Source organism: Dromiciops gliroides, chromosome 4 (assembly GCF_019393635.1).
Source record: "Dromiciops gliroides isolate mDroGli1 chromosome 4, mDroGli1.pri, whole genome shotgun sequence".
NCBI classification, from domain to species: Eukaryota; Metazoa; Chordata; class Mammalia; order Microbiotheria; family Microbiotheriidae; genus Dromiciops; species Dromiciops gliroides.
The window spans coordinates 341,467,909-341,538,654 of record NC_057864.1 but is presented as its reverse complement, the minus strand read 5'-3'; the positions used below and the strand labels follow the sequence as shown (position 1 = coordinate 341,538,654).

Here is a 70,746-nt window from a genome sequence, read left to right as displayed (position 1 = left end):
GAATGGACATAGGAGATGAATTATTCTGTGTTAGGAATAGCAGATAAGCCACAAAGAGGAGTAATGTAGAAAAGATTGGAGAGGGCCAGGTTGTGAAGAACTTTAAATGCCAAAGAAATTAATATTTGTTCTTAGAGATAAGAAGAAACCTTTGAACTTATTGATGGTGGGGGTGGGGGTGACATGGTAAGACTACCCTTGGCAAATTACTTTTGCACTGTGAAGGATGGAATAGAGTGAGGCTAGATGAGGCAGGGAGACCAATTAGAAAGCTGTTGCATAATGACAACATTGGAAAGACATAAATACTCTGATCAATGAAATGACCAATCATTGGTCTAGAATATTCATGATGAAGAATTATACATACATCCTGAGAGAGTAGTAATGGATTCAAGGTTGTAACGATTGGAATGACGCCACCTGCTGGAGACTTACCGTAGAAGAGTTCCGCCCATGAAGCGAAGGTCTTTGAGGGCAAGACCAGGAGTCTTTTCTTTGGCATGAGGAAGTGACATAGGCTAGTGGGAGGAAGAAGGAAGAGACTGGGGCTCTGTCTCGCACTCTTTCCTGGGGACTCTGGCAGAGAAGGGAGCTAGAAACCTGCTCTCCCTTTAATAGATAGATGAATGTAGGCCTTTCTCTCTCTTTACCAAATTCTTATTCTCCTTAATAAATGCTTAAAAGTCTAACTCTTACTAAAGCTTATAATTTATTGGCGACCACTCATTGGATATTTTAGACAGACTAGCTAGAATTTTAGCCCTTAACAAGGTGTAGAATGAGACAGACTATTTGGACTTTGATTCTTCATATATGGTCCAAGGATTTTCTTTTTCCTTTTTCAGGTAGAGGGAAGGAAGAAGTGGTCAGTAGAGAAAAATAAGAGAAAAAAAATAGAATTTCTCCTCCTCCTCCTCCTTTTTTGTTTGTTTTTGGTGGGGCAATGAGGGTAAAGTGACTTGCCCAGGGTCACACAGCTAGTAAGCGTCAAATGTAGAAAAAATAAAATTTCAAAAAGGCTGTTTAGTAGTCCAAATGAGAGGTGATGCTCAGGAGAGATTCTAATACATCTGGGAATCATTTGCATAGAAATGATAATGGAAAATATGGGAGCTGATGAAATTACCAGGTGAGAAAAGAAGAGGGCCAAGGACTGAGCCTTGTTGGGGAGCACCTACAGAGAGTGGACATGACATCAATGAAGATCCAATCAAGGAGAATGAGGAGGGGTCAGAGGTAGAAGGAGAAGAGAGAGAGAGAGAGAGAAAGTCAAGTCAGGAAAACTCTTTCCAGGAGGTGTTCAAAGTGTTATATGATGTAGAGAGGTTAAAAAAAAAAGGTTCAGATCGAGAAAAGGTCAATAGATTTGGCAAAAAAAGGATTACCGGTAACTTTAGAGAGAGCAATTTCAGTTGAATGATGAGGTCAGGAGCCAGATTACAGAGGCTTTAAAAGAGAGCGAGAGAAGATGAATCTAAGACACCAAGTATAGACAGTTTTTTGAAGGCTTCATTTCTCACCTGGGCAATTACAGTAACCTTCTAATTAGTGGAGGAGAAGAGAGATGTAGGGCAATAGTTGGCAGGCATGGTAGGATCATAATCTTATTGTAATAAAAATAATTACATAATATAACATGATAATTATGTATAAAATGAAATCATAATAACCCATATTTATATAGTACTTCAGGGTTTGTTTACAAATCACTGTGAGGTAAGTACAGTAAATATTATTAGCCTCAGTTTAAAATAGGAAACAGGTTCAGAAGTTAAATGACTTGCCTAAGGTCTTACAACTAAGCCTTAAAACCATGGTTCAAACTTTGTTCTCCTGACTCAAAGTCCAGTGTTCTTTCTAAATTATGTAGTGAGAATAGCAGGGATGGACCCAGGCAAATACATTAAGTAGATGAATTTGATCTTCCCCCTATTTAACAGGTGCTCCTTTTCCCCCTCTTAGTACCTTGCCTCTAATGACTCAGTGCCCATGTGCTGTGCAGGGGACATCTCCACCTAAATATTCCTTTTTGGGGGCAATACTACCAATTTCCAGCTCTTCCTTCCTTCCTTTTTTAAAAAAATGACTTTTCCATATAGTGTCTCACTCCCTTAGGATCCTACCCTTTGCTGGATGACAACTAGTTAATCTAATAAAAAATAATTCATGCTATCATTAATTGAAGCTAATGTTACTCTCAGATATATTTATACTTATTTGATTCCTCCTGGGTACATAGCAGAGGACTTAGAATATAGAAGGTACTCATACTCAATAAATAACTGTTGATTAATTTTAATAAGACCCTTCTGATGACAACTCAAGGAAATTATTCTAATGGCAGAAATATTATATATAATGACAGTCTAGTAGGGAAGGCATTATTGGCCAAGTTAAGGCATTATGAATACCTCAAATTACACCCAATGGAGAGAAAACAAACTACTAAGTAGAATTCACAATATTACCCTTTCTAGAATACTGTTAAACTGAGATGGTTTATGTAATTTAAAAAATTTTTTTTTTTTTTTAGTGAGGCAGTTGGGGTTAAGTGACTTGCTCAGGGTCACACAGCTAGTAAGTGTTAAGGGTCTGAGGCTGGATTTGAACTCAGGTACTCCTGACTCCAGGGCCGGTGTTCTATCCACTGCACCATCTAGCTGCCCCGGTTTATGTAAATTTGAGCCAAACCATTGGCAGACATGGCATCCTTCATATCTTACTCTGTTTCCAATATTTAAATCCAGAAAGCTCTCTTAAAAAAACAAAAAGCAAAATTTTTTTTTTGATGGGATGATACTTGTGAAGTCATATAAGAAGCCATGTTATAGGGGGCAGAGCTAAGATGGTGGAGTAAAGGCAGGGACTCGCTCCCAAATTCCTCTCCAAACAACTTTAAAATAATGCCTCAAAATGAATCCTGGAGTGGCAGAACCAACACAAGGATGAAGCGAAACAATTTTCTAGGCCAAGAAAAATTAGAAGGTTGGCAAGAAAGGTCTATCTCATTGGGGTAAGAGTGGAGCACAGTCCAAGTGGAGCATGGCCTAGGATAGGCTGCCCCCGGTAAGCCAGTAGGAGCCTTGGGGGTGACTAAATGAGCAGTATAGGCTTTTCAAGCTCTTAGCCCATTGACAATAAGGGGGTTGGACAATTTGTTAGAAGAAGTTTACAGGAGACCCTTTGCTCGCACCTGGTGAAAGACTCTGCTGCATTGCCCATACTTGGTTCCAGGTCACAGTCCCAAGGTGAGGACAAGCACTAACACAATAGAGTCTGCCACTAAGGTGGAGCAGGGATCCTGATCATAATTCAGAGAAAGAAAAGAATGCTTATGGTCACTGTAAGTGACCAGAACTCAGGCCAGGAGAGCAGTGACCACATCTTTACCTAGATCATACCACCTTGGAAGAACTGAATACTTATAGACCCCCAGAACTAGTTCTGAAAACAACTGCACAAAAATCCTGAAGCTTAGGATGTGACCCCTCTATTTGGGAGTAGAGGCTAACTTTAACATAAAGTTTAAAGTCCAGAAATAGGCTAGAAAAATTATCAAACAACAACAAAAAAGAACCTGACCGTAGAAAGTTACTATGGTGACAGGGAAGATCAAAACACAAACTCAAAAAAACCCAATAAAGTCAAAACAGTTACACCCAAAGCCTCAAAGTAAAATGTCAATTGGTAGAGCACTGGCCCTGGAGTAAGGAGGACCTGAATTCAAATCTGGCCTCAAACACTTACTAGTTGTATGACCTTGGGCAAGTCATTTAATCCTGATTGCCTCTAAAAAAGAAAAAAATCGAATAAGAGAGGCAGAGGAAAAAATGGGGAAAGAAATGAGACTAAAAAGAGAATTGTGAAAAAAGAGTCCACAGCTTGGTAAAGGAGGCACACAAAAAATGAAGAAAATGACACCTTAAAAAACAGAATGGACCAAAAGGTAAAGAGGCACAAAAATCCACTGAAGAGAAGGACTCCTTAAAAAGCAGAATTGGCTAAATGGGAAAGGAGGAGTACAAAAGAAAATAATTAAAAATTAGAATGGGATAAGTGGAAGCTAATAACTCTACAAAACATCAAGAAACAATAAAACAAAATCAAAAGAATGAAAACACAGGAGAAAATGTGAAATATCTCATTGGAAAAACAACTTACTTGGAAAATAGATCCAGAATTATTGGACTACCTGGAAGCCAAGATCAAAAAAAGAGCCTAGACATCATCTTTCAAGAAATTATCAAGGAAAACTGCCCTGATATCCTAGACCAGAGACAAAAAGAGTACTTACTAGATCCCAAAAGGAAAACTCCCAGGAATATTATAAATCAACTCCAGAGCTCTTAGGTCAAAGAGAAAATAATGCAAGCAGACAGAAAGAAACAACAAATACTGTGGAGCCACAGTCAGGATAACACAGGTTTTGGCAGCTTCTACGTTAAAGTATTAGAGGGCTTGGAATCTAATATTCCAGAGGGCAGAAAAGCTAGGATTACAACCAAGAATCACCTACCTAGCAAAACTGATCATAATCTTTCAGGGGAAAAAATGGATACTTAATGAAATAGAGGACTTTCAAGCATTACTGATCAAAAGACCAGAGCTGAACAGAAAATTTGATTTTAAGAGAAGCATCAAAAAGTAAATAAGAGAAATCATAAGGATTCCATAAGGTTAAACTATTTACATTCCCATATGGAAAGATGATACTTTAACTCCTAAGAACTTTGTCATTATTAGGGCAGTTAGAAGGAGTATACATAGAGAGAGGACATGGGTATAAATTGACTATGATGGGATGATATCTAAAAAAATAAAATTAAGAGGTCTCCTCTTCAAAGAAGGGGGAAGGGAGGGGTAGAATGGGGAGAAGATGGCGGGGGGGGGGGTTGGCAGACAACACTTGAACCTTAATCTCATTAGAATTGGCATAAAGAAAGAATAACATACACACTTAGTTGGATATAGAAATTTATCTTACCCTACAGGGAATTAGGAGGGGAAGGGGATGAGAGAAGGGAGGAAAGGATAATAGAAGGGAGAGCAGATTGGGGGTGGTTGTAGTCAGAAGCAAAATACTTTTGAGGAGAGGGGCAGGGTGAAAGGAGAGAGAAAGAGGATAAACATGGAGAAGATGGGATGGAGGGAAAGATATAGTAATCATAACTGAAAAAAATTTACAGCAAGTTTCTCTGATAAAGGCCTCGTTTCTCAAATATATAAAGAAATGAGTCAAATTTATAAGAATACAAATCATTCCTCAGTTAATCAATGGTCTAAGAATAAGAACAGGCAGTTCTCAGATGAAGAAATCAAAACTGTAGTCAGATAAAAAAAAATGCCCTAAATCACTTTTAATTAGAGCAATGCAAATTAAAACAACTCCGAGGTACTACCTTATACATACCAGATGGGTTAATGTGACAGAAAAGGAAAATTTTCATGTTGGAGGTGATGTGGAAAAATTGGGACTCTAATGTATTGTTGGTGAAATTGTGAATTGATCCAACCATTCTATAGAGCAATTTGGAACTATGCCCAAAGAGCAATCAAACTGTGCATACCCTTTAACCCTATAATACCACTACTAGGCCTATATCCTAAAGAGATTTTTTAAGAAAGGAAAAGAATCTATATATACAAAAATATAGCAGTATATGTTACTCAGGGCAGGTCAGGTGTGGCCTATATCTAATCATCCCAAGTAGGTACTTAGTGGGTTTCTCAAACAATACTAAATCAATCAGGTGGGACCCCTAGGTGCCTGCCAAATTCCATTATTTTATCACAGTAGGAACTCTTTTTGTGGTGGCAAAGAATTGGAAATTGAAGGGCTACTCATCAGTTTGGGAATGACTGAAGAAGCTGAGGTATATGATTGTGATAGAATACTATTGTGCCAGTAGAAATGACAAGCAGGATGCTTTCAGAAAAACCTAGAAAGATTGACACAAATTGAAGCAAAGTGAAGTAAGCAGAACCAAAAGAACATTGTACACAGTAACAACAACAATATATGATGATCAACTGTAAATGACTTATCTATTGTGATCAATACAATAATCTAAGATGATTCCAAAGGACTCATGATGAAAAATGCTATCCACCTCCAGAGAAAGAACTCATGAAGTCTGAATGCAGATTGAAGCATACTTTTTGACTTTATTTTTCTTATTTGTTTGGAGACTTTGTGGTCTGTGTTTTCTTTCACAAAATGACTAAAATGGAAATGTGTTTTGTGTAACTGCACATGTATAACCTACATCAAATTGCTTGCCTCTTCAATGAAGAGGGAGGGGAAAAAGGACGGGGCAATTTTGGAATTGAACATTGTTAAAATTTGGTTTTACATGTAATTGGAAAAAATATTGAAGGAAAAAAAGATGCTATCTTATACATTTGTGACAAAATAGTGTCTTTGAAAGACAAATCTTCAGTGTTTAGTTTTAGCACCTTGAATGCAACAGAAAACTATCCTCCAGAGAATGATACAATTAGTTACTAGATAGGGATAGGACTTCTTGTCTCTTCAGTGATTAAGTGTTGCCAAGGAAGTCAGATACTGGAGCAATTGCTTCATTAGGCATTAGGATGTCCTTGAGACCATATCTATGATAAGCCACCCCCCTTATCCTGGAAACTGAATAATTAACTTTTTTGACCTAGGAAGTGAGAACATTTTGTTCTGAGAGTATGTGATCCATTCTTATGAGATCATATTTTTCAAACATATATTCATATATTTTCCCATCATCATCCAGAGGTTAATTGCCTTGGCAAGTCATTGGCAGCACCCCATTTATTCATTTTTTAGGTTGCCAGGAAATCAAAGAATCTCCAACTTTGAAGAAACCTCAGAGATCAAAGAGAAAGCTATTTTCCTTGAATGGAGTTGTAAATGGTGGTGGTATTTCTTCCCCAAGCCCCATATGTTCCTCAGTCACTTCTTTAGGTTCAGACATAAAGGAAACCAAGTAAATGCCCATGATATCATACTAGAGCAGAATTCCCAAACTTTTTCTTACACATTTGGTGGCATAGTAAATAGAATGTTGAAGAAAGAAAGGTCCAAATTTGAATTCTGCCTCCGACACTTATTAGCTTCATGATACTGGGCAAGTCACTTAGTGCTTTCAGTCTTAGTTTCCTCATCTGTAATATGGGGTTATTAACTTCAATAGTAACAATAACAACACCTACCTTCCAGGTAGGAACGTCTTGAGGATTGAATGAGGTAACATAGGTAAAGCATTTTGCAAAATTTGGAATTATGCCCAAAGGGCGATAAAACTGTGCATACCCTTTGACCCAGCAATTCCACTTTTAGGTCTTTTTCCCAAAGAAATCATGGAAGGGGGAAAGGGACCCACAGGTACAAAAATATTTATAGCTGCTCTTTACGTGGTAGCAAGGAATTGGAAGTTGAGGGGGTGCCCATCAATTGGGGAATGGCTGGACAAGTTGTGGTATATGAATACAATGGAATACTATTGTGCTGTAAGAAATGATGAGTAGGAGGAATTCAGAGAAACCTGGAGGGTCTTACGTGAGCTGATGATGAGTGAGATGAGCAGAACCAGAAGAACACTGTACACAGTATCATCAACATTGAGTGTTGACCTACTGTGATGGACTATATTCTTCTCACCAATGCAATGGTACAAAAGAGTTCCAGGGAACTCATGATGGAAGAGGATCTCCAAATCCAAGAAAAAAAAAAAAGAACTGTGGAGTATAGATGCTGATTGAACCATACTATTTCTTTTGTTTTGGGTGCTGTTGTTTTTTTTTTCTATTTTGAGGTTTTGCATCACTGCTCTGATTTTTTCTCTTGTAACAGGATTAATGCAGAAGTAGGACTAATTTTATTATGTGTATATATATATATATGTGTGTATATCTATCTATCTATCTATATGGATATGATATATGGATATATAGATATAACCTATATCAGATTACCTGCTGTCTAGGGGTGGGGGGAGGGAGGGGAGGGAGGAAGAAAAATCTGAAATTGGAAAGCTTGTATAAACAAAAGTTGAGAACTATCTTTACATGTAACGGAAAAAATAAAATACCTTATATGTTAAAAAAAAACATTTTGCAAACCCTAAAATGCTAGTTATTATAATGATAGCTTTTCACTTACCAAATACCAGAAAAATAAATGCTTGCTTTCTGTACTAGTCCAACTGACCTTTTGAATATCTTATTGGTGTTGCTGACTTCGTTCTTGACTGTTTCCATATGGTGCTACTTCACCTTTGGACATCTATCACTTCATAAATCAGATGTGGTAGGTAAGAACCAGCAAAATTCTAGTGTGTGATTCAAGGGTGTAGGTGAAAGGAAAGGAGGTAGGAATAGGAATGGCTATTAACAGGACAGGCAGAAATATAAGGGAACACAAATGAAAGCCATCACTAGAAGGAGTGAGTGATAGATTTGGAATCAGGGGAGATCTGGGCTCTCCCCCTTTGATTGACACAATAGCTATGTGAACACAGGAATTCCACTTTACTTCCTAGGGCCTCAGTTTCCTCATCCATAAAACATTTTGGGGAAAGTTTATAAGCCATTAAATGCTGTAAGTTATTGTAATTATTACCTGGAAACATATGGGTTGGGAATATTTGAAAGTAGGAAAGATGCGCTTGCAGATTTTAGGATGATGCATTCCCAAAATTATGCTCCCTAAAAACCAAAGATGTACTGAGTGGTAAAGGAACTGCACAAAGCAAGGTGAAAGGACAAGACTGAAACCTGTAACTGTTCAGGGAGAGGGTAGCGGAAGGGCATGGATCAAAACAGCTAGAAGGTGTAACCCCAGACTTTTAAGTAATGACAGAAATGATTAGACAACTGAGAGAAAAGACTCTATTTGGACTCTTCTCAGAGCCCTAAAGGCAGAGTGAGTCTGGTTTCAGGCCCTACCCACTTTGTTGCCCAAACCTCCCAGTAGGGGGCCTCCTGGCACATGGGGCTCTGGGGAGCTGAGGGTCCTGGGCCTTGGACCCGAGCTGGGCCTGGAGTGGGGCCTAGGTTTTATGGGAGTTGGGCTGGGAGTTCACCTTGAGGCACCCAAGGTGATTCCCCATGTGACCTGGATGTTCAAACCCCGACTTAAGTTTTGTTTCTTGACAAGTTATGTATGGTTATGTGTGTTCACCTGTGTGAATCACTGTTCTAGTGAGGAATGGACATTCTTGCCCAGAATAAGGTTAAGGCCTAGTGCCACAATCTGATTGGTCAACTGGTATCACCTGATGGGTTCTTAGGTTGTTATTGTTATTCTGTATAAATAGCAACTGTAATAACTAAAATAACTGAAATGTAAATAGGGAGATAGTAAAATACCTTAATGTGATTGGTTGGGAGGGACCCCTTGAGGGGTATAAATAGAGGTGAAGGACCTCACTTCAGCGCACTCTCTGGCACATTCAGAAGAGTGCCCATCTTTGAAGATGAATAAAGATGCCTTCAACCACACTCTGCTGCCTGCTTGGATTCTTTGAGCTGGGTTTCTAACACAACTTAGTCTGAATTTCTTACTATGGATCTACATCTAGCTACTGAAATGTCAGATTGCTAAAACTTGGTCAAACTATTTCACTACCTAAAGCTGCTTCTTTTTCATTGCTTTTCCAGGGGAGTAAAGGGGTTGGTTTTCACTTCTGGTTTATTACCCAGTCTTCATATGCTAATTTTGGCCTTTCTCTAGATCTCCTCCCTTCTTTTTGCAATTCTCTATCTCCCATAAAATTACCTCTAAGCCTTTCTCTCCAGGCTACCACTTGGTTGTAGAATGGATCTAATTCAAATCACTTGCCAGGGAAACACCAAATAGTACATTTTTCTTCTTTTATATAACCTTAATTTATATTTTTCCCAAATCAAAGAGAAGTATAGATTTCATTTTTGTTGTTTTGTTATTCACATCAACTATTATGTGCTTTATTGTGACACAGTATACATTTGAAAACATTTTTTGTCTTCGAGGTAATTTTAGAGTTATATTAGAGAATTTAATGATGCTTGGATTATTTTCTCAAACAAACATAAATGAAGCAAATATGTTTGAAGTTTTGGGTAGGCTAGTTATTTTCAATTCATCAAGCTCATATATATTTTGCAATACTATATTATAAAAATAATAACTATTGATAAAATGGATTTGTGAGGGAAAAATCCATCCTCTTCTCAATAATTCTCAGGAACTCAGCAGCGAAGTGACAAAGGCTTTATTTTCTTCTCATGAGAAGGAGGCACCCTAGTGGGCAGCTAGTGGGTGCCCAGAAAGGGGGCTCTCAGGCCCTGTTTTATACCCTAGTCCCTAACGCGAATGTACCCTCCCCTTTTTCATCACTGGTGGGGTTACAATCTACACGTAAAAACTAGCTAATCGGAACGCAATATTCCCACCCCTCTTCCTTGTATGGGCATAACTCAGGAGTGGACCTTATACTTCCTTATATGGACACAACTCTGGAGCGGACCTTATTGAGACCAGGGCTCCTTGAACCATGTGACCCTACTCACCTGATGGGGAGGAGGGGATCTGAGACCTTTGTCCTACAAACAGGTCAGGGGGAGTATGACTGACTGTTATATCCACATTAAGAGGAGACAACTACCCATTTCTCACAGGATTGAAATTATTTTATATATTTTTATTTTGTTCTTTTTTTTTTTTTTTTTTAGGGCAGCGAGGGTTAAGTGACTTGCCCAGGGTCACACAGCTAGTAAGTCTTAAGTGTCTGAGGCTGGATTTGAACTCAGGTCCTCCTGAATCCAGGGCTAGTGCTTTATCCACTGCGTTACCCAGCTGCCCCGAAATTATTTTATATAACAAGAGCAAAAAGCCCATGCATTCTTGACGTTTTTGGCAGAAGAGTGTATGTATGTATGTATGCATGTGTGTATATAATAGACATGATTTTATACTGAATTTAAAATTACTTAATTTCTTTTTTATTATTTCAGCAAGGTAAACAGATGAAACTTAAAATAGTAGGTAATGTAGTTAATTCAGTCTTCCTCTTCCTCTTCTTATTTACTGATAGAATACCTAGTTTATTATTCATATTATTATAAATTGTGACTTGACTTTTCTGGGTCACACAGTATACATTTTAAAAATTCATTGTTAGGGGCAGCTAGATGGCGCAGTGGTTAAAGCACCAGCCCTGAATTCAGGAGTACCTGAGTTCAAATCCAGCCTCAGACACTTGACACTTACTAGCTGTGTGACCTTGGGCAAGTCACTTAACCCCCATTGCCTACAAAAACAAACAAACAAAAAATTCATTGTTTTTTGTCTTTTTCAAGGTAATTTTACAGTTACACTAGAAAATTAAATGATGTCTTGATTATTTTATCAACTAAGCAGAAGTGAAAGATACATTTGAAATCTTTGGGAGGCTAGTTTCCCAATTCAAAGAGAAGTGTAGGTTTCATTTTTATTATTTTTTTAGTACTCAAATCTTCCTGTTTTTTTCAATTCCCAAATGACTTCTCAATTTAGAATGAATTAGTCCATAGTTAGAAACCATTCTACTCCTTATAAAAGAAACATATTTTCTTTATTCCTTATAAAAGAAACATCTTTTCTTTTTGGGGAGTGGGAGCAGGAAGGAGGTTAGGACCTGTGATTTCATCAGTTTGGGAAGCTCCCACTCTATTACTAATATACAACTGCTCACAACTTATCCCTAAAGAGTTGCCTGAGGGGCAGCTAGGTGGCGCAGTGGATAGAGCACTGGCCCTGGAGACAGAAGGACCTGAGTTCAAATCCAGTCTCAAGACACTTAACACTTACTAGCTGTGTGACCCTGGGTAAGTCACTTAACCCCAATTGCCTCACCAAAAAAAAAAAAAAAAAGAGTTGCCTGAGGTTTTGAAACATGAAATGATTTGTGCAGTCACACAGCCTGAATGTGAATGTGAATGGCTGACTGACTCCAGTGCCAACTCTTTTCACCATGACCTGCTTCCTCTTGAAATGAAATTTTCTATTCTCGAAAGTTGGATATTCACATCAGTAACCTCAGAGGAACCCAAGCACAAATTTCTTTAATACCTCGTCAATGAATACATATTTCTTGACTTAATAGTTCATCTGAAATCCTGAATTTTAATATAGTTATCATCACAGAAGATCACAGTTAGAAAGGACCTTAGAGATCATTTAGTTCCACCTCCATTTTAAAGATGACACTAAGTGATTTGCGTAAGGTCACTCAGGAAATAAATGAGGATTTGAACTTAGGGCCTCAGCCTCAACATCTAGTGCTTCTTCTTCTGGACCATGATAGATACCCATTTGGGGAGTTAGCTATGGAGTATTGTGAACACAGACAAAAAAAAAAAGGAGTTTGAAGACATTGTATGGTCTGCTATGACCTCCAATTGTCTACTACAGTGTCTTATACACAGTGGGTACTTCATAAATGTTTGTTGTGTTTTTTGGTTTTTTTTTTGCAGGGCAATGGGGGTTAAGTGACTTTCCCAGGGTCACACAGCTAGTACATGTCAAGTATCTGAGGCTGGATTTGAACTCAGGTCCTCCTGAATCCAGGGCTGGTGCTTTATCCACTGCACCACCTAGATGCCCCCTAAATGTTTGTTGTTTTTAATGATGAGGCAGAGACTTGGAAGCAAGAGAATGCATCTCTTATAGTATTTCTTTAGTCTCTACTTTCAGTTTTTGATAAAATGAAAAATGTGCTTACCTAGTGAGGCTATATTGATTATATTGCTAGAACATAATAGAATTAATTACTCATTTGTGATTCTTCCTGGTCTGTTTCCTATTCTCTTCTATGCATTAAAAATGCCTTTGTATTCATTCCTTTTATTCTTCCTTTCCTCCTTCCTTCTGTGAAAATGGGTACCTTGATTTGTTCAAGCCCTCCTCAATTATCCAGGTAACCAGAACAACTGTATAAGGACTGGCTTCATTGGCTAACACACCAACAATCCCTTGCATGACTAAGAGTAAACCCAGTTGGACATATAGAAATCAGCAACCCAGAAAGCAATCAAAGACTTATCTGACTGCAGGATATACAACTATGGATTATGTACTTTATCTGTTCTCTAACTTTGGAACAATCCTTTTTTTTTTTTGAGGATATCTACATAATCAAGCCTTGAATTGAACTGCCTATCATCAAGAACTGCCTTCTGATTGTGTATCAAAGGCCCAAAGGCCATATCCTCTACCTCAGACACACACATACCACACACACCACACACACACACACACACACCCCCACACACACACCCTCTTTGGGAGTAGGCCTTTTTAAGCTCACCTTTTCTCCAAAACTCCTTACCTGTCTTTATTTAAACTGTATGTAACCCTTGCAATCTACTGCATGGTGCCCTATTGGGCAAGAGGCTAGACAGCACCCATGATAGTGCTAGATTTTCTTCTCTGCTTAATAAAACCTTTCTTTTAATTTTTATCAGCATTGTCTTTCTCTGGTTTTCCTTCCCTTTTAAAAAGAAAGGGATTTAAATCTCAAGAACTGGCACGGTTCTCCAGTTTTCCCCTTTGGGGAAAGAGATCTAAATCCCATTTTAAGAGAGTGTTTTCTTCGGTTTATACTTTAGCTCCCAAAGTGGGGCTTTGATTGTGGGCCCCAGGGGACCAAGAACTTCAGCTATGAAAGAGAATAAGGTACCTGCTAGAGCTAGCTTGAGCCCATCTCCACCATGGCCTTGGTAGGGCGGTCAGCTGGGACCCCCAACTCAAAGCCAGAGTCCTCCTTTATTGAACAGGGAACTGGTTATAGGCCTTAGGCATCCTTCCTTTAGCAAGAAAGAACTGGTAAATTTTTTCCCCTTGGGGTTGGTCTCAGGTTGTCTTCCCCCCTTTTTGGGGGGGAAGGGAAAGAGGAACTGGTCCTGTAGAGCTTATCTCCCCTTGCCCTCCAGTTGTCTTCCTCAATTTTGGAAACAGGGCCCAATTTCTGTAGACCTTGGGTAATAGCTGTCAGCATTGTGAAAAAGAGTTAAGTGTCTTGATGATGCCAGCAATAGGGTCAAACATCTGGATTTTTAGTCAAACGCACATTTTAAACTTAATTCTAGGATCTATAATCTAGGCAAAGATGAGAACTTTAAGTGCTATTTAGAAAAACTTTAAAATGGCATTTGACCACTATATCATAGGTTAGAAAGCAAAGATTATTTGGGATAAAAGGAAAAAAAGATAATCTCTTAGGCTGTGTGTATTTGTGTGGGACAGACAGAATGGCCCCTCTGAAGATTTTTAGTAAAGTAGACAGAAAGAAGTAACTTCAAATATTGGGAGCATTACCTCTCAGTTGTTCATTTGTGTCTCTTATATGTGTCTATGTGTCTGATTTGGGATTGTGGCTCTTATGGTGTTTAAGTGTTTTGTTGAAAGTTCTAATTTTGTGTACAGAGTTTAGAAGGAAGGTTTATTTGTTTGCCATTGATAAGATTCCATCACACTCCCAGGCAAGGAAGAAATCTTTCTGCTCAGACTGTACTTTGCAAACTAATTTGATTTGATTTTTTGCAGGACAGTGAAGGTTAAGTGACTTGCCCAGGGTCATACAGCTAGTAAGTGTCAAGCATCTGAAGCTGGATTTGAACTCAGGTCCTCGTGAATTCAGGGCCAGTGCTTTATCCACTGAGCCAGCTAGCTGCCCCCTTGCAAACTAATTTAAAACTGAATATAGTGGTAAAATCTCTACAGTGAATCCTAAAGATTTCCTTTCCTCCTTCAAACCCAGAAATAACTAATTTGAATTGTTAAAGCTAGAAAAGAAGTTAATTTTCTTTGGGGGCTGTGCCAGTAACAAAGGAAGAGTTTTTTGTTATCAGGAAACCACCAAAAAGCTCTCAAAGGTTAGTGCCTGGAAGACTGGCCACACCTTGCCAGAAAATCCCTTAGAGTTACCTGCCTTGGAAAGAAGTCAGTCATCCAGAATCTTGGAGTAAGAAAATTCCAAGAGCAATAACTCATAACACCTAGCCCAACATACTTAAAGTTGCTAACAGGAATGATTTCAACTGTCTTGCAAAACTTTATATGCCCTTCTAGGTATATGTAATATGTAGGGCAGCCACTTATCTGGAAAGTCTGAGACAGGTACAGGGAGCAGGGGATTGAGAATTGATCCAGCTGGGGGGCGGCTAGGTGGCGCAGTGGATAAAGCACTGGCCCTGGATTCAGGAGTACCTGAGTTCAAATCTGACTTCAGACTTGACACTTACTAGCTGTGTGACCCTGGGCAAGTCACTTAGCCCCCATTGCCCTGCAAAAAAAAAAAAAAAAGAGAATTGATCCAGCTGTTTAAGGAAGTAGAGAAACAAGGTTAATGGAATATTATTATGCTATAAGAAACGACAAGCAGTATGACTTCAGAAAAGCTTGGAAGTGAACACAACCAAGAGAACATTGTGCACAGAGACAGCAATATTGTTTGAAGAGCTGTGAATGACTTGACTATTCTCAACAATACAATGATCCAAGACAATTTCAAAGGACTATTGATGAAACATACTATCTACCTCCAAAGAAAGAACTGATATTGATGGAACAGACTAAAGCATGCTATTTTTCACTTTTGTTCATTTTTTTCCTTTTAATCAAGTTTTCTTGTACAAAATGACAAATATGGCAATGTTTTACATAATCATACATGTATAACCCATATATAATTGTTTGTTGCCACAGGGAGGGGGAAGGGGAGGGAAGGAAAGAGGGATTAAAAATTGGAACCCAAAACTATTAAAAAATGTTTATTATTAAAGTTTCAAAAATTGAAAAAATTTATTTAAAAGATTATTTTTTTAAAAAAAGAAAGAAAGGGGCGGCTAGGTGGCACAGTGGATAAAGCACGGGCCCTGGATTCAGGAGTACCTGAGTTCAAATCTGGCCTCAGACACTTGACACTTACTAGCTGTGTGACCCTGGGCAAGTCACTTAACCCCCATTGCCCCACGCAAAAAAAAAAAAAAGAAAAACAAAGTTATAGAGAGCTGTGAATTGTCACCACATATCTTTTAGAGAATGAAGATAAAGGAAATATATTAATTTATGGACAATATTTTTTCTTTTAAAGGCTAAGAGTATTAGGCCTTAGAAACTAAAATGTTACAATTAGCTATTATAAACCTGGATTTGATTTAAACCAAAATCTGTCCTGAAGGGAATAAGAATGGGCTCTGAAGAACCAGGAGAACATTGTATACAGTATCAACAACATTTTGTATTGATCAACTGTGATAGACTTGACTCTTCTCAGTAATATAATGGTCCAAGATAAGTTCCAAAGGACTCATGATGGAAAATGCTCTCCAAATCCAGAAAAAAAGAACTGTGGAATCTAGATGCAGATTGAATCATACTATTTCTGTGTTTTTTCTTTTTCTTTTTTGAGGTTTTTCCCTTTTTCTCTGATTCTTCTTTCACAGCATGACTAATGCAGAAATATGTTTAATGTGATTGTACATATATAACCTATATCAGATTGCTTGCTGTCTTGGGGAGGGGGAAAAATTTGAAACTAGAAATCATAAAAACAAATGTTGAAAACTATCTCTACATTTAACCAGAAAATAATAAAATACTTTTATGATTTAAAAAAAAAGAATGAGCTCTGAGAGTTTTCTCCTTATCATTATTATGATAAATTAGGACCTAACATGAAAGGATATTTATTATTTGGCATTAAGAAATGTACTAGCTATATGGTGCCAAGAAAGATACTGGGGCTCAGGATAAATCAGAAGAACTTTCTTCTGTGAGAAGCAAAACCAAAGATGACCAAATAATATGACAGAGGTATCAAGGAATCAAGGGACAATTAAAGTTTAAATTGGCCAACTAGATATCAGGACAGCCATACCTAAGAAGTAAGGGGAGATAAAATTCTATTGCAGAGAAGTCAATTAGGCATGGTTACTACCTGACCAGAGCTAGGAGACAGAGATAACCCCAAAGGTTAGGACCATCATTTCAAAAAATCCCCCTCAACTCTCAAAAATATGACAAGCATCCAAGCTTTACTCATCCCACCCCACCCCAAAAGAGAATTTTCCAGTTTTCAAGTGGACACCCCATCTATCCTCTAGAAAAGCTTTTGCCTTCCCTCTGTTTGAGGAGGAGAATGTTTCTAAGTCCTCCTCCCCAGGGGTGAAGTTTTTGACTTCCCACTCTGGTCACTTTCCCTAGACCCAAATAAAAGACCACTTTAATTCTAATTGAACTGTGTGAAAGAGTGTAATTCTTTATTTAGAAATACCTAGGGGCAGCTAGGTGGCACAGTAGATAGAACACTGGCCCTGGATTCAGGAGGACCTGAGTTCAAATCCAGCCTCAGACACTTGTCATTTACTAGCTGTGTGACCCTGGGCAAGTCACTTAACTCCAGTTGCCTCACCAAAAAAACAAACAAAAATACTCATAGGTCACATATTGGAGCAGCTAGATGGCACAGTGGATAAAGTACCTGACCTGGATTCAGGAGGACCTGAGTTCAAATCCAGCCTCAGACACTTGACACTTACTACCTGTGTGACCCTGGGCAAGTCACTTAACCCTCACTACCTTGCCAAAAAAAAAGAAAAAAGGAAAAAAGAAATACCTAAGAACCACCACAAATCCTGCACTGTTCAGGCAACCAAAATATGTCATGGGGAAAATTTTTTTTTGAGTTCTTTTCTTAGGTTTGTGGTGTCCTGGGACCATCCTTATAAGATAACCACTAGCAATGAATGGAAACAACATCTAAGATCTAAGGCTAGTAAATATCTGCATCAATTCATACAAATTTCACTTAAAGTATCTCATTATTTCTTTGTTGTGTCAGTTATGTCTGACTCTTCATGACCCCATTTGGAGTTTTCTTGGCAAAGATACTGGAGTGGTTTGCCATTTCTTCCTCAGTTCATTTTATAGATGAGGAAACTAAGACAGACAGGGTTAAGTGACTTGCCCAGGATCACATAGCTAATAAGAGTATGAGGTCAGATTTGAACTCCAGAAGATAAGTCTTCTTGACTCCAGGCCTGACTCTATTCACTGTGTCACCTAGCTGTGCAATTATATGCTATTATATACATAAACTATAGCTTGTTTAGCTATTATCCAATTGATGGCTACTTTGTTACTTTCAGATTCTTAGTCACTAAAAAAATAGCTGATATATTTTTATACATATAGGTACTTTTGTTTCTTTGATCTTTTTTTGTTATATAGACCTAGTAGTGCTATTACTGGGTAAAAGGGCATGCACAATTTAGAAATCTTGGAGGCATATTTCTAAATTGCTTTTGCAGAATGGCTGGACTGATGAACAACTCTAACAGTGCACTGATGCCCTTGTTTTTCCTACAGCCCTTCTAACATTTGTCATCTTTTAAATCAGTTTCACCAGTCTGATGGGTCTGAGGTAGAACTTCCAAGTTACTTGAGTTTGCATTTCTCTAATTATTAGGATTTGGAACATCTTTTCATATATTGTTCACAACCTGGATTTCTTCCTCTTGTTCTGGATCTCCCAATAACATTGAGAAGCCAGGTGCCCCAAATCCTTTGATGGTTTGATTGGCATTGTACTAAACTAAAAATGTCATTTAGTATTATCATTTTTACTGTAACAGATTATTCATGAACAAATTAATACTTCTTTAATAATTTAGTTCTACCTTTATTTCTATAAAGAGTTTTGTAGTTGAATTAACGTACTTCTTTTATTTGCCTTGGTAGACAGACTCCTAAATATTTATGTATTCTGTGGTTATTTTGAATGGAATTTCTTTATCTCTTCCTACTAGGTTTTATTGTTAACATATGGAAATGCTATTTATGTCATTTTATATACAGAAACTTTTCTGAAGTTATTGTTTTAATCAATTTTAGATGACTCTTTAGGGGAGCTCTAAAAACACCATCATCTTCAAAAGGTCATAGTTTTGTTTCCTCGTTGCCTATGTTTATTTTCCTGATTTCTTTTTCTTGTTTTACTACTATAAGTAGCATTGTTGGCACTGTTAAACAGTAGTGGTGATAACAGATGTCATCTATTTCACCTCCTTCTTACTGGAAAGGGCTCAAACTTTTCCCCATTATATGTATTTGATTTAGATAGACACAACTCCTCATATTAGGGAAAAGTTCATTTATTACTATGCTTTCCATTAAAAAAAAAGGAGATATTAGATTGTGTCAAAAGCCTTTTATGCAACTATTAATGTAATCATATGGAGTTTTTATCACTAGTAGTATAGTCTATTAGATTTATACTTTTCCTCATACTGAAACAACTCATATTCCTGGCATAAATCTAACCTGGTTATCTTATATCATCTTTTTGATATATTGTTGTAACCTTTAAACTAAGATTTTATTGAAATTTTTGCATGTTCATTAGGGATATTGATCTTAATTTCTTTCTCTACTTTGTCTTTCCCTGGCTTTGTTGTCAAGACTGTGTTTATATCATAGTTTGGAAAGATCTCTTTCTTTCTTTTTTTTTTTTTTTTGCAGGCCATGGGGGTTAAGTGACTTGCCCAGGGTCACACAGCTAGTAAGTGTCAAGTGTCTGAGGCCGGATTTGAACTCAGGTACTCCTGAATCCAGGGCCAGTGCTTTAACCACTGTCATCTAGCTGCCCCCAGATCTCTTTATTTCTTAATTTTGCCAACATTTCATGTAGTATTGGAATGAATTGTTCTTTAAATGTTTGATAGAATCCACTCACTTATAAATCCATCCAGTACTGGGTTTTGTTTTGTCTCTCCTTGACCTGTTTTCTAGACAAGATGTTTTTTATAATATATACATTTAAAAAAATATTTTGATTTTTTTTTTCTTTTTGGAGGCAATTACCTGTCTAAGGCCAGATTTGAATTCAGGTCCTTCTGACTCCAGGGCTGGTACTTATCCACTATGTCACCTAGCTGCCTCTTGATTTTGTTTTAATATTTCTTGTTGTCTCACATTGTTGTTGCTCTCCTTTTGGCCATTCTACTTTTTAGAAGTTTCTTGGTAAGGTTTGCCACTGTTTTAAGTTGCTAACTTTCTTTACCACTTCCCTCCCTAGCTAGCATTCCCTTCAACATCACATTTTGTACTTCTTTACCACTTGGGCTTCTCTCAAAACATCGGATTTCTTTTGTTAGGTATTTAAAAATTTTTTTTTGGTTTGTTGTTTATTCATATCTTCAGCCACAGTTTCTGGACAGGGGAAGGTGGTGGTGGAGATGATTTGTGTCTGGGTCAACCTCTACTCTCAACCACACTCTTGGATTGTATGGGCAGTCCCTGCTTGATTGATTGTATATCTGGTAGTTAAGATTAGGGCCCACCTTCTGTTGGAATCCTCAGGCTTTAACTGCTGCTGTGATTTATGCCAACAGTGCCTGGGTTCTGGGTCAGGCTCAGTCTGCCTAAGTTCTGTTCTGACCGTTTTCTCAGAGATGATTTGGATACCACCTAGACTGCAGCTCGGGGAGGTCCTTTGCTGGGCACTGTTCAGACCCTCTCTCCTGGTCTCTGGGCAGCTGTTTCTGGGTGTTGGTCTGGCCCTGTCACCTGTTATGGGATTTGGTTGCTTTGCTTGCTTCACCTTGTACCTGCCTCTCTACTCACTGCTTCTCTAGGATCTTGGCACTTTTTGTGCCATCCTTGATTGGATAGAGAAATTTATAGCTTGTTTTCTCTTTGGTTTTTTCACTGTTCCTTCTAGCACATTTGTAGAACTTGATTGTGAGGAATAGTTCATTCAAAAGATAGATTTTCGAAACCTAGCATAATAGCAGACTGAAGTAAAAGATTGAGACCAAAAGGATGCAGGAAAGGATATTAGTGATTGAAGCTAGTAAGAGTGCATAATAAGGGGCAGCTAGATGGCGCAGTGGATAGAGCACCGGCCCTGGAGTCAGGAGTACCTGAGTTCAAATCCAGCCTCAGACACTTTACACTTACTAGCTGTGTGACCCTGGGCAAGTCACTTAACCCCTATTGCCTCACTAAAAAACAAACAAAAAAATCACACACACACACACACAAAAAGAGTGCATAATAATAGCTGACATATAAACTTTACTTAAACATAAGATTTTCACAGTGTTGCACCTGTTTACCATGGATGGAATGAACAATCTACAGGAAACCAACTTGTTTTTTGTTTTTTGGCAGGGCAATGAGAGTTAAGTGACTTGCCCAGAGTCACACAGCTAGTAAATGTCAAGTGTCTGAGGCTGGATTTAAACTCAGGTCTTCCTGAATCCAGGGCAGGTGCTTTATACACTATGCCACCTAGCTGCTCCCCAGGACACCAACTCTTCAGGTTTCTCTTCTTATCTTTCATGAACTTTTGGGCACCATTGGCTACTGCTGACCGCTCTTTCATTCTGGATTTTCTTTCCTTCTTTGGTTCTCTCTTCCTGGTTCACTGCCTGTATATCTGATTGTTCCTTCCTTGTATGCCATCTTCTGACCAGCTGCAAATATATCCCTCCCACCACCACCCAAAACTATGTTCTTAGTCCTTTTTTATTCTCTTTACATAATTGCTTCCCTAGGCAATTTCATGTACTCATAGCTTCAGTTATGTCCTCTATCCAAATACTTCTACATTTCCCTATCTAGCCCTAATCTCTCCCCTATGTCTTTGTCTTCCATTTGGTCCCAAACCAGGTTTTCTTCCTAACTGCTCCATCTCTATTTGTAACACCATCTCCTTTCCAGTTACCCAGCCTCAGAACCTCAGAATCATGTTCAACTCCTACACCTTTTTCATCCCCTAAATCTAATAAATTATCATATCCTATCAATTCTACCTTGACAATATCTCTGTTCCCTCTTTTCTCATGGCAAATCTGACTGACTCCTGCTCAATAACCTTGATTGGCTCCCCATTGCCTTATTGATGGCATTTAAGGCTCTTTACAATCTGAATCAAATTTACCATTCCAGACTTACTTCTTTCTCTTTTTTTCTACACACTCTATATTCTAGCCAAAATGGGTTACTAGTAGAATTGCTGCAAAATCTTTCCTAATCTCCTCAGCTGAAAGTGACTTCTCCCTTCTTAAATTTCTTTTGAGAGAACTTTGTCAGGATCTGTCCTTTGCCCTTATCACAGTCTACCTTTATATACATATACACACATGTGTATACAAATAATTTATGTATATGTATTTAGTAACCTCTGTCTATAGATCTGTATTATATTACAAACACGATTGACTGAGAACTGATGGATCGTGACCTGGTCTCTGTTCCCAGGCCAATGAACTGCTTGGGGGTGAGCAGACGTTGCCCCTCTGGCCTCTGATTCTTTTGCTGCCTTTCCAGAGATATCAGTTTGGGTAACATGTTTTCATTCAGTTTTGTTTTTGCAGTGTAGATGGTTTAAGAGTGCTCTGTGGGGGCAGCTAGATGGCACAGTGGATAGAGCACCAGCTCTGGAGTCAGGAGTACCTGAGTTCAAATCTGGCCTCAGATACTTAACACTTACTAGCTGTATGACCCTGGGCAAGTCACTTAACCTCAATTGCCTCACTTTAAAAAAAAAAAAAGAGTGCTCTGTGGTACCAGGAGCTATTACTCCTCTGCCCCCATTCAAGACCTCCATTTTGTTGTACTATTTTGATGAAAATTTCAGGTTGACGTATATGTGCTGTATTCTCCTCTTCATTTAGACTGCGGGGTGCTATGGGGTAAGACCCATACTAGTTTTCATCTGTGCACACTTTACAAATGTTATCTATCTCATTTGGTACTTGCAACAATTCCTGAGGGGTAGCTGCTGTTATTATTCCCACTTTACATATGAGGAAAAAGAGGCAAATGAACAGAAGTCAAGTGACTTGTCCAGGGTTGCACAGCTAGTGTTTGAAGTGTCCTGCTTGAGGGTCAGCTAGTCTCTTATCCATTATATTGCCTAGCTGCCTGTAAACTAGTAATGGCCTAATCTGACAGACAGCTTTTGCGGAGATGTCATCGTTTGGGTAACGTTTTTCATTGTATTTTGTATTTACAATGTAGATGGTTAAGAATGCTAGACCCAGAGTCAAGAAGAAATGAATTCAGATCCCACTTCAGACACTTAACTAGCTGTGATTCTGGGCAAGTCACTTCACCTTTGCCTCAGTTTCCTCAACTATAAAACGGTGATAACAAACCATACCTCAGTAGAATTATTGTGAGGATCAAATGAGATTTGTAAAAAAGCACTTAAAAGTGCCACATATAACAGATGCTACGTAAATGTTTACTTTCTTACCCTTCCTTTTTTGTTGGTTAGATTTCACTGAGCAGGCTTTAGTTTTCCAGGGGTTGAAGTGATTAATACAGAACAAATATGGTGAGAAGGCTAGTTTGGCTAGATTTCAGCATGTAGGAGTGGTATATAAAGAGGCTAAAAAGATAGGTCCGGTCAAGTTGTGAAGGGCTTTAAAGGCTTAATAAGGTAATTCATATTTTATTCTAGAAGCAAGAGAGAACCACTGGAATTATGTGAGAAGGGGAGTGATGTGGTTGGATCTGTGCTTAGGAGAAAACCTTTGGCAGCCGAGTGTCTATGGCGTGTGATGCTCTATGGCTGTGGATCCTGGAATATCACCATCTTTTTTTTTTTTTAAATTTAAAAGTTTTATTGATGTTTTGTTTTACATTACATTTACAGAGGACTCTCACTTCATGATAGATTTCTTGTAACAAAGTAAAACAGTTAAGAAAAACTAATACAGTGACCTCATCTGAATGTGCATGCAACATTTCACATTTATAGCACTCCCCTATTTTTAAAAATATTAAGAGAAGTCTTTTTCCCCCTCCCACCCACCATACCATTGGAAAAGAAAAACAAATTTCTTGGGACAAATATGCATAGTCAAGCAAAACAAATTCCCTCAGTGGCTGTATACAAAAATAATTTGCTTCATTCTGCAGCCTCAAGCTATTATTTCTGTATAATAGATAGCATGTTTCATCATTGATCCTCTGGAATATTAATGGTCATTGTACTGATCACAGTTCTTATAGCTTTCAAAGTTGTTTTTGCATTGTTATTATATAAATTGTTCTGATTCTGATCACTTTATTCATCAATTTATAAAAAAATTCTAAAAACTTCATTTTTGTAATAATATGCAATAATACAAATTATTCTTCTGGTTGTGCTTCCTTGACTCTACATCAGTTCATATAAGCCTTTTCAAAGAAATACCAGCATCTAAGAAGAATTAAATTACAAATAACCCAAAGGGCAATGAAGACATAGATGGCAGGTGAAAAGATCTGCAGTAAGTAAACAAAGACAAATTGCAGAGGAGATGTTGTATAGATATTATCAAGGATATAAAGGACTGGGAAAGAAAATGGTAAATTAGGGATCTCAGCAGTATGATGCCTAAAGTGAGAACTGATCAGTTTCTCCCACCCATTTCGGCTCTCCAAATAAATGCCATTCCACATGTCCTCACTAGGGAAGGAAAAAGGAAACCCCAACATAATGCTTACATGTACACAGGAAATTATTAAGTCTTTATTTGCACCCTGAAACAGACTAAATCTAGATTTGGGTGATGCCTCCTCCCTAGATTGTGGAGGTATGGAAGCTTCAAAGATGGCTTCCCAGATTTCCCCCTTTGTAAAGGAAGAGATCTCTGACATGTCACAGATAGAAAATTACTCACTAGTGACTAATGGTGAGAAGGCTGGTTTGGCTGGATTTCAGCATGTAGGAGTGCTATATAAAGAGGCTAGGAAGGTTGGGCCAAGTTGTGAAGGGCTTTAAAGGCCTACTAGGATAATTTACATTTTATTCTAGAAGCAAGGGCCACTGGAATTAAGTGAGTAGGGGAGTGAAGTGGTCAGATCTGTGCTCAGGAAAAAAACTTTGTTAGTATGGAAGAGGGGCAGATAGAAAACCTTTTCAGGTACAAATTAAAAGATCCAGTAAATGATGGGATATCTAAGATGAGGGAAGTGTGAGGAGTCAAGGATAATAATGCCAAGGTTGAAAATCCGGGAGCAGGGAAGGATGGTGATGCCTCAGTAACAGGAAGATCTGAAGAGGGGTGAGTTTGAGTGGAAAGATGTCCAATAAACAGTTGCTGATATAGTACTTCAGTTCAAGGAGAGACTGGGGCTGGATGTATTTTTGAGATCCATCTACATAGAGAGATCATTAAATCCATGGGAGCCAATGAGGTCACCAAGAAAGGGCATATAGAGAGTGGAGGACTCAGGACAGAGCTATGGGGGACACCCACAGTGAAGGGGCATGATGCAGATGAAGCAGCAGGGGACACTAAGGAGTAGTCAGACAGGAGAGCAAGAGAGTAATGTTATAAAAACCCAGAGAAAAGAGTATTCAAGAAAATGGGGTCAACTACTGTCAAATGCACTAAAACTAAGACAGACAAATGAGAAAAGACCATCAGATTTGGTCATTAAAGAGATCACTGGTAAGCTGAGTGCCCAGGTCAGAAGCAAACAGCTGAACAAGAGGGAGAGCTAAGTGGAAACAATGAAATTAGACAGCTTTTTCTAGAAGTTTGGCTGAAAAAGGGAGGTGAGATATAGTATTGTTAGCACCCTTTGGAGACAGATCTACAGGCAGAGCAAGTCTCCAAGGACTAGCTACCTGGATCCCCCTGGGAAACTGTTTTTTTCCTTGTCTCAAAGAGCAATCTTCCCAGCCCAGGAAGAGATATTAAGAATTGTGCAGGGGCAGGTAGGTGGCACAGTGGATAGAGCACCGGCCTTGGATTCAGGAGGACCTGAGTTCAAATCTGGCCTCAGACACTTGACACTTACCAGCTGTGTGATCCTGGGCAAGTCACTTAACCCCAATTGCCTCACTAAAATAAATAAATTAATTAAAAAAAAAAGAAAAGAAAAGTGCAGTTTGGACTGAGTGAGGTCATATCAACCTGAGAAGTTTCGTTTTAATCTGCAAGGGGGTAAAGAGAGCAGTAGCAGGACATTGCAAAAACAAAACCCACCCCAAACTGATTCTAATTACTGTAGTGGCTGGAGCCCTCCTCCCTCTCCCTTCATTCACTACTGTACTTTTAGGGCAGCGGAGCAGCGAGGTGACCCAGAGGATAGAGCATTAGCCCTTGGAATTAAAATTTGACTTCAGACACTTACTAGCTGTGTGACCCTAGGCAAGTCACTTAACCCCAACTGCCTTAAACTTTGGGACTCAGATGATCCTGGAGGAGATTGAGGATGGTGACTTTGTACAACCTAGCCTCACTTAAATCCAATTCACTTGCAAGTCAAGACTTCAACTGGATGTCATACTGCTCTTTCAGAATGAAGAACAAAAAACTACTTCCACACTGACATCCTCTGGGTACTGATAGCCTGAGAGTCTAGTGCATTTTTTAAGGATTGAAAAAACTCAAGCATGTTTCAAGGGAGTAGTGAAGGAGCCAACAGGGAGAGGGTGAAGATTTCAGGGAAAGTACAACAGAAAGAGGAATTTGTTTGCAAAATATGGGAAATGGGATACTGGACACATCAAAAGACAGCTAAGTGGAATAGAATATTGGGCCTGGAGTCAGCGACACCATAGTTGTAGTCATTTTTCAGTGACATCCAAATCTTTTTGCAATCCCATTTGAGGTTTTCTTGGCAAAAGTACCGGAATGGTTTGTCATTTCCTTCTCCAACTTATTTTACTGATGACAGAAACTGAGGCAAACAGGGATTAAGTGACTTGCCCAGGGTCACATAGCTAGTGTCTGGGACCAGATTTGAACTCAGATGCCTTCCTCACTCTGGGCCCCATGTTCTCCATTGTGCCACCTAGCTGCCCAAGACCATAGTATCAGAGTTCAAATGTGACCTAAGACACTTAATTGGCTGTAACTCTTTCTACCTCAGCTTCCTCAACTATAAGTAGGGATAATAGCACCTACCTCAGAGTTGTGAAGATCAAATATTTGTAAAGTGTTTAGCACAGTGACTGATACATAGTATGTGCTATGTGCTTAATAACTCCTTGTTCCCTTTCCCACAAGTAGGAACTGGCCATGTCAAAGAAAAAGGCTACCTTATTGCCAAAGACTAGGGGAAAAGAGAGTAAGGTATGATATCAAGGGGTTTGGGGATGAAGAGGTAAAGAGGGAGCTCATAGCAACTAGTCCCAATTTTCTTAGTAAATTAAAGGGGCCAGGTATTCAGCTCAATCAGGGTAGGAAGGGGGAGAGGCTTGAGAAAAATGAAGGTTTAGAATAGTCTTTCTGTGTAGAATATAATAGGGAACCAATTAGGAATAAAAGGATTGCCTTGCTGCAGTAAGTGTGCCCAGGTAAAGTTAGGTAACATCAACTTAGTGTGACTTCTTTCAGCTCTATTCAGGAGCATGAATTGGGACAGAGGAAGCTGATAGCAGGACTAAGCCAGGGCAGGTTTTTGGAAGGGGAAAAGTAATAGGACACAGGGCTAAGGGATCTAAGAGTAAAGGACAGTGTGGAGGGTACAAGTTGGGATGGGATAGAGAAAGCAGGGGTAATGGCCTGAGAAAGTACTGAGGAGTAGAGAGATGAAAGGTCCCAATGAGAATAAAGAATTGGTTTAGGAGTGGTAAGACAGGGAACCAGTTTCCAGTCAAATTTTATTAAAGTAGAACACTTGCAAGTAATGGTAAAATCTAGGGTGTGACATCTTGTATGGCCAAGGTGGAGTAGAGTAGGGATTTTAAAAGATGGAGTAACTGGGAGATTAGGGGAATTGGGGGGAAGCATCAACATGTTTGTGGGAGTCTCCTAGTAGAGGAAGGAGTTGAAGAAAAGGAATTTAGTGAGTCAGGTGCTGAACTCCTTAACAAAGGGGAGAATAACCTGGGGGCTGTTTCACAGTAGCCACCATTAAAATGTATACAATTTTTATTTAACCATGGGAGAGGTTGTTGGCAGAGGTTGGTGGCAGTAAAGCCTGGAATTGGCAGTGTAAAAACTGTGGTGTGTGTGAAGATAAAAATCACCTAAAGGTGATAAAGAATGACCAGGAAGCAAATGTCTTCTGAGGGAAGCTAAGTCTTAGTGAAAATAGGTAGAAATAGGTAGACAGGAGTTTGTTCACTATGGAACAGGAAGACCACAGGGCACTGTAGAAGGGGTAGGTGAAGTTGGAACAGGACAGATAGGATAGGGTTGAAGACAAGGGTGGGAATGAGGTAGAGATAGGGGATGGTTTGTGTTTAGATGCTTAGTGATTAATGCAGGGATGGATAAAGTAAAAGGTGGTGGGAATTTGTTAAAGTAGTAGGGGCACCTAGGTGGCACATCATGGAGCACCGACCATGGAGTCAGGAGGACCTGAGTTCAAATGCAGCTTCAGACCCTTGACGCTAGCTGTGTGACCCTGGGCAAGTTACAACCTGATTGCTGCCCCCTCCCCCAACCCTAGTAGATGGTGGATGAATTGTGTTCATAGTCTCAAAAGGTTGTTGTCAGGAACACAGGGCTTGGGTGCAAATGGGACAGTGCTGGCACTGGTTACCATGTTGCATGGAGTCATCATTTATTGTTGCATGATTACAGTAATGCGTATTTCTGATGGTTCTGCTTACTGCAAGGCTGTAATTCACACATCTTACCATTTTGGTTAAAGTTCTTAAAACAAAATATCCCATTTTACTTTTATCATTTGTTCAACTATTCCCCATTTGAAGGGAGCCATCTGTTACCAGTTTTTGCCATTAGAAATCATTTGTTATATATGGGACATAGCTTTTTGGTCTGACTTTCTCAGGATAGGTAAGATTGTTGGGTGGTCAAAGGGCATATGGACACATTTTGTAACTTTTCTTGCATAATTTGAAAACAAGTGGCCAAATGAGCAATATATAATTTCATAAACAGTGTATTACTACACCTACTTCCAAGAGAATTTCCAGAATATTTCCATCTTTTATCACCTTTGTTAATTTGAGGGGTATGAGGTGAATTTTAATTTCATTTTCTTTGCTATTTTTCTGTAATCATGAAGCAAGCAGCTTAAGCTTTTAACATTCTAATGTCATTCTTATTGCCCATGCCAAATCATTTGCCCCAGGCTTTTCTACCTTCTTTATATCCCCATCATTTTTGTCACTTTGTACCATTAGATAGGCTCTCCATTGTACCTTCTTCCTTGACTATCTAAAAGAAATAAATAAAATCTCTATTGTTAACTTTCTTTGTGTAGCTCCAGGTCTTGACATACTACAGAAGACAAATTTTGGGAGCCTATAACTGGAAATGTATGGTGGCTCAGGTCAGATTTGCCATCCTTGTACTTGACTGCAGTGAGATTAAATGTTTAGACTAATGTGTAACAATGTTAACAGTGTAATAGAAATCTTAAAAAAAAAATACTTTCCCCCAAGCCTCAAAAGTATAGAATCAGTATAGCAGAACTGGCCTTGGCAAACAGGTCATCTGACTCACAGGATATAAGCAGATTATGTTTCAGGAGAAGACAAGCTTGATCTACACAGTATAAAAATGTTTACTGTTATGACGTAGATCTGTAACTTGGTCTTGGAGACAAAGATTCCCTGAGTTTAGTTTGCAGAACACAACATATCAACAATGACAACAAAATATTTATTGAGCACCTAATATGTGTAAGGCACTGTGGAAATACAAGGATGAATTTAACATTGTTCCTGCTCTCCAAGAGACCACAATGCAATTGGGGAAATAAAACACAAGTAGAAAAACGCCAAATGACAATGCAAGAATCAAGTAAGAGTGCCAGACAACAATACAGGTAACACCACACAAGGCAGTACATGATTAACTGCCAAGTGAATGGTAGTGTAGCATGACTGAAGTGGGAAAGATCACTTCAAAATTTAGAGACCTAGACCTCTTGTCTCCAAAAGTTCTCTGGTGACAAGCAAGACCCTGAAACTGACCAGGAGAGTTGGTGTTACTTCCAGCTTCACTCTAAGCATTGGGATAATCTTTTTATTCCTCACCTACTATTTCTATTAATTCCACAATGGATCTCTGAAGCCAAATACTTGATTTTAGAATAAAGCAGCTAAGACAGGGTGTTCTTTGGTATCAACAGGACTTTGCTTTGATCTCAAGCAATCTGACCTGAGGTCAAAACCAAATATTTGCAGACAAGAAATAAATATCTTCCTTCTACATGAAGCAGTTTTTGCAATAAACAAACAAATCAGAGCTTACCCTTGTGATCACCACTTTGTAATAGAAAAACCTCTTTGGAATAAATCTTCTGAAGTCAAGAGATATACAAATTCATCAAGGCTAGATTCATTAACCAAAACTACAGTTTTCAAAAAAAACGTAGCCAGTACAATAACGTGGTGGCCTTGATCGCCTTCCCAACATTAAAGGGGTGGACTCAATTCTGACTTCTATTAATGGAAATTAATTTAGTGGAAAGGATAAGTTTCTGTTTATGGTCCTCTTTCTTACCCAAATAACCATTCTGAATTCCTCTAAATGCAGATTAAATTCCTCTTCTACATAAACATTCCCAGACTACTCTACTTCTCATTCACTTGTCCTTCTCTGAACTTTAATACTTTTGTCTATATCACAGAATTTAAACACTTAAATTTTATAGGGTCTTCATAAAGTTCTTGTGTACTTTCTGAATCTCTATTAAGAGCATTCAAAGGCAAATTTGATAAAGACTTTAAGACAGAATGATACATATATCCATAACTATCATCCATTAAGATATAGGAATAAGAAAACAAAAACCAAAATACATCAATATAGGTTTGGACCACCTTGGTGAGAAAGGAAAGGAGTAAGGAGCTCAAAGTTTGATTTCTACAGACAACTATCTCACTAACCAGGATAATCAGCTGTATAAGACACTTGGGAGAGCATAAAAAACGGAGATGCCCTGGGTAGCCTTGGTAATTTATCAGCAAGAGCCACACAGGGACCTGTTTCAGGAGGTCAGATCCTCAACTGGAATGTTACAGTAACAAGGCTCAAATCGTTATTATGTGTTCTTGCTTCTTCCAGAGCCTATTAATAACCATGAATTTCCCAAGTATAAAGAAAAATGAAAGGGCTGGAGGAATGTTCTCGATGATAAATCCAGAGTAGAGAAGTGGGGTTCCTTCAAGAAAAATGGAAGAAACGTTTCAAGGTGAAAAAATAATCCAAGGGGGCAAAAGGAAATTCAAATTTATGACAAGATGTCAGTTGGAGGGGCAAATAACAAATGTGGTAGAAGAGATTAAGAACCACCGTACCAAAGCATGATAAATTGGTTTATTAATAATAGTTGACATTTATTAAGGTTTACAAACCATTTCAGCATACAATTATTTGAATTGATCCTTTTTTAAGTTAGATGTGATTAACAGATGAGGAAACTGAGGCTCAGAAGAGTTTAAATGACTACTCCATCTTCTGAGGAAGTAACTGTTTCCAGAACCTCAAGGAATGATGAAGATGCATAGCTGCTAGCATTATCGACATGGTAATTTCCAGTTCTGGTGAAGGGCTATCAGGACAGTCATGATGACCTGACTAGCAATGCTTTCCCATAAATATGCATTTGAATTTCCCACAAACATGATCTGACAGAGAGGTTTTTGAGATTTTTCAAGACCAGCCAAATCAAAACCCACTTCCTGGTTAAGCATGGCTTCAGATACAACTAGTAAAAAATCTATTTTGCTGAAGACGGTGATTTGCTTTAGAGGACTTTTAAAATACAAAGTGGTGGAGAGGGACACAAAATGGCCACATATATAATCACCAAACCAGGTAACATAGTTGTGCCAGTATGATATAGAAAAAAACACACCCCACAATCATTGAAGTTCACAAAAAGCTTTTATGGTCTAAAGGTATTAGATATACATAAAGGAAAGTATTGATCTTAGAAGGAAGTACAATGCCTTGAGTATGACAATTGAAGGATAAACCTTGAGACCCCCCCCCCAAACCCATTTCTAAATGGCAGTGTACCATTGTATGTCAAACTATACTTGTAAAAAACCTCAAGTCCACACATGTCCTAAGAGCTGTCCAAGTTGACACAAGGTAGTAAGTAGCAGAGTTTTCTCTCAGAACAAGCCAGGTAAAGAAGGGACAAAAGGGCAGAACTGTAGGAAAGGGGAATTTGGTCTTTGCCATGCATCCTCTAGAGCCTGATACTAAGACCCTGACAGAATGGTCAGGATGGATAGTGTTAAGGGCTAAAATTCTAGCTAGTCTGTCTCAAATAAATTGCATGTTCTTACTCCTTCAAGTCCAGGGTTCTTTCCAGAGTTTGTTAGTAGAAAGAAAAATGCATTTGTAATAATGAGAAACCTGGATTTAAAGCTTGCCTCCAAACTGTGATCACTAGCAAGTCCCTTTCCCTCCTGGTGCTGTTAAGTTTATAAAATATAGTATACCTATATAGTACTTACCCCACTGTGACCTGTTAAGATGACTGAGATAATAAAGGCAAAACATTTTCTAAATTCAACACTATATAATAAAGTCACTATCACATGAACCTGAGGCAGAGAGGACAGAAAGTTTCCTATCAAGATGCCCAGTGCCTTCTTACAAAGACTTATTGGGGACTCTTGGCCACCTTTTCTGTTTTACAGCAATGGAAAGGGAAAGAGAAGTGATATTACAAGTGTTATAGCCCTCCTAAGGCCAGGAGGAAATAGATAGCAATCTTGATATAGTTATGATAGGGAGGAACCTCAGCTATCAGAACATTTGCCAAAAGCCTCTGTGTTAAAAGTAAATTAGTCAATAAATTATTGAACTAGAAACGATCAACAGCTCCTGGGAGAAGTAACCACTTGAGAGCTTGATAGATCTGGAGTATAAAGTGGGCACAATTTACCTACAATTCTGTAAAAACAGGGGCGGCTAGGTGGCGCAGTGGATAAAGCACTGGCCCTGGGATTCAGGAGTACCTGAGTTCAAATCCGGCCTCAGACACCTAACACTTACTAGCTGTGTGACCCTGGGCAAGTCACTTAACCCCAATTGCCTCACTTAAAAAAAAAAAAAAGATATCAGAGTAAGTTGTGGCCTAACACTCTAAACGAAGTTAGCCTAAAGGGGATAGACCCCACCGTAGAGAACACAATTTTGACATAGACATGAATGAACCTAATAAGAAGGAAAAAAGGGAACCCATTTAAAGATTTATGTAGCTATTTGGGGAATATATTGACAACTTTTGAAATGACATTTAGGTTAGTATCAAAACAAAAATACATCTAGCAAGGATGAATACAAAGAAAAGCACAGTCCTATAAGAACAGCTGTTGGAAACCAATCTTACAAGCTGAGTTTGTGGAGAAGAAAAGGTTTTTATCTACACTTCAGTGGAAAAACAAATTCAAAGGGACAGAAGAATGTCTCAGTAGAATGAAACCTACTCACTATTCTGCTTGTTTTTTCCTCTGAAAGGAGAATGACCTTCCAAACTATTTATATTTGGATCACCAGCACATAGCACTGCTTAAGATGGCACTTAATAAATGCTTGTTGATAGAAATATGATTATCAGAGAGGACTGAAATCCAAGACAATAATGAAAACACATAGCTTCCTAAATGAAAGGAATGTTACCATATATCCAAATATATAGCACTGTATCACATGGCATCAGAACATGTGGACATGACTGCTTGAGGAAATCAGACGGATGTGCCACAAAACCACAGACCTCTAAATCTTTCCATTTTCGAGGGTATAAAGTAGGTACACATTGTTCAAACTACAAGCTAGTAGCCAGAGCAAAGGGAAAAGATCATACTCATTATTCCATGGTACAGCATTATCTTTAATTTTCTATGAAGTCATGGTGAAAAACACCCAACATCTTCATTTAGCAGAGCCATGTGTTTTCTAGAAGAAAAGCTTTAAAAAACTTACAAGTACAGCTTCTGCTTGTTTCAGTAAAGATAACCTCCCCACCACAGGTGAAGTTTAGGTTTGTGTAAATTTATCTTCTGTATCAGTTACCACTTTCCACAAACCTCATTTAAGTCCCACATTTGTGGCCCAAAACAGTCCTTTATTTATCCCCATCCCATGTGAGTATGATTTTCTGGGTAAAGTGTGTTACCCAACCTAGGGAATGATCTAGAAAAGTTTCAACTTTAGAATCAAGGCCCTTCTCCATTAATTTTTCACCCTTGAATCAAAGCAGGTAGGAGTTTGGCAAAGGAACTCTTTATAAGGGGCTCATATAGCTGGCCCAGAAGGTAAACCTGGATCTACTTCTAGGATAATAAGGGTATTTGGGACAGGGGAGTTATATTTCCTAACTTTACTAGCTATGGCAGAAGTTCCCTAGGACTCAAATGTGATGAGGAAAAAGTCCTAGCTCTGGAATATGAATGGACCTGGGTTCAAGTCCTGACTTTGGACCCTTATTATTCTGTGATGTTGGGCAATCATTTAACCTAACTTCCCCGAGATTTAAGAGTATCGATTACAAGGTTCCCTCCACTTATAGTTCTATGATCTTAACAGAAGCTAGAAAGGCTCAGGAATTTGTACAGGTCATTCCACCATGTAATGATTTTTTTTTTCAGCCAATGACAAACTATTTAAGGCATGCAGTCTACATGAGTAAAGAAAATAGTAAACAACACTAAAGAAACCTTGCCTGCTTGAAACATTAAATACTGAAAAGCTACCACAGCTTGTTCAGCAGCTGTTTGAAAATGTACCCACAAGTTGATGAGCAATGGACATAGTCAAACAAGATCACACTAGACATGTCTAGAAAGGATGTAAACGACTATTTTAAGCAAATGTTAAATACCTACATATAAAATCCTATACTGGGTGCTAGGGATACAAAGATAAAGGTCCTGTTCTTGAGCTTACATTCAAACTGGGAAGAATAAGACATGCTCTTACATGTGTAAGAAATAACTGACACAAGGCAAAGTCTGACAGGCAAATGCAAAGGAAATTTCCAGACAAAGTGAACTGCCCTTCCCCTTGAAGGGAAGGAATACACAAGTTAGAGATGAGGAGTAGGGGTCAAAAAGGGGAATCCCTTCCAGGTGAGAGGAATGGGATAAATAAAGGCACTGATATGGAAGAGGTTGGAGACCCACCATGAGTAGATTCTGGAAACAGAGACATGTGAAGGGGCACTAGAGTAAGCTGGAACTGAGGGGTTTGAATACTAGAATGTCTATTCATGGGAAAATGGGACCTAGGAATAAATCTATCAGATTAAGGGCTGAATCGAAGTTAAGGTAGTTAGTAAGTAGGCATGAAAAGGACGAGGACAGATGTCCATGATGTTTCAGGGCAGAACAGCTTCATTTCCTGCATCACCTCTGAAATTAAGATGCCAAAGAATTTGGTTAATAGGACCCTAATTATTTTGAGGATAACTTGACATAATATAATTTACATTAAAAAAAATCTCTGAATGTCACTAAACAATGAATTAAGCAAACTTTTATTGAAGCATTAAGTTTTACGGTACAGATTTTAAAAATACATTTTTAACTGATTAAAGTCCAACACCACGAAGAGAGAAATTGACACCAAACTTCCCCCTCTTCTGATCATACTAGATTAATTTAGATGAATATCCATTCAAACAGCTTTCACTTTTCTATCAGAGGCTTATGTTTTCATACTTATATAAATTTGTGCATTTTTCAACTAGTTAGAAAGGGATCTTCAGTATATTTTTTAAAAAAATCAGACCTCAAGCCAACAAATGTCATCATCATCAAATCTCTTGGGACACTGTTCAAGAACAAATCTACTTGAATTATTGGTCCTCAAAAACATCAAGCACCAAAAGTATCAGGTGCCACATTACTTACAGATTACAGAATCAAATTGACCTAGTTGGTAGAATGCTCTTCAATGAAGCCTTAGTCAACAACATGCTTAAAATAAAAGTCAAAACAGTGTTCCAACCACTTGATTATTAACCAAGCAGATTTTTTTTAAACTTTAGAAACACTAAAAAAAAGTGTTTCGTTTATAAATACAGAAGGAACAAAACACCACTGCATCAATCCAGAAAAGTCAAAACAAATTGCGAGGACAAGAGGGAAATATCAAATTTAAGTTAATTTTGCTGGTCTCACAGCTGCTAAAATCCCACAGTTATTTGCTGAAAATGCCAACTCTTGAAAGCCTGCATCTACTAGTCATCCATTAAATGACCATTTTTGAACATGCCCTTTTTTTTTAATGAATAGCATTTTACTTCACTGTCTGTCCAGATAACCTAGACAGTTCTCACTTTGTGCAGTCATTCACTTGATTCCATCAAATCATGGTTAAAGGAATCACCACATTAATTAAGAGGAACAACAGATGAAGTCACAACACTATCAAATACAGCATAATAGTCTCATGCACCACAATATCACAGGACTTTCAGTCACAAGATAAAAAGGCATATCGATTCTGCTTGGAACAACAAAATTAGGTTAACAATATATTGTTTACTCACAATTAGGTTGAAATGGCTGCTAAGGAAAAAGTTATGGTGAATGATCCAAGCTGACCGGCATATCTAGTCTGGTAAATTCCATATCGTTTACACTGAATCTCCCTATTAAATTTGTTGATTTAAAAAAAAAAGAATTATTAAGTATTTGATGGTCTATGGCTAAACATTTGGTGCTCTATTAACTGTGGAGTATGGAAATGGCATAGCTAAGAGCCTTCATAACTCTGCCAATGCACTCTAATCTTAACCAACACATACTGGAGAAAGTCTTGGTGCCCCACCCCTCCCCTTGCCAATCATACATACATGAAAGAGACCACCAAACCCACCTTGACCTGAATTTAAGATCTGAACCAAGGTTTTTCCCCCCCAAAGGTGAAAGGCTAGTGTTAAACTCAGTGTAACAGTATATTGCTCATTTTATAAAGGGGGAGGAGGAAATCACTGAGCTTAAAGAACTAAAGATACAGGGAGCAAAAGTAATGTTCCAATACTAAAAATTTATATAATAAGCAAAATCATCAGCTGTAGTAATCATTAATTTTCTTATGAAGGTAAAATTTCTTCCTCAAGTGCAAAGAAACATATGTGTTTAAGTAGGAATTAGTTTCATTAGAATTAATAGAGAAAAATGTGGTCTAGAAATTGGAAGAAACTGCCCAGGGGGAAAAAAAAGGCAGCAATTTAACAGAACAGTCCCAGATGATTTAGGCTGAGGCCAACACCTAATGAGGACGAAAGCCTTGTCTGTGGGGAATTTTTGGTGATACCTGGAGAAAAATTACACCGTGCATAATCCTAATTGAATTGTTTTTACAAGTGTTGTAAAGTCTCATACAGTAAAAGTTTTTCTCTACATGCACTTCAAGTTCACAGCAAGAGTGGCATAGAATACCTAAACACAGAAGAGAGCAGTCATGCAAGATATCTAACTCCTTGATATAATAATGCATACAATTCAAAATGATTATACTATGATTACATCTAGGGCTTTCCGCAACTACAAGGTGGTGGGTATGGAAAGCATGGCCCCCCTGTATCATTAACTAGAAAGCTGCCACCACCTTCTATTTGTGTTCTCTTTTTGCGTTTTTTCTTCATTTTTCTTAATCAACTCTGCTGTTGCTGCTGATTCTTAGCAAAACTGGTAAAAACGAAATTGTAATCATTGAACTGAGCAATCTGGCGATCAAGACGTTTAAACCCTTCAATCTTTTGGGCCGAAGAAAACACAGTGCGACATTAGAACTCTGAGGGGGGAACAAATAAGAGACCATTTAGAATACACCAAAGTCAAAGTAGCTTTCAAGCAATCAAGGTTATGAAATAGACAAGCATTTTTTTTGTTTTTGTTTTTGTTTTATGTCCTCTAGATTAGCTTCTTAAAATATACACTTAAATATGGTCATGAGACACCTTGGAATCCACCAGGCTTGAATTATTTTCAAAAAAATAAGATGTTGATTAGAGACCATTATTAGTACTTACTCACTTTTACAGATCTTATAGTAGGTTTTAGCCCCATAACAAGTACAGGATTGTTTATCCTATCTGTTGCTTCCACATGTTACCAATCTAAAATATTTCTGAACCCAAATATTTTTTACTAGAGAACACTAATTTCAAACAAATAGTATTTTTCTTGAAATAACTACTCTACACCCTAGGTTAATATGTTACCAAAAATAAAACAGGTTACCTGATTTACAAAGAGGGTGGTCACAAATTTTCCAGGCTTGAAAACTTCCACTACTTTCCTGATCAGGTCATCGTAAGAGGTCTGACCTATGTTAGTTTCAAAGCTAACATAAGAAAATTCTGGTTCTGGAGTGATGTGAATAGTCCAATAAGTTCCCTTAAAGAAAAAAAATTTTTTTGCTTTAATAAGAGTACAGTTAAAAAATTAAATAGCAAATGCTGACTGCTATGGCAAAGCAAAATTACTTACATCTGATTTCATTCCATTCATTGAATAGCCACAAGGATTGAACATTGTAGCATCAATGACAGAACCTGGTATCAGGTCACGAATTCCACTCACCTGAAAATTTTAAATCAGAAATTTAGACTTCATGATAAAAAGAAACAAGCACCATAAAAAAGGAAACTTAGCAACAAAAATTATGACTTTAAAACAAAAAAGGCTTACACGAGTGACATCATTTGCAGTAACACCATCTTTCATGTAGAACTGGTCCATAACTGCTGGGTCAAGCTCACTCATCAGAATTTCCAGTGTCTGATCTGGCTGATTAATAACCCGACTCTCTGGAAAATCCAGAGTGTACAAGTACCTATAAAGACCAAAATTTTAACTTGCTAATGATGTAACTGACATAATTCTTAAAAAAAACAAAAAACCACCACCAACAAAAAAACCCTAAAAATTATAAAAGTATACTTAGACATACCAGCAATCAGAATTCATACGCCCCATACAATATGCTGCTCCATCTGTTGATAAAGGAAAAAATTTTGAAATCCAACCCATGTTAATAAGTCTCATCACCATCTTTCTATAATTTACCTTGAAATAATTAAGTTATCAGAGACTTAAATAGCCATGATAGAAAACATGTAAATACATGCAAAGATACCTTCTGATCACTATATTCCCCTCTAATTTGATCTGTTATTCATGGCTACAGAAAGAGGACATGAATAAAATAAACACTATGAAGAAGTTAGATATGGCTTGAATTCCAAACTGCTATAAAAAGAAGTCTGATTCATCTATATGGCACTGGTAGTACACACAAGGGACATCCCCTCCTCATTCCTAAACGTTAAAAAAACCCTCAAACTAACCATGCAAGCAAGCATTTATTAAGTGTCTACTAGATGCTAGACACTATACTAGAAATGCCAGGGAAATATTTATACCACATCACCCTCCATCCACAATCAAAACCCTTCCTTGTCCTCAAGGAATATATATGCAGCCAAAAGGAAAAGGAACGGTAAATTAAAGGTTCTTAAAAATATACAAGGTATTCAAAATCTAGTACAGGTTTAAGCTACTAAAGCTTAAAAGTGTACTAGATTTTAAGGATATTTTATATAAACAGATCATAGAGAAAGCACAATATAAAGCAAGTTGGGAAAGGAAGAATGGGGAGGGAAGAGATGATGGAAACTATAGACGGGGACCAGGAAAGGCCTCATGCAGAAGAGTTAGTGCTTGGCGCTGAACCTTGAAGGAAATCAAATATTCCAAAAGGTGGATGTGAGGTGAAAGAGTATTACCAGTTATGAGGAACAGCCAGTACAAAGCAGAGAGAACTAGGTTACTTCATTTGTCAGGTGTGAAGAATTACATATTAGGGGAGAACAGCTGGACTGGAATGTGTATAAAGAAAGTAATGTGGAAGAAGCACAGAGAAGGGTAAACATGTGATTCGGGTTGGGGAATCTTTAAATTTTCATAAGAATTTCTATTTGATGCTAGAGGTAATTTCTATATATGTTATTATATATGAGATCAAATGGGAATTGGGGTGAGAGTGGGATAGAGTTTAGAGCCATGTACTTAAACCAATAACTAGACTTTTTATATAAGACAATATAAAACTATAAGAAACATCTCTTGGAAGATTCTATCATTCAAATGTCTTAACCTAATATTTATTTATTATAGATGAATACATCATCTGTGAATAGAATAGAGGCTTTATCAATCAAGCACCATTGGCATTAAGGTGTTTATCCCGTTGCTTTCTTTTCTTAAGAAAAAGATACCTCAATGACTTATAAACCACATTACAATTAAAAGTAATTTTCACTCACATTACTAAAGTGATAATTTCATGACTTAAGCATTGTGGTACAGTGGAAAGAGCCACACATCAGGAGTTAGAAGATCTGTGTTCTAGTAACTCACTGTGCTTCTTGGGCAAGTCACTAAAATTTTCTGGGCTTCAGTTACCCTCATCTCAAAAATAAAGGTGACTGAAGTAGTTAAATCTCTAAGGTCCACTTTCTTAAAAGTCTATTAATATTTACAAAATCTAACTTCCCCATCCTCATCATTTATACTAATTTAGAATGGCATAAAATAAGGTTTGAAAAAAATAAAATTAAAAGAATATATATTGTCTTCATTTTTCATGATACTGTAGAAATTACTAGGTTACTGAGTTTATACATTGACAAGACCACCCCAGAAGATTATAGTGAAAAATGTTTAGAATACATTACTTTATTAACACCATACATTAATTCTCTGAGGATCTAAAAAATCTTTTATACTAGCTGAGATAGATTTAATTTAGTACATGACAGACAGAATCAAAGTTTTAAAAAAAAAAAAGGACATTTCAATTTGAAGATTAATTCACAATTGCAATCCTTAAAGTATAGTAATAGTTGACAGAATGATGGATCTGGAAGTAAGAACAGTCTAGGTTCAGGTCTTAACTCTTAACACTAAAGAGCTGTTTTACCTTAAGCAAATCACAACCTTTGAGCTTGAGTTTCCTTATCGATGAAATGAGGCTATTATTAATTCTTAAAGAGTTATTTAATTCCATAAAAGGCTCAAGTGAGACAATGTATGTAAAACAATTCTCACCTTTTTTGTTATGTAATTATCGTTACTCTTAGTATCTTGCTAAATAAAACAGCAGAAATTATCCCACATAGAGAAATCTATGAAATGATAAAAGTTAGATGCAGCTATTAAAAATCCTTAGAATATTTCAACCAGGATCCTTTTCAGTGTGACCTTTACAAAATTCCTAAATTCTTCTATAATTCAACACTGATTAACAAAACCTAAGTAAAATATATGCTTTGATTTAACTGAACTTACTTTGGGAAAATTTCATTAAGGAATTCTACTCTCTTCCTGGAAATTCCTGTGTGGGTACTCCTGGTGGGAAGGCTTCATGAAATTCTTACGAGAATAAAAGAAGCTCTGAAAAAGCATAAATGCACAATTTAATTAAAACCCACGTTAATATGTCGTGAAAATCTCAAATCATAATTATACCACCTCACCTGAAATAACTTGTCATACTGCTTTAGAAACAAATCCTGATAACTTCCATTTTCTCTCCTCCCCAATACACTCACAATTTCATTTCTGTTAATTATACTTAATTTTTTTAAACTTATGATCCTTGAGACCATAGAAGGTTTATCCTGATTGCCTTCTTCTGGGCTTAAAGAATGGTGGTGATTATCTATAATTATTTCTGGATTAATTTAAAACAGTCTGTGATCTAAAGCAAGCAGCCTTTCTCTTTTGGGATAGAAATTTAATCTGGGAAGGAAGAAAATGAATTGGAATCAATGCAAATGGGTGGTATGGGGGTGAAAGATAGATCTTGTTCCAAAGTGACTGTCCATGTCTAGAACAGGAAACGAATGTAAGCAGGGTTACAAAAGCCAATTTCACACAAAGGAAATAAAGAAGGAAAAAAACAAAAATAAAAACAATTTTCAAATACCGTACCCCTAACCATGTCCAACAATCCTAAACCTGTGGGCTGTTGATTCCCAAAGGATAAATAGGTTCAAATGGCTTGGTCAAACATCACACTTAAAAGAAAAAAATCCTAGCACCCTTTCTACTAATAGGAGGTCAAAGAGCATTATCTTTGTATTACAGAACCTAAAAAGATAACTGTCAATGAACATTAGCTGATCTAACAGTTTATAACTATTTTAATAATATGAAATGAAATATAAAAGCCAAGAGGTTACCAGTGTTTATAACTTTAGTAAAATATAATAGTGGAATAATTAATATCATTAGTGGAAAGAATTTCTCCTTCCACTAATGATAATAATAAAAACACAAGATCATCATCTAACCCCATATCAAAATTTTCACTATATGAAAAGCCACTTGGGGGGGCGGGGCATATATATGACTCTATGCCCTGCCCTCAAACAAGAGGGGGTAGGGCAGGGGTAGCCCACCCTGTGCCTTCATGCAGGGAGCAGGAGATGGATGTACACTACGTTACTGCCAGGTACCCCTGTGGCCAGAGTAGGAGGGGTAGATGATTTGGGAGCCCCTTCCTCCTGGCACTGGTCCCCCTTCACCAATCATTCCTGGGGAGTGGGGGCGCCAGATGCTGTGTGAGCTGAGGTAAAGATGGCTCTCTCCACTCTCTCTTTTTTCATGAGGCAACTGCAGTTAAGTGACTTGCCCAGGGTCACACAGCTAGTAAGTGTCAAGAGTCTGAGGGCCAGATTTGAACTCAGGTACTCTGACTCAGGGCTGGTGCTCTATCCACCTCGGCCATCTAGCTGCCCCCCTCTCCACTCTCTTAAAGAGAAAAAGATGGTTCTCCCCACTTCCCAGGAAGATAAGTGGCCATCAATGAAGATTGAAATTTTCATCCAGGTGGAATCTTTGCCCCAGGGAAAGATGAGTGATATGTGAGGAGAGAAAAACCACTCTTTAAAAAAACTTTCCTCAGAACCTGCCAAGAACGTATTTTAATACTATGTTGTATAGATTACCCATCCCCACAAGAAATACTCTTTCTACTGTGAGAAACAGTGACTTCATATATGCATCCAGGAATTTTTTTTCTTCTCTCTCAAACTCCCCCATAATTTACATTATCTATGTTATTAAGTTTATAATATCTTACACAGCAATATTATGGGCATTCAAATTGAAACTAGAACAAATATTTCTGTTCTCACATGTCATCAATACAAACCCTAAAATGTTCTTTGTATACTTACTTGAATTGAGTCAACCCACTGTACTCCCCTAGCAAGCTCCAACAGGGGACCAGTGCTTGCAGTAAGAGGGTGGTACCACATGTCTTCAAAATGAAACGTCTCTTGGAGACAAACATGCTACTCTCACTACAGGTGATAAGAAAAAAAAAAACACCAAGATAGTCACTGTAATAGTTCAGAATTTTAAATCATCATGCAGAACATGAATAGTAGAAACTGCCACATTAGGACAAGTACTTGTTGAGGAATAAAACATTTTACACACAAACTTCTGCAGTCCATAGATTTTGTCTACAAAGGAAATCACTTTACACTAATATTGCCTTGAGTAACATGATATAATGTGTATAAACACAACTAAACACATTTGATTCAATAAAGTCAAAAATAATTCAGTACCTAAAAAGTACTAGATCAACATAATTTCTACAAATAAAAAAACAAAAGCAAACAACAAATAAACAACCCTAGCATATGATCCTTAGTCTCCATATTGTTAATCATCCTCAAACATGCTTTGTGAACTCAGAAAAAAATTTCTGTACTTCCATAGTCACAGAATCTTGGAGTTACCCAGGAGAGAGCTTATCTTCTTTTCTCTAATTCAATAAAAGGGAGAGAATGGGCTTATTCTTGATTTGTACCTTAAAGAAACTGCTGTTACATTTAATTTTTACTCAGGAGTGGTCACTTAGTGAATGAATTCTTATTTAGGCTTTTAAATAGGGTATCCCAAAAGTTCTACTGCAGCTTTAAGCTATGTTTAAAATCTAATTTATGACTAAAATCTAATGTGTGGTTGCATTAAATTTAGAAGCTTATAGCAACAGTCTTTGGGCATTAAGCCTTTATTAAAGTACACGAGAAGTTAGCAAAGAGAGGAGTTCAGAAAGAAAAAGCCTAGCTACCCTGGCCCTGCAGCCACCACAAAGACCTCCAACTGAAAGAAGGATCTCCTAGGTTCTCCTAGAGTGGAAGCTCCCTGCAGACCACATATGGGGAAGTCCCCACACACAGCTCCAAGCTAATTGGTGGGATAGCACTGACTGACATGACTTACAGGTAGTTCTATGAATAGATGTAACTTCTGGATGCGAGTCATGCTTTTTCCTCAGGGTGGTGCTACCCTGGTTCTCACAATGTCTCTCAGCAGGGGAGGTGGCACCCTGATTCTCACAAAGCTATCAACTTTTGAAAGTTTTATTCGCCTCTAAGGTCAGATCAACCAATAAGAAAAGCTGTCTAGTAGAGGCTGAAAATAATCTAAGTGTTACCAATCAACACTGCTTACTGTGTTGTTTGTCAATACTTTATACTAACATTTTCGTAATTTTCGTAATTAGTATTTTAGTATTTTTTAGTATTAGTATTTAAGACTCATTCAAGGATACCAGTTCTTTTGTTTTAGTGGAGATAAAAAACAAATTGAGGTCAAAAAACTTACATGACTTATCCAAGGTTTACTACTTGGCAAAACCAGGACCAAGAAGAATCTGGGCCTTGGGACTCCCAAATCTAGCACTATCTGACTCCTTCCCTGTGTGCAAAGCAGTAGTAGGGTTTCTTTTTTCTCTAGCTGTTTTAAGATTGAATATTAAACTTTCATTATCGCTTAGGAAAAGGTAAGACTTTTTTTTCTAGATCCATACTTTCCAAATACATTCTGCTAAATGGTCACTGGTAACACACAGGGTATCCCAAAAGCCTTTAAATAGCTTAAAAATTGCACTAAGACTTTTGCGGGGAAAACAAGTATAATTAGACATAAATAATCAAGATGGTAGTTAAAAACAATTTTTTAAGGAAAAGAATTTTTGTCATTTAGTACAGACTAGTACTTTTAGTAGTTTGGGTTACCTTTAATATAGGATGGTTATGCCATAGCAGCTTCAGTTTATATAGCATTTTATACTTTAAGTGCTTCAGAACTAAAATGAGAAAGGATAAAACTGTATATTCTCTTTAAATAAAAAGTATAATTTTACCTGAGTACATAAGCTTCCTGCTTGTCAGTTTTTGTCACACTTATGATTAAACAATGCACATTCTCCAAAAGTTTGTCCCCACTCAAACCTAATAAAGAAAAATTTACACAATTAGTCTATATAGCCTTAAATCCCTTGACTCCACCCCCGCCCCCCCGCCCGCCCTCGAACCAAGAATAACATTTAGAAATTCATCTTTACAATCTAGGGAAGGCCACTTCCCACCACTTTTTCTTCCCCAGTACCAAAATCTAAGTTGGGCAACTGCAGCTCAAGCCAATGACAAATAATACATTCATCACTGTTGGACATTTATCTAGTTGCAGTCAACTACTTTATTGTGAACATACCAGCAATTCAAGTTTCTTATTTTTCTCTTGCCAGAGTTATTTTTAAAAGATTCTAGTCCTATACTGCCCCCCAAAAGAAGGAAAGAAAGTAATGAGGTTGTTTTCTCTATGGAAATTATGTTAAAGTGTACTTTTCACAATAAGCACAGTCTCCATGGACACAATATGTAAAAGTGATCAAGCAATCTAAATGTTTTGATAGCCCCCACTGCTATATACTTTTTTTTGGCTGGGGGGGGGGGCGCGGGGGAGAGGAGATGGAGCAATGAGGGTTAAGTGATTTGCCCAGGATCACACAGCTAATAAGTGTCAAGTATTGAGGCTGAATTTGAACTCAGGTCCTCCTGAATCCAGAGTGTGGTGCTTTATCCACTATGCCACCTAGCTGCCCCCTAGGGCAATACTCTTATAGAGATCAAAAGATGAAAAGTTCCCCAAATATGCACAAGTTCATTAAAAATTAAATTGGAAAGAAATAACCTATTGAATAACTACTAATTTAATTGTAGGACATGAACACGAAGAATAAAATGACTATTTTCAAGATATGATGAATATGAAGAACTGACAAAAAGCATGGGAAGATATGAATAAGGTAAGAAATAGGAAAATATTTATACACAATACTGTATAATTACTAATTACTAAACTTAGCCCCAAAAGATGAAAAAATGACTCCTTCCCCTTCTTCCCCTCTTTGCTGCTGTGGGGAACCTACTGTGAGTATGAAATATCCTATATTAACACAAAGTGATGGACTTATGGTATTTAATGAGATATATAGTTTTTGATGGACCAAATTTTTTCTCCCAACTGCCCTACCTTGGGGGAGGGGAGATGCTGAGGAGATAGGTTTTTTTGTTCAATGGGGAAAAAACTAAAAGTAATATAAAAACAACAAAAAAAAGAAAATTAAATATATGATAGCTTTACTAGTAAAAACATCTTTTTTGTGTCGATTTCATTTCACCAAATTAAAGTTAAATTCCATTGGGGTAGGGGTGTGGGGATTTAAACACACACACACACACACGTATGTATAGGATATAGATAAACAAACAAAAAAACCCCCACACCGCAAACCGTTTAAAAGTATTCTACTTTAGGCAATGGGGAAATAACCTTCAACCTAGCAGTGCTAGGACCTGCCTAAAAATAATGGTAAAGTGCGATTTAATGAATTTAATTGAATTTGATAGTTATTATGTATTGTCCAATTAAAACTGGTGATTTATTGTGAAAAAGTAAAATGTTCAAAATTTTAAAACTGTTTTACTCTAGAAAAACAAACCAAACCAAAAAAACCTCTCGAAACAGTTTTACATTTCATTTCCATCCTCCTAGCATAAGGCAATTTCAGTATCTAAACATTCTTCTACTAGAGACAGTTAAGTGTTAAAAGCACTACAGATTCAGTGATGCAAAGGACTTTAGATATAATCTAACGGACAAGGGAAGTTCTTGGGAGTCTATGAGCTTTTTTTTGTTTGTGTTTTTTTTAAAGTGAGGCAATTGGGGTTAAGTGACTTGCCCAGGGTCACACAGCTAGTAAGTGTTAGGTGTCTTGAGGCCGGATTTGAACTCAGGAACTCCTGAATCCAGGGCTGGTGCTCTATCCACTGTGCCACCTAGCTGCACCAGTCTATGAGCTTTTAAAAAATTATAATTATATTTCATATATACTTTTTCGACTTTATGCATTTAAGCAACATTATTCTGAGAAGACTTTATTTATTTATTTATTTATTTATTAAAAAGTGAGGCAATTGGGGTTAAGCGACTTTCCCAGGGTCACACAGCTAGCAAGTGTTAAGTGTCTGAGGCCGGATTTGAACTCAGGTACTCCTGACTCCAGGGATGGTGCTCCTATCCACTGCACCACCTAGCTGCCCCTGAGGTTATTATTTAAGAAGAAGAACACACAAAAAAGTTAAAAACCTATAATTAAGAATAACCTGTATCTGTACAATAATCCTCTATAATACACAAGTAGCCATCTAGGCTTAGCTTGAGACCTCTAAGAGATGGGAACCCATGGACATCCTCCTATTTTACTACTTTACATCTCTATTATTAGAAAGAGCCATAAAGTTGTCTCTAGTTTCCAACCTAATTAATACTCCTGGTTCTTTCACCTGAGGACAACCTGAACAAGTTTATTTCCCAAGAACAATATTGCTTACTTCCTATAGTGAGTGCTCTCTAGCTTTAGGAGCTAAGAGGTCATTGCATTTCTAGCTTCTTTTTCTATTTCTCTGTGTAAGCAGAGGGGAGAGGATAATAAATCTACTTGCCAAATGCCAAGTCAGACAGGTCAGGTCTGTCTCGCCTTCCAATTATTAGTATGTCTTCCCTTCCCTGCGGCACTCACTACTTTTTTCACACTTCAGAACTATCTGTCAACAATCCACTGCCAGAATAGCGAATATCAACCGGGTGCCTGGGCTCCAAAGCTCACCTGCCCAGAAAACCTTAGGTTTGGGTTTTGTTTCCCTCTCCTATGCCTTAGCAACACAAAAGGCAAAAGATTAAACTCCAGGTAAAAGAAATTGAAACCCAAATATGGTTAGAGGTAGTTTATCCTGGAACATTAAGTTCTCAAAGGGTGCACTTACTAACATACTAGAATATGACATGATAGTATATCTGCCTCTGTAAGGATGACTTAAAGAAATGAAACCTTAGAGAAGACTTTCCAGTTGTTTTTTAGTCCTGTCCCACTCTTTGTGATCCCATTTAGGATTTTCTTGGCAAAGATCCCGGAGTGGGGAGCTAGGTGGCGCAGGGGATAGAGCACCAGCCAGGGATTCAGGAGGACCTGAGTTCAAATGTGGGCTCAGACACTTGACACTTACTTAAAAAGATACTGCAGTTCATTTTACAAATGAGGAAACAGGATTTAGCAGGGTCACACAGCTAGTTAAGTGTCTGAAGCCAGATTTGAACTCAGGAAGATGAGTCTTCCTGACTCCAGGCCCAGCACTCTACTTACAGTCCAGAGAATACTTAGAATGTATCTTTAAAACAGCATTCAGGATCAATTCTTACTCAAACATTTCTCAGTGGTTTGTACTTGCAATAGCATTGTTTATTTTTTTCACTCTATGTGTGTATAATATTTCAGCTACATTTAGGTTTTACGGCTTTTACTAGGAACATGACCACTTTTTATAACATTTCTCTAGGGAAAGGTCTTCCATATAAATGAATTATAAACTTGAAATGCATAGCGTTTTCTTTTAAACCTGGACGAACTGAATGGTTCCAAGAAAAGGCAATATGGAATAGTATAAAAATCAAAGGATTTTGAATCAGGCTTTCCCATACACAGAAGCTATGAAAGTCTAAATCTTTCCCTTGTGTGTTGTTGTGAAGGAAGAACTTTGTAAACCTTAAAGTACTATATATCATGTGAATTTTTATTGTTATTAGAAAGTTTACACTTCTTACCTCCATACAAATGAACATAATTACAATTTTCTGGTCTTTTAAGAACTTAAAATGATACTGTCTGTGTACCACAACACACTAAATCTACATACAAATTTTGAGAAGGTACAATTTTGTCCTATTTATTTTGTGATAATAAGGATGCTGAGACCCAGGAAAAGTTCTAGTTATTTAACTTGCTTAAGGTCAGAGAGGATAGTAAATAAATGGCAAAACTGGGATTTGAACCCAGATCCTTTGATTACACACTGCTTCTCCCTACTGCCTATGGGTTACTTATAGAGGGCAACAGGTACTTAAATGGAATGGAATAAAAAAAGGTCAAAAACAAAACTGAAGCAGCAACAATTAAAACTTTTTTTTTTCTGGACCCCTAGCCGACCTATTAATGTGTACCTCTCTCTTTTTCTCTCCATATATACCCCCCCAGAGCTTTACTTTAATGCCCAATCAGTAAAGGATGATATAATAAAAGACATTTCTTGATCTCAAAGATATTATGGGGGTGGGGGGAGGAAGCCAAAATGGACAAAGTAATTGGAATTGGAAGGAAAAGTGTTTTAGGGCTTCAGAGGAAGTGATATTTAAGCTTAGCAGTGACAAAAGAAAATTCAGAGGCAATACTGAGGAAGTCTATTCCAGTGTATGTGGCAGAAGGCAAGCTAGTTTTGAATAAACTACTAGGAAATGTCTGTCTTCTGTCTGAAAAAGATTGTGTGAAAAAGTAAACAAAACAAAGATGGGAATATGAGTTGGGTATTGTTAATGACAGAGGGAAGGGTAGATTTAATATAAGGCTACAGATATATTTTATCTTACAGGCAATACAGACAACTTCTGCATTGGGGCCTTTAAGCTGTTTCTGTCTCGAGTAAAGAGGAAGTTCCATTTAAAAAATGTCACCTGAAAGCAATCTGTCAAGTAAAATGGTCAACTGTTACGAATTTCATCAAATTACATAACTTCACAGGAATATTGTGATGGGAAAACTACATTAAAAAACTCCACTAGAAATTATTTGCGATGACAGTTCCACTGGGTCAGATGTGTGACAATGTGTAAAGAATATATAGCATTGGGCAGCTAGGTGGCGCAGTGGATAAAGCACTGGCCCTGGATTCAGGAGGACCTGAGTTCAAATTTGTCCTCAGACACTAGACACTTACTAGCAGTGTGACCCCGGGCAGGTCACTTAACCCCAATTGCTTCACACACAAAAAAATTAATAAATTATTTATATATATATAAATATAAAATCCACACTATTACACTGTTAGGGGAGCTGTGAAATAGCATGACCATTTTGGAAAGCAATTTGAAATTATACAAATAAAGTGACTTAAATGTCCATACACTTCAAGAATCAGGGACTCCATTATTGGGGCTCATAACCCCTAAGGAAGTCAACAAGAAAAGTCCCCACATTAATGGTAGAGCTGTGAACTGATCCGAACATTCTGGAGAACAATTTGGAACTATGCCCAAAGTGCTATAAACTACGATTCCTTCAATACCACCACTAGGTCTGTATCCCAAAGAGATTTTTTTTTTTAAAGGGAGTGGAGGGTGCAGCTAGGTGGCACAGTGGATAGAGCACCGGCCCGGGATTCAGGAAGACCTGAGTTTCAAATCTTGACCTCAGATACTAGACACTTAACTAGCTGTGTGACCCTGGGCTAGTCACTTCACCCTCACTGCCCGCCCCCCTCCCCCAAGTGACATTTACTAGCTGTGTGACCTTAAATCACTTAAACCCCAACTGCCTCACCAAAAGAAAATAAGGGAAGGGTGGGGGGGCGCAAGAAAAGAACCTATTTGTACAAAAATACTTATACAGCAGCTCTTTTTGTGGGGGCAGAGAAATGGAAATTGAGGGGATGCCCAATCAACTGGGGATTGGCCAAACAAGTTGTGGAATATCTTGTAATGGAATGCTATTGTGCTAAAGAAATGACAAGCTGGCTGATTTCAGAAAAACACAAAAAGGTTTATAAGAAACTGATTGCCAAAGTAAAGTGAAGCAAAAAAAAAAAAAGGAAAGAAAAGATCAACTGTACAAATTATAGGCAATTTGTATGATCAATTGTGAATCAATTAGCTATTCTCCAGTTAATACAATTAGTCCAAGACATTCCAAAAGACTCATGATGAAAAATGCTATCCACATTCAGAGAAAGAACTAATATACTGTATGAGTAACAAACCAAAATCACACTATTTTTTACTTGTAATTAGAAATATTTAAAAAAGAAAAGTCACCATATACTCCAAAATATTAGTAGCACATTTTTTGAAAGCTAAGAATTTAAAACAAAGTAGATGCCCCATTAGAGAATGCTAACAGGGGCAGTGAGATGGTGTAGTGGGATAAAGCACTGGCCTGGGATTCAGGAAGACCTGAGTTAAAATATGGCCTCAGACACTTGACACTAGCTGTGTGACCCTGGGCAAGTCACTTAACCCTCATTGCCCCACCAATAAGAGAGAGAGAATGCTAAACAGATTGTGATATGTAATGTAATGAAATACAAACTGTGCTGTAAGAAATGATGTGTGTGATGAATATCGAGAAGCATGGAAAGATCTATATGAATGGATGCAAAGTGAAGTAAGCAGAGCCAAGAAAACAGTAAAAAGGATAACCAATAAAGCAGTGTAAACATGAAAGAACAATGACACCAACAAATTAAAAAGTAACAAATTTGTAAATATCAAGTGGGACAGAAATGAAGAGGCACCCCCCCAACGTACTCCTTTGTGAGGTGGTAAAGTCACAAGTGTTACACACTGCAAGTTTTCAGACTTCTTAATGTTATCAGTTGTGATTTTTTTTCTCTCTTAATAAATATTATTTGTAATATAAGATGCCCTCAGAGAGGGGGAGAGATACATGAGAAACAGAAATATCCATTAAAATGTTTTTAAATGTAGGTAGAAGGGGCGCTAGGGTGCGCAGTGGATAAAGCACCGGCCCTGGATTCAGAGTACTGAATTCAAATCCGGCCTCAGACATCTTGACACTTACTAGCCTTGTGACCCTGGGCAAGTCACTTAACCCCCCACTGCCCTGCAAAAAACAACAACAACAAAAAAAATGTAGGTAGAGGTGCGCCTCTTGCATCCCAACCGCATCCACCCGGGCCTGTGTGAAAATGAAGAGGGGGCAATGTCCAAGGACTGGAAGCAAGTCAGTATAGCCCCAGTCCAGCCAGAATTGACAAATGGATTTATCATGGAGGTATGTGTGGATTCAGTGGAGTCAGTGGAGTCAGCTATAAATGCAGAGAGAGGAGGTGCTGACCAAATTAAGTTGTGTTCTGGGAGGAACTACACCCAGCATGGATTTTCTACAAGTAGTTAAGCGGTGTGTCCAGATCTCTGTCTTTGTGATGATCTGACCACATGGAGATTTCTTATATAAAGACCGTGAAGTAGAGGTCACATGAAAGCAGATATCCAACCTGCCAAGCTTTATGGAGCTGATGGGTTGGTATTAGGGACACTGACTGAAGATGGACATGTGGACACCGAGCTTTGCATGGAACTTTTATCTATTTGCCATCCCCTGCCAGTCACTTTCCACCGTGGTGAGTCACATGTTTTTGGAAGTTTTATTGAAATAGACATTTCTTCTCCCAATGCAGTTTTATGGGACATATTTCTTTATCTTGTGAGAACCAGGACCAAAAATAAAACTACAAGACACTGCAAAAAATAAATAAATAAATGTAGGTAGAGCTACTACTTGGTAGCCATGATAACCCATGGAAAAAACACATTTTATGAGCCACTTTCTGCATCAACAATAGTAGAGTGTTGGAAAAGAGCTTAGAGCATTTTAAGAATCACAGAAGTTTAAAATTATTTGTTTTGCTTAACTTATTCAATGCAATTACAAAAACAAGAATTTTTTTAAAAAAAGTATATAATGGGACAGCTAGGTGGTGCAGTGGATAGAGCACCTGCTCTGGAGTCATGAGGACATGAGTTCAAATCCAGCCTCAGACCCTTAACACTTATTAGCTGTGTGACCCTGGGCAAGTCACTTAACCCCAATTGCCACACACACACACACACACACACACACACACACACACACACACACACATCTATCGTTTAAGTCAGCTGAAGGAGACAATTACAAGAAGAAACTAAGTCAGAAATGAAATCACCTCCTGGAGCTGTTTAGAAACTCAAAAGGATCTTATTCAGATAGATAATTCAGTGAATGTCTAAAGACCAAATTATTCCAGAGGCAGATTGGTGGGAGTGAGGGATAGGAAGGATGAGTGAGGGTGATTAGAAGAGACAATTCCAGTGATTCATAAGCCACAAACTTTAATAGAGTAGTATAGTTCCAACAAATTTTTAGACCATCAACATTCAGACCCCTTGACCAGTGACATAACACCCACAAATGCCATTTTTTATCTTGTTATCCTCCAGAAACTTATAAATGTTTCAACTAAAATTAAAACTCCTAGGCAAAGGGTGCAAAATGAACCCCACCTCCATACTTGCAGTATCCTATCGCTTTCCCTCATGTCTAGTTCATGCCCTAACCCCATCCAAATAGACCTAATTCAAAGAGACCCATTTCTAACTCGACTACTCCTAACTTGATGGGTCAAAAAACATTTAAGTGCCTATATACGATGTGCCAAGTACTGTGCTCACCAAGAAAGGCAAAGGGCAGTCCTTGATTTCAAGAAACTCCGATCTAATGGGGGGAGACAACTAGCAGATAACTATATACATCCTGGAGGTGATAGGGAGGCACTGGAGTGGGGGAGATGGGGGAGTGACATAGTCAGACCCGTGGCTTTAGAAGATCCTTTTTGACAGCTGAATGGAAGATGGTCTTCTGATCCACTTGGTTAAAAAAGAACAGTCAGTTCTTGGGAACTACTGATGATACAGTAATACATCCACTGAGAGGCCTAGACTTAGTCAAGAAATACCCAGGTCCCTAAACGTGTCTCTAATACTAGCTTCAAGACCACAGACAAGCCATTTGATCTTTATCAGAATCAATTTTCTTTTCTGTATGCGGCTGTTTTGAGAAACATGGCTTTGTAAATCTAAGAATACTTATATATGAGTTATGAAGCATTTAACTAATGTTTTAACACATCTGTGTATTAATGTACCTTAGATTCAAAGATTATTAAGGATATCCTTTATACAACATATTATGTACAGCAATAACAAAGAACTTCAGAAGAAAGTTGCTCAGGTCACCGTAATACAAGATTATCAATGTCACATGAACTAGATACACTATGTTTGAAAAAGTCTTTATTCCTCTGGCAGAAAAGCTTACATCAAACCAGGCATTAAATTTTTGATTTGACTATACCTAAAATTATAAGAATCTGTTTACTAATGTACTGAGAATGGTCTCGAGTTAACTACCATACCAAGATGTACATCCTAAGAATAGTAGAATTTTTAAATAAAGGACTAGTTCATCCAAAAAAATTAATCAAGCATACAATATTTAAAGCAACATCCATAAAGTGGGCTATAATCAGCTGACCTCTGTGGTACCATCCGATCCTATGATATCAAAGTAGATGCTATTTTAAATGATGAATTCACAGGGTTCTTCAACTATACCTGTCTCAAAGGTTTGAAGATCAATTTTAATAATGTATGAAAAGCACTACTATAATATACACTGGTCAGTATATACTGGCCAATCAGGAGCATGAAAGACACTGTGCTTTGGAAGAAAAATATTTTTCCTTTATAAAAATTGTATAAAGATTTTTTCAGGCTGGGAAATAAAAAAGCTGCAGTGTTTCAGACTGTTGACCAAAAAATTGCTCTTTGGTGCTATTCCTTAATCTGAACCCTTCTGTTTTGGGCAGCAGCTCAACTTTACATGTATTTAAGAACAGATCCGTGCAGGTTAAAAGAGCTGTTGTGAGGAATACTGAGAAAAGTTCAGCTCTTTAATAGAAAAAGCTTTTTTATTTCAAAACTTTTTTGCTAAAAGGTTTTTTGGCATAGGCTGTGGATTCCTTTAATGTAAATCATTGATACTATAAAGCTTGAGCAGTGACATAGTCAAGTATGGAATGAGTTCCGGGAAAGTTAATGCTGAGGTTTCAATTACTGTATTTGCAACTACTGGTCCTTAGCCTTTACTGCAAATTTCTTTTAACCATAAAAATCTTGGTTTCAATGTCTTAAGTGCAGCATACAAACAAATAATTGCCAGAGTTAAATTTAAGTTCCAATTTTAGAGCTTTAGTACAACTATTCTCCCTCTGTCCAGATCAAAGAAATGTTCTTTACTTAGTCAGCAAAGTACTATGTAAGTGCTTCACTCTCATTTAACATATGAAGAAACTGGGGCAGCTAGGTGGCGCAGTGGATAAAGCCCCAGCCCTGGATTCAGGAGTTCCTTAGTTCAAATCCGGCCTCAGACACTTGACACTTACTAGCTGTGTGACCCTGGGCAAGTCACTTAACCTCCATTGCTCCGCAAAAAAACAAACAACAACCAAAAAAAAAAAACCATGAAGAAACAGGCTCAGGCCTGTCTTTATATAGCTACAAAGACTTGAATTGGAGGTGGGATTTAAAGCCAGGTCTCCTGAAGTCCAGCCTTCAAAGAAAGCTACCAGTTTCAATGATTTACTGCAATATCCTCCCCTTTCACTGCAACTTCAATCTTAAACTCATATCCTAAAATAGATGACTTGAGTTGGAATTTCAAAGATGATCCAGTGTAAACTGCTCATATTTTAACAGGTAAGAAAACTGGCTACGAAATAGTCTCTGCATAGGAAAAATTGTACCTGTACAACCTGCATGCAAAGTGATACAGTGAACATACAAAATTGCTTATAACCTCTTATGAAAATTGCAATATAAACATTTTATTCAGTTTACACAAAATTGAAATCAATTAAAACCAAATGTAAGTACAGAACTTAAGATACTACTAGTATTTTTTGAGATTTTAAAATTTATAATTTTGGGGGCAGCTAGGTGGCGCAGTGGATAAGGCACCGGCCCTGCGGTGGTATGGCATGAAAGAGCAACTTTAAGCAAAGAAGCCTACATAATTTTATAGTTATACATTTCCAGGGAGAATGAGAGAGAGAATGATATCACCCCAATATCTCAAAACTTCACTTCAATCACTTCCCACAGTATAAATCTAGAAAAGGGGAGGGAGAGGGCAGCATTAATTACAGTCTCGGTTATCCTATCAATAAAGATCTGAAAATTCTCAAATACTTTCTTGTTACAGACTACCCCTTGCCCCAGGCCGAAATGTTTTTCTGGTTCACATTGGGGGGGGGGGGGGGGGGGGGGGGGGCTGGGAAATCAATTTACCTTTATAGTTCTAGGGTCAGAACTGAGAATGCTCAAATATCAACAGAAATATTTATTTATGTTTTTAAAACAAAAATCAAAAGTAATCCCACTGATTTGGATTACCACATTCAGATGACATACTATTGAAAGAAACAATTATTTCCATATTGTCTTAAAACTAAGACTATTTCTTGAATATGCCTTCAATCTAATTATTTTAAATATGGTAGAGAAATTCCTGATAAAAAGAAATTTGCTAAAAAATTTGTGTAAGTTTGAAGAACAGATTCCAAGTTGAGGCAAAGTCATATAATAGTAAGGTGGAATGAAGTTTGGTGTTGGGTGCACCCTCTAATTTTCAATTTAATTTCAACTCCATCTTTTTTGGGGGGGGTGGGAGGGTAAGGCAATTGGGGTTAAGTGTCTTGCCCCAGGGACACACAGCTACTAAGGTCAAGGGTGCTGGGGTCAGATTTGGACTCAGGTTCTTCTGAATCCAGGGCCAGTGCTCTATACCACCTGAGCACCTAGCTGCCCCTCACTCCATTCTCTGTTAAAATATGGAAAACATCATGCTTCTTTATTTTCTGAATTAAGATTCTACAACGAGTTGGCATCACAATCAAGATTGTGTCTTGGGATCTCTGAAGTTCCAGCCAAATCTGATTTTCTTTCCATTATAATGCAGTGGACCTACAGTTCCATTATCTTAGTACCCGTATGCCAAGGTGTCTGTACCAGGAATGACACTGCACATATATTCGTATTAACACGAATATTCTACCTCCCAAACCACAACACTAATAGTCCTCTGATAAGAACCTCTTAACCCTTCGAGTTATTTCTCCCTGAACCATTACCCTACTAAAAGCAGATACAGTCGTCATTCTCATGGAAACCTCCAAGCCCAGTATTCTTCACAACCTCTTGGATTTCTTCAGCCCCATCTTATTCCCTTAAAATTTTCACTCTGGGGCGGCTAGGTGGCGCAGTGGGATAGAGCACCAGCCCTGGAGTCAGGGAGGACCTGAGTTATCAAATCCGGCCTCAGACACTTACTAGCTGTGTGACCTTGGGGCAAGTCACTTAACCCCAATTGCCTCACTTAAAAAAATTTTTTTCACTCTGGTTAATCAGTTCACCTTAACACGTCTTGATTATTAACCAATGTCAAGTGAACCCTTAACTGTTGCATTCTAATCCATCAGATTCTGCAATGATATATATATTCCACAGTTCCTTCTGTTGATACAGGTGTATTATAAATTGAGGGCAGCTAGTGAGCCATTGCATAGAAGACTGGCCCTGTATCAGGAGACCTGCTTCAACCTGGCCTCAGACACACTTCACACTTACTAGCTGGTGACCCTGGGCAAGTCACTTAACCCCAATGCCTCAAACATCTGGGCAATCTCCAGTTGTCCTGGAGCCACTGGGACCCAGATGCGTCGGAAGAGAAAGTGAAACTGGTGACTGTGCACAGTCCTTCCTCACTTAAAATCCATTCACGCAAATCATCGCCATCCCTCCTGATGTCCCAACAACAATAACCATAAATTATAATCAAAACATAAATTTTACAATGGATGGCTTCATACTTTACTGAAAAAACTGAGGTTACCAAGAACTCCAATCACCTCAGTATCACCTTCCAGGACTTTTCCCTCAAAGGTCAATTCCTAACTTGTTATGCTCTCAATCCCAATCTCTGGAGCCATGTCCTTCATGCTACCTTCAAACATGTCCAAATCTCTTCCTAGATTGTCCACTAAAATGTCCATGCCATATGACCTCAAGGCATTTACTCTCCCCATCTCAGGCCAATAATAAGCTAAGTCCTCATACTTGCCAAAATACTTATTTCCAAACATCTGAAACAATTAGATGTCTGTTGACTGAAGAATAGCTAAACAAACTGGTATTTTTGAATGTTGAATGTTATATTACTGAAAATGATGAATAAGATGACTACAGAAAAGCAAGGATTTACAAAGTACTAGTGCAGAAGTAAGCAACAGCCAAGAAAATATAAAGATTGCAACAAAATGTTAACAAACATAAATAACTACCAAATATGATTAAAAAAAATGAATGTTGCAAAATTAGAACAAGAGAAAAACATAGCTCACAAGACCCGCACCCCTTTTTGGCAAAAGAGGGGAGTTCACAAGGTGGGAAAAGTGCTTTAATTTAAAATGTACTGAGAAATTTTGCTTTGTTTGTGTTTATGAAATGGCTCTCTGGGAAGGAAAGAGATGCAGAAAGAAATGTAGACAATGTATAAAAAAGATTATCAACAAAAATTAATTTTGAAAAATAACGCACAAAATTTTCTAAGTAGTAAGAAATATCCATTTGTAGTTTAATATTGCCTTTTGTCTTCATGCTTCCTTCTGCCTTCTATTTGTGTATGGAAATACTTTCTTGGGGTTTTAAAATTCAGAATGTTGTTCAGTCATCTCGGTCATGTTGGACTCTTCATTACCCCATTTGGGGTTTCTTGGCAAAGATACTGAAATGGTTTGTCATTTCCTTTCTCCAGCAGGAAAAGTGAAGCAAACAGACTTAAATGATTTGCCCAGGATCACACAGCTAGTTAGTGTCAGAGGCAGTATATATGAACTCAAGCCTTTATCTACTGTACCACCTAGGTGCCCTTCAGAATAATCTGAGATGTCCTCCCTACCCTGTCCCCAATAAACCACCTTCATTATATACCACCCTCATTTTCAAGTACCTGACCTATAAATAAATTACGGTTTCCCTCCCTTTCACAGGTTGGATGGTCCACTGACTCCACTTCACTTCTCAACTCTCTTGCATTTTCAACTAAAACTATTCTTACCAAGGTTGGCAAGTATCTTCATTGCTAAATTCAGAGGCCCTTTCTCAGTTCCCATCTTTCTTGATCTCTCTGCAACAGTGGACACTTGTCCTCTTTGTTTTGGATATACTCTCCTTCCTTTGGGACACTATTTTCCATGGTTCTCCTTACCTGTCATACCATTTCTTTTCAGTCTTCCATTACTTCTATTTCTTCCAATTTCCCCTCCATTCACCTCTGTGTCTCAGGGCTCAGTCCTAGGACTTCTGTCCATATTCCTTACTAAGCCAACCTTATCAGATCTGGCAGACTCAACTATTGTCGTATCTCTATGCAGATGACTAAATCTTCTTGTCTAGCTGCTGCCTCTCCTCCCCTCAATGCAAAATCTCCTACTTGGAAATAACCCCTTGCAGGTTTCACAGGTATCTCTCCAACTCTACAAGTTCAAACAATTCATTATCTTCCCCCCTAAACACCCCCCTTTTCCTTCTAACTTCCTTATTTCTATCAAGGATGTTACCATTCTCTCACTTATCCAGAACTTCTCTCTGGCATTTAATATGGCTCTAGAATATTTTTACAGGCTCATTTACACACTACATATACTATACAGGATATCCCATTTCCTACCTTTATGCCTTTGCATAGGCAGCCCACCATCATCAAATGTTACTAGACAGCTGATGGCACTGCACAACTGGAGTCAGTAAGACTCTTCTTCCAGAGTTCAAATCTGGCCTCAGACACTTAATAGCTGTGTGGCCCTACTCAAAAGTCACTTAACCCTCAATTCTACATCTGTAAAATGAGATGGAGAAGGAAATGGCAAACCAAAGTAACTTTGTCAAGAGAAGCCCAAATGGGGTCATTTCCCTTGCCCTTATTCCCACTTCTTTTGACAACACTCTCTTCCAGCTCAAACATTACCCTGGGAACTTGACTCATAGGATTATCAATTTCAGGCTGGAAGGGAACTTAAAGGTCACCTAGTCCAATCCCTTCATTTTACAGATGAATGATATTATTTAGCTAAGGTCTGGACAGAACCTCGATTTCCATGTCCTGTAACTCCAAATTCGGTGTTCTTTCCCACTGGACCTCAAGATAAATGTGGAATAAAATTTTTAACAATTTCTAAACTCCAGGCAATGGCACTTACTTGAGGCTATATAATGATTCACACAAACAGCATTATATATAGCTATCATAACTCAGTGAAGTGGGTAATACAAATATAAATGATAAATTATAAATATTCCATTTCACAAATGAGTAAACAACCTCATAGAGATTAAATAACTTTTCCATGATCACAGTAACCTTCAACTTCAGTGTTCTTTCAACCAGACTTTGCTATTTATAGTCAAATATAACATTTTCAGTCCAACATAATATTATGGATAGACATCTATGGTTATATAATTTAACCAGGAGTACAATGATTCAAAAAAAATTTTAAGAGTTCCTGTATTTGGGGCAGCTAGGTGGCACAGTGGATAGAGCACCGGCCCTGCGGCCCTGGAGTCAAGAGGACCTGAATTCAAATCCAGCCTCAGACACTTGACACTTACTAGCTATGTGACCCGAGCAAGTCACTTAACCCCAATTGCCTCACACACAAAAAGAAAAAGACTTAAAAAAAAGAGTTCCTATATGAAATGAAAGCCACTTTAGTTCATGTACCATAACTCCACAGACAAGAGAAATATTAGCAAAGCCTCCTATGTTTTATTAGGGACTACTTTGGGCTTCCTTTTCAAATCACTCTCAGAAACCAATTTTGTTTTTTTGGTGAGGCAATTGGGGTTAAGTGACTTGCCCAGGGTCACACAGCTAGTAAGTGTCAAGGGTCTGAGGCTGGATTTGAACTCAGGTCCTCCTGAATCCAGGGCCGGTGCTTTATCCACTGCGCCACCTAGCTGCCCCCTTTTGTTTTGTTTTTTTTTTTTTAGAAACCAAATTGTTAAAGAAAACAAACATGTACTCTTTACTCAAGTTTCACCTTCTCAACTGTTCAACTGATTAGTAGGTCTGAGTTAATGAAAAGTCACTATCCCTGCATTCAAATTATGAATTAAGCCTAATAACCAAATTTTAAATAATCAAAATCTGTTCTAATTTTTCTTTAAAAAGATGAATATAGGGGCAGCTAGGTGGCGAAGTGGATAGAGCACCGGCCCTGGAGTCAGGAGGACCTGAGTTCAGGTCCGGCCTCAGACACTTAACACTTACTAGCTGTGTGACCCTGGGCAAGTCACTTGGCCCCAATTGCCTCACTAAAAAAAAAAGAAAGATGAATATATTTATTCCACTATAATATCAACCTACAAAGCATGTCAACTTGTTTAGTGCATACTGCACTGGACAGAAATACTCTAAAACTTGTTAAGATACTACAAACTAACAAGGTAGATGGGAAATATGCCAATAGAATGATACTATTTTGTAATCATCATTACTGTCTTTTTACACACCCTGGAAAATTCTACTAAGACAATTTACTTCTATAATGATGTTCCTCAGTCTTCTTGGCTCATACCTCCATGGCCAGGGGTCAGAATTTCATTATGGCATCTACATACACACTCTAGCCACCCCCTTCCCTAATAAAGTGAGAGGAAGGTAAGTAGCAAGGCTTGTTTATAACTAACAAAAATCTCTCATCATACTTTTTGTTTTGTTTTTTCTTTTTAGTGAGGCAATTGGGGTTAAGTGACTTGCCCAGGGTCACACAGCTAGTAAGTATAAGTGTCTGAGGCCAGGTTTGAACTCAGATACTCCTGACTCCAGGGTCAGTGCTCTATCCACTGGGCCACCTAGCTGCCCCCATACTTTTTAACCTATTGGTTGAGTAGCAGTTTAGTGCAGTAAAGCCTGCTGAACCTGGACATTCAGGTCAGAGAGATGAGAAAGTAAAAAACTAGGTTAGTGGGCCTGTGAATGAACACACAACAAAGGCGCTTAACAAATGATTGTTTACTGACTACCAGATGTTTTGGAAAGTGATTGGAAATGCTTCAGAATATATCAAAAACATTAAGAAGCTATTTAATAATAAAAAAATTCCTTCCACAATTTCTAAGCAAAATATAAAAGGATTCCACAGTTGTCTTTGAGTTTCGTAGCAAGCAGCTTAACAAGTGTATTCAGTTGGATCAGCTGTGTATTTTTCCCAAACTGGTAACCCTATTGCTTTAAGAGTCCAGAAAAAACAGTTCTACAGCAGAAATCTGAGGGCTCTAGAAAAGATTCAGGGAGATTTATACGCCCATTGACTACATAATTAGTAAGTGTTGAGGCAGACTTGAATCCATTCTCCTTATGCTTTTTCTAGAGAAGTACAGAATAGCCAACTGAAAGGCAACTTGGTGTTATAGTGGTACTGAACAAAAATGTCTTAAATTTGGGTTACACTCCAGCTCTTCCACTATGTGACCTTAGGTCATATATCCCTTTACCTTTGTGGGCCATTTAGACTAGATGATTTGTTTTGTTTTGGGTTTTTTTTTGCAGGGCAATGGGGGTTGAGTGACTTGCCCAGGGTCACACAGCTAATAAGTGTCAAGTGTCTAAGACCGAATTTGAACTCAGGTCCTCCTGAATCCAGGGCCAGTGCTTTATCCACTGTGCCACCTAGCTGTCCCCAAGATGATTTCTAAGGTCTCTCATGTTCAAAGTTCTGTGATGTAGGATATGGTATAACTAAGCTGGGGATTGGGGTTGAGAGGTGGAGTTTTAAGTCAGGGCCTTTCTTATTCTTTTAAGATGGATCTTTGGGTAGTCAACTGAAGCCTATGAATCCCTTCTCAATAATGTTTTTAAGCACAAACCAAAATAGGATTACAAAAGGACAGTTATTTTGAAAGTTCATAGATGTAGATTAAGAATCTTTGCACTACAAATTACCCTACTCTTTTCCCCAACGTAATCTATCAGCTAACCCTTTCAAAGGTAGATTAAAACCTACATTAACACCACACACTTTCAACTAAAGAATAATTCGATACATTAACTATTCACATCAACATCTTTCAAATTCTAAGGTTCTAAATTTACCTATATCACCTTGTGAAGGAAAAAACAAACTTTTACAAAAACTAAAACATAGCTCCATCCATCAAATTCTTCTCCAAGGAACTATCTGAACCATGGTGGCAATGTATAATCTGTTGGCCAAGGAAATTTGTTTAGTTATTGGGTCTGAAACGGGTCCAGAAAGATCTATAGCTAAAATAAATTTCTCTAACACTTCCATTTAACTACTCTCTACTTTTAACTTTTTTTTCCCCCTGAAGACACTTCTAACCACACGTTTTATTAATCTATGGGGGCAGCTAAGTGGTGCAGTGGATAAAGCACTGGCTCTGGATTCGGGAGGACATGAGTTCAAATCCGGCCTCAGACACGATACATACCATCTGTGTGACCTTGGGCAAGTCACTTAACCCTCGCTGCCTCGCAAAAAAAGAAACCAAAAAATACTTCAAAAAAAAAATCAACTATGGACACATACAAGGAAGGTTCTATCTCTTTTTCAGTAGGAGAACAAGGAAAAGTAGCAATCCGACAGTTAAAAGTCTTAAGTGTCACACAAAACTTAAAGCCAAAGTACTTTGTAGATGGAAGACCAGAAATCCTTCTGATTTTGCTGCCGGAAAACGAGCTACAAAAAAAGTGCCTAAAATGCCTCCGTAGCACCTCCTACTTTCCCCTTAACCCCGGTTGCTCCTAATCAGAGGATTAGGGCTGACTGGCAGCCAACATTCTTCAAAATCCCATTGGCTGACAGCCTTAGGGCCCAACATTCTGCCTACCCTAAAAGCTCTCATTGGTCCAACTTTTCAATGAAGAGGAGCCTGCTAGACGATAAGGCAGAGCTAAGAACCTCACGTGTAATCGTAGTTATGGCCACGGGGGAAGAGGGGAGATAAGGGGGTGCCACAGAGAAACGAGGGGAAGGAATAAAACGGTTAAAGCACGTTGGACCTCTGGAGACACTAGGTCGCCCGACAGCAGGTTAAGCGATTTCTTTCAGGTACCTTTCATTACTAACACCTTGCATGAAATACAGGCAAGGATTTCCAATAATGCCATTATTTAAAAAAAAATCAAAAAGGAAAAAAGAGCTAGTTGCCGAATTTACCTCCAAAGAAGCCGCCAGTCGCCATCAAGGAAAGAAATTTCTGAAAAAGTCCCTGGAATTGGTTCTGTGTCCTAAGACGTAGGGAGCAAGAGGCCCCAGATACCCTTGACCAAGCTTAAAGCATTAGGTAGTATAATACGCTACACACAAGAGCATTATGTCCCCAGGCAGAAATAATTGCAGGACGGGCATCTATCCTATTATCGCTGCCTCCCGGCTCCCCGTGCGCCCCCGATTTCACAGGCTTCAAAAGTAACAGGTTATACTGCACAAGGTCAGAGAAGCCTCCAACCCATACTTCCTCTCCCAGCCTACAGGCCAGGGGTTCGTCATGACCATTGGGGCAGCCACCCACCAAGAGCAGCTGCAGACCAGTCTCGAGGGCAGAGACGGCTCTCAGCCCGGCCCAGGCCGCGCGGGCCACGCGCTAGGCCGGAGGTTTTGGTGCAGAGCATTTCAAGGCGACGGCGACACCGCCCCCCCCGCCCCCCATCCAGGCCGCCCCGGGCACTGCGACACCGCCGCCTCCCGCTAGCTCCCCACCACATGGAAGCAGCCTGCAGGGACCCGACTAGTACACAAGGGGGAGGCCACGGGAGGCGGGTTTTTATGGCGGCTCCGCAGGAGGCCTGCTTAAACGAGACCCTTTTCCGAGGAGGAACCGGCAGGAATTCCCCTTCCTCCCGGCAGCGGCGGGAAGAGCGTGTCTGCCCTCTTCCCCAAAACCCCCAGGGAAGGGGGGGGGGGAGGAGAGTGGTGGTGATGGTGGGCAATCGCTGGATCGGCGTCACCTAATGCTGACACAAAGAGCGCCCTGAGACGGAGCCCCAAGCTCATTAGCCTAGAGCGGGCTGCGCAGATCACACCTGCCCGGGGATGGGAGGGAAGCAGACCCAACCTCGGACCTACTCCCCCCACCTTTCTCCTTCCCTCCCTCCCTCCAGGCGGGGCGGCGCCCAGTAGCCCGGATGGGTGAGCATTCCATTCCTCAATCACCTGAAGCCCGCGATCCCCCACCCCACCCCACCCCCTGCCCGGCCCGCGGAAGGACGTTACTGAGCGCTGCTGGCACGAGGCAGAGGCCCCACCGCAAACGCGCTCCAGGTCCCCTCCCCTCACCCCTTACCCCCACCATCATCACCACCACCACGAAAAATAAGAGCGCCTACTACCGAACATAGGATTTTACCACCTGACGGCGGGAGCTAGTCCCCGGCCCGGTCGACACCTCCGCCCACACCCCCGCTTCCTTCAACCCTCCTGCTCTGCCCGCGTATCCGCGCCTCCAACCCCATGGCCCCCCACGCGCAGCCCCGACCTTGGATGGTGCGGAGATCCCCAGAGCCTTTGCTCTCGTCTGGCTGCTGCCGGGAGAACCAAACCTCCAGCAGCTTCTCGGTCCCTTCGAAGAAGTGTGCAGCTTCCATCACTGTGAGACAAGCGAACAACCAACAACCACAGAAAATCAACTAATTAAATCTCTTCTCCCGCCCGCCGCCGCCTCCGCCGCTGCGGGTTGTTCCTGCTGCTTCTTTAAAGTTCAGGAGGTTTTTTTTTTTTGTTTTTTGCGTGCGTGTGGTTCTTTTTTTTTTTTTGCTTGTTATAATTTTATATTAACTTTTTTAAAAAAAAAGATTAATAAAATTTTTCCCGGCTTTTTTTTTCTCTCGTGCGGAAAGTTGAACGTGTTCTGTGTTGGAATAGAGGCAGATGCTGTTCAGTCTCTTTTACTCCGCTGGTTCCCGTTTACAGAGAAGAGCATAGAGCGAGCGCTAGCTAATGTCCGCCGGCCATACTGTGTAAGCGAGGGGGCTGCGTGAGCAAGTTCCTTATATAGTCCCTCGCCCCCGCAGGGTCCGGAAGTGACGCATACGGCCCCGCCCCTCCCGCTCATAGCACCAGCCGCTGTCATTCATTTACCGTCTTAGGTTAGGGCGGCCTCCCGCGAGCGCCGGGAAGCCGCTTGCCTGGTCTGTCTTTTGCCATGGCTCCCTCGGCGGGGGAGGTACAGGAGGAGAGATCGCGTTTGTATTTAGCAAGGGAGACCAAATCGGGGTGGAAAAGGAGAGTCTAGGCGGAGTTGGGGAGGAGGACTCGTCCGAGAGAGCTGAGCTTTTAAAAATTCAGCTAGCTTGGGCGGTCCTGGTGCCGGAGCTGGGCTGGGCTGAGCGGTGTGCAGGGCGGGGCTGGGCTGGGCTTCGCTGCCCTGCGGGGGCGCGGCTCTCTGCCTTCCCTTTGGGTGGGTTTGGTAGCCAAGGCTTCTGATTGACCTGGCTATTCTCCGCAGACTGTTTCCCCGAGGCAAAAAAAAAAAAAAAAAAGCCTCCACTGTTCTAAAACTCCACACGTTGGCCCTGACGCATGCACTTGCAGAGAGTGGGAGAACAAGGCGTTCGCTTCATCTTGTGCTCCAGCCTCAGCCTTGCGTGTGAATAGAAATGAATTCGTATCGCTTTTACACAATAGGCAGAAGCTGTTGGGGATTTTGCCTTTTTTTAAAAAGGAGAAAGAAAAGCAGTGCAGCGCCCAGCCGGAGAGGGCTCAGGGCCTCCCGCGAGCTGCGTCCATTAACCTGCCTTTCCATTAGAAAAAGCTTATCTGAATTTGTGGACCGCGGAGCTCCTGCAGCTGGCAACTTCATGCCTCAGTGGGTCAGATTGTAAGAACGATGATTTGTTCTGCAGAGGTATTCCTCCAAATCGAAAATTACTCAATACAAATGGGACATTAACTTTACTGGTAAATCTGATGTCTGATTTGTTTCTCACAAATCTCAACCAACTGGAAAATGATCTGTGGGAAGAGGGGCGTTGGCATCACGTCTCGGAATTCAGCAGGTATCTTAATAAATAGAAAATACAGTGTTCTAGAATCGGTCAGTTAGGACTATTAAGAAATACACCATTGTTGAGATGACTAATTCACATAAAATGAATATATGACTGACGATGGCAAGACAAAGTTAGGAGGGGTCAAAATGTCACAGTGAAGCTTTGCCTCATTTTGTTATTTTGTATTTGGAGAACGTTAAAAAATGCATGCCATTTGAAGATAAACATGTCACGAGATGAAACAAATTCCTCCCAAGATCAGAAATGACTTCTAAACTGGGCTTTAAGATGTTGTCAGCATGGAAAAAAAGCAACTGGAAAAGAGGAGGTCTGAGCTCACATTCCAGATACCCTGCAGGGTTATATACTTGTCCAACAAGTATAGGGTTTTGTTCACATTTCTCCATGAAACTTGTTGAAAGCAGCTAGCTATTGAGCTTGTTATTCTATTTACTAATAATCTTGCTACCTTGTACAAAAACATCTGACTGTTTAAATTGGGGTTATGAACTCCTAGATCATATAGTCCATCTTTCCATTAGTTGAAGCAAAACAAGTAAATGGGTAGGCAAGTCAAAGTTGTTTATATATATATATATGTATATATATATATATATATAATATAAAATGGAAAGATGGCTTGTAATACTAATTGGGATGAAGATGAAAGTAGTACTGCCATGTTTTTACAAGTCATTCCATTCTTTGGCATTAAGCAGTTGTGTATAGAAATGGGGAATCAGTGTTTGTTAAACTGCCTCAAACTCTACTTGTAGTATAAACATTATTTGTCTTCTAATTGCTTGTAATTAGTTGCTTTTCAATTGCTACCATATTATTTTTTTCCAATGTAATTTAAGTCTTAATGTAGTGATGAGAACAATGATACTGTAAAACCTTGTTAATTTGATGAAGGTTAATTCAAAATAATGCATAAATTAAAGCAATTACAGTTTCCCAGCCAAATGCCTTATGGAATCAGTTTTAGAACTGGAAGGATCATAGGGGTCATAGATTAGATTTATAAAGTCATTTAATGATCAAAAGGATTTTAATCTGAGATCCATTAATTAGTAGTGTTTTTTTTAACATCTTGATAATAATACTTAAATGTAATTGGTTTCCTTTGTAATCTCATGTATTTTAGGCATTTAAAAAGATTATTCTGAGGTGAGGTTCTTAGGCTTCACTAGACTGCTCAAAGGGTCCAGGACACAAAAAAGTTTAAGAATTCTTAATAATCCCACCACCTCCATTTAGAGAAAGAAAACAATCCCAAAGACCTATACAAGGTTATGAGGCTAGTTATGTCCTCTGTAGTAGAGATAGGATTAGAAACCATGTGTTACTATCTTTAGACTATTTTAAATCTTGAAGCTGAGAATCTCCATGTACTTAGTTCTTAATTTATTAGTCCATGCATAGATATACAACATCTTTTTGGAAGAATCAACAAGTCCAAAACTGAATTCATCTCCCCCCCCCCCACTACTCCATTCCTCCTGAGTGAAATTATGGTACTACTAATTATTTTCATAATTTCAACATCCCTCTGTCCCCCTGTGCCTGGAAAGGTCTCCCTTCTCACCTCTGCTTATCACCTTCACAGATTTCCTTCAAGCCCCAACTAAAATCTCATATTTTACAGAAAGCCTTTCTCAACCCCTCTTAATTCTAGTGCTTTCCTGATGTTAGTTTGTTTCCTCTTTATCTTGTATAAAGCTTGCTTTGTATGTTTGTTTGGGTCTCCCCTATTAGATTGTAAACTCCTTGAAGGCAAGGACTGTCTTTTTTTGTATCCCCAACACAACACAGTGCCTGGCACATAGTAGACACTTATTAAATGTTTATTGATTGATGAACAGACCCCAAAAGTAGTATTAGATAAGCCTAGAGGATATTGAGTACCCCAAGAATTCATCTTTGGCCTCATTATAGTGTTAGATAATTTCTGTACACGTTGATTATTATTAATAAATTAAAGACATAAAAGACATACTCATCAAATTTTCAGATAACATGAAGCTGGGAAAGGCTAGATAACACATTAGAGAATGAACTCAGGATCCCAAAAGAAATTGTCAGGCTAGAATAATGGACTGAATCTAATAAAAATGAAATTTAATAGACATAAATATAAAGTCTGCCAATCAGATTTAACAAATTAACATGCTTAAGTAAGACTGGGGTGAGATATGGGCAAGAAAAAACAACTTGGGAATTTTAGTGGACTATAAACTCAATGTGAGTCAACAATATGTCTCCTATACCACAGTGCTCCAGTGGGTCTGTGGTTTCATCAGAGTAGATAGTCTTATTCTTTTTTTAACAATTCAGACTTCAATTCATACATGCCTGTTCATCTGCTTGTCTATATACATTCACCACAGAGTGTCCCCCTATTATGCTGGGGGTCTTTTTTGGTTTCTCTTTCGTATTTTCTTTTCTTTTTCTTTTTTTTTTTTTTTTGTGTGTGAGGCAATTGGGGTTAAGTTACTTGCCCAGGGTCACACAGCTAGTAAGTGTCAAGTGTCTGAGGCCAGATTTGAACTCAGGTCCTCCTGATTCCAGGGCTGGTGCTCTATCCACTGTGCCACCTAGCTGCCCCTGGTTTCTCTTTCGTGGAGCACATGGACTGTCTTTCAGTTACAGTTATCCCTTCCACATTGGAACTTTCCACATCACAGTTTCAACATATCTCCGGTCAGCATAAGAAATTAAATGGGAATTTAGGGGGAGTTTTGCAGAAATCTTAGATGACACACAAAGGGCAGCAGACAACACAGAAAAAGTTAAAAAACTTAGAAATGCATAAAACATATGTATAGTATTGTATTATATCAACATATTTTGTCTTTTATACCATAATAATTCAGACTTCTCTGGTATGAAGGGGGGCAAAAAATTTTACTTGGGCACCAGGCCCCTAACCCCAACAATGTGGAAGCAGTTACTATTTCTTGCTCTAGCTACATGACCAGCCATTTATATATTTGTCTTATGGCGTCGTTTATACTGTTCTTCCTTAATTCTTTATTTGTAATAAATCTCAGCCTTCTCTTGCCCACTATGAGCCAGATCACCATTCACCTCCATCATATTGACTACCACTTCTGGTGAGTTTATGTTTTATGCCTGTGAGAAAATAGCTCCTTTAAGTCATGTTGGATGTATCAATGTCCAAGTATGGACTCTTGGTAGGTCAAAATAAGGTCCAAGGTAAAGGAGTTCTTTGGACCATTAAATTGCCTTTTCTCTTCAGTACTATTAAAAAGCCTTGGGGTACTTCAACAGATCAGGGAGAAGTTCTGTCAGGGTGAGAAATTCAAGAATGAAGTGTTAATAGTCATGCCATAAAATTTAATAGCCCCTGCAAATATTTTGTCAGTGTAGGGATCCCTCACTACAGGACAACCTCCACTTTTTGCAGACCACAGTATCTTGTAGCTGGAAGAGACGGCTGATGGTCCAGTTCAGATCAAGATTGCCTCTTTGCAGTTTTCAGCTCTCTGGGGTCAAGTAGAACAAATGTATTGCATCTTCCACTTGACATTCCTTCAAATACTTGAAGACAGCTAATTATACAGATTTTTTTACAGCCCAGTTATATACTACAGACACTCCATTGTCTTTTTCTCTAATTAGCACTTTTCT

The 70,746-nt window shown here is 38.6% G+C and overlaps 1 protein-coding gene across 1 annotated transcript; it reads right to left on the bottom strand.

Annotated features, from left to right (window-relative positions):
- Window positions 1–37,576: 37,576 nt before the first annotated feature.
- AMD1 (adenosylmethionine decarboxylase 1) lies at window positions 37,577–66,069 on the bottom strand. The gene is given in 10 exon segments (XM_043962829.1): window positions 37,577–37,716; window positions 38,159–38,321; window positions 38,415–38,507; window positions 38,616–38,760; window positions 38,878–38,920; window positions 41,278–41,305; window positions 41,307–41,381; window positions 43,168–43,297; window positions 45,157–45,244; window positions 65,580–66,069. Coding segments are annotated over 10 exon segments (1,014 nt in total). The 5' UTR covers window positions 65,689–66,069.
- Window positions 66,070–70,746: the final 4,677 nt, after the last annotated feature.